Source organism: Cyrtonyx montezumae, unplaced genomic scaffold (assembly GCF_038088225.1).
Source record: "Cyrtonyx montezumae isolate F1298 unplaced genomic scaffold, pur_monq_1.0 scaffold_22, whole genome shotgun sequence".
NCBI classification, from domain to species: Eukaryota; Metazoa; Chordata; class Aves; order Galliformes; family Odontophoridae; genus Cyrtonyx; species Cyrtonyx montezumae.
Window position 1 is genome coordinate 5,529,537 of NW_027071959.1, and position 60,948 is coordinate 5,590,484.

The 60,948-nt window shown below is 46.4% G+C and overlaps 2 protein-coding genes across 2 annotated transcripts; one reads left to right on the forward strand and one right to left on the reverse strand.

Moving 5' to 3' along the window:
- Positions 1–17,033: 17,033 nt before the first annotated feature.
- KCNJ5 (potassium inwardly rectifying channel subfamily J member 5) lies at positions 17,034–51,762 on the reverse strand. Its single transcript, XM_065738554.1, has 3 exons — positions 51,733–51,762; positions 26,285–27,231; positions 17,034–17,822 (listed from the first exon to the last, which is right to left on the reverse strand). The coding sequence occupies exons 2-3, from the start codon at positions 27,222–27,224 to the stop codon at positions 17,476–17,478; spliced, it is 1,287 nt and encodes a 428-aa protein (XP_065594626.1). The 5' UTR covers positions 27,225–27,231; positions 51,733–51,762; the 3' UTR covers positions 17,034–17,475.
- On the forward strand, positions 46,971–59,172 carry KCNJ1 (potassium inwardly rectifying channel subfamily J member 1). Its single transcript, XM_065738555.1, has 2 exons — positions 46,971–47,021; positions 57,049–59,172. Exon 2 carries the CDS (start codon positions 57,068–57,070, stop codon positions 58,181–58,183), a length of 1,116 nt encoding a protein of 371 aa, XP_065594627.1. The 5' UTR covers positions 46,971–47,021; positions 57,049–57,067; the 3' UTR covers positions 58,184–59,172.
- Positions 59,173–60,948: the final 1,776 nt, after the last annotated feature.

The window sequence follows — 60,948 nt, forward strand, 5'->3', positions numbered from 1 at the left end:
TTTGTGCCCTTCTTACTTTCCTTCCTCAGCTTGCTCACTGCAGCAGCACACAGCACCTGATGCCCACGTTGCTGCCTCAGACCTGAGGCTGAAAAGGTCTCTCATCTATTTCAGCAATAGCTGCTTCCCAAAGAAGCACAGAAGGAATACTAATAGAAACGGCAAGGGTGGGAAACCCACAGAATTCACATGTCAAGCAGGAAGAACACCTATAGTCACTGTTGTAAAGGCAGGGAAACTGAGGCACGGGCTGGTGGCATCATTACAGCACAGCCCTTAAAAGAGGGGCTGGAAAACACCCAGACCTGTGCTTTGCCAGGAAACCCACCCACAGGGCCTCAACCTCCCCACGAGCTGAAAACCCACGATGGTAAATTGGTCTGAGCACGTCTATTTCTGTGAAGAGTGTCACGTCCAATAAGGCAGACTTTTATGGTGCACTCTGTCAAAAGAGCTTCCTGATCCATTTAGCAGGGGGCAAAGGCTCCTTCCGAGAGGCACGAACCTCTCACGCTTGGCATATTCTGACACCTCCTAACTGCAGAGAGGAATATTTGTAGTCACAGCAGATAAACGAGCTGTGGACAGGGAACACAACTAATTTAATAGCATGAATTATTTACACATACATTCACGAAAGCCATCTTGCTACACAGCAGTCCCAGCAGCAGGGATTATTAATTTATAACTCAACTACAGCTACATTAAACAGAACTAGGCTTCCATAAAACCTTAACTACGGAGATGCACAGAAAATATTGCCTGTGTCACCCAGAAAGTACAACAGAGTACAACAGAGCTCCCCAGCAGCAGTGCCCACCAGCTCCAACCCACACCCACACCTGCCTGCTGTGCCCATACAGAGCATCCTCTTGTAGGGTTTGCCTTTAAGCTGTCATTAGCTTCCAAAACAGCACGCGTCCTCCCCTTTAGAGCAGCAGTGCCAACACACCTAAATCCAGACATGGTTTCAGAGACCCCACTGCTCGATCTAGCTCCTGGCCAAACACTCTGTATTCTTAAATCCTGCTCAAGTGTATTGTACCAGCTGCACAGAAGCTGCCACCATGTAGGCATCCTTCCAGTCCCCTATTTATCCTGATAAACATGCTAATATCTGGACTGCCTACATCTTCACACGGCTTATTCACTCAATAGATGGCTGAGGCATCAAATTAATCTTCATAGAGTAGGAACTCACTTCTTATTAACGACCAGAAACCCTTCATAATGCACTGTGATCAACCTGAAATAATTTCATAAAGCAAAACCTCGTAGCAGAGCTGGGTCTGCTTTTAACTCTTTGTTGAAGATCAAAGGACTGGAAGGGGAGGTTGGATTGCCTGTTTGTGGGGATACTGAGAGCTGCTGCTTCCAAGAGAGGTGTCTGGTGCTTCCTGAACACACAGGACAAACCTCAAAGACATTTCACTGCACCAAACTGCAAAAAGAAAGCATATGGCGAGGCCAGGTGTGTCCAATGTAGGGCTGTGAGCAGGTGTGGCTGATATCTAATTAGCTCTGGTGCGTAATTGTTTCTACAGCACCTGAAGAGCCAAAGAAAAAGCAATTTATTTATTTATTAATGTTACTGCTTTTTCTGGGGGTGCTATTACAGACCTGGTCAGCAGCTGGTGAGAGGTTAGCAGAGAAGGGACAGGACTCACAGTGGGGATGTTACACAGCAAGTTTCCCTACAAACACATTTGGAGGTTTTAATCATCATCTTTCTGCTCTGTGCTTTTGTTTCTTCATCTTTACAAGTGGGGATTGTGCCACACCACCACATGAAATACTTGGAAGCACTAAACCATTAGACTCACTAGGTTGCACACAGGCATGCCATGGCTGAAGCACACAGCCTATGAAGGGAGGGGTGGGGGCAAGAGGGGTTTTGGGTCCAGCAAGTCAGTATTGCTCCAAGAACCACAGCTCCTTCAGGCTCCCACAGCCCGCATGTTTTAGTGCACAAAGTGGGTTTTTCACTTCACCGACAGCAAGGCAGCTATCAGCAGTGACACTGCTGGCTGCTAACATCACCATCATACCCCCTAACAAAAGGCAACGTGACTCTAGAACGTAGCAAACAGTTTTAAGCAACCACAATGGGTTCATAACCTACTGCTCCCCTACACCACAGCACAGAGCAAGTCCTGCCGGGCACCCTCAGACCACACAGCTACCCCTCCGGGGCTCAAGACCACAGAAAGAAGCCAGCTCTCTTCCTGCAGAGCACCTCGAGGTCAGCGTGCTAGTCCTGCCCAGTTCTCCTTACCTCCCATCTCCTCCACGGCTGTTGCTCTTCTTCCTCGAAGAGGTTGAAGGCACCAAACCCTTCACAAGCACACTGAGAGCTCAGAGCTGAGCAGCAGGAGCACACCACGTGCAACAGGAGATTTAACTGCAGCAGAGCTGCAATAAAACCAAATCCATGGCAGAATAAAGTCCAGCTCCTGCTCCCTCGGCAGCAATCACCGACCTAACGAGCCCTCCTGAGCTCCTGGGAGGGATAGGAGCCCCAGAGTGCACTGCTCCTGCCTCTGACTGGGCATCTGTGTTGCTGGGGCTCACAGCTGAAATCCACCAAAACTAATTTTCCTCTTTTGTGAGGACTTAGGAAAACACCAGGCTGGTTCCTGGCATCTCAGAAATGAGCAAGCTTTTACATATTTTCTGTTTGTCCATTACAATTCAGTCTTTTTTCTCCTATTTTTTTTTTCCTTCTGTGGGATGCCAAGCAAGGAAATAAACGTGTTTTGCTTTTGAGACCTCATTCAAAAATGTAATGAAAACCTGGAAATCATTCTTTCACGAAAATGTCCATTTAGGAAAAAAAAACAATTCTCTTTCAGGAAGGAATGGTTTCATTAAAAAAGAATAAAAAGATAAAATGGTACTTCCTAGTGAGAAGCTGGAGTCTCTTCTCAAATTTTATTGAGCAGCAACCCCAGCCAGAGGGATGTAATTTCTTTGTTATCCTCACCAGTGCCCACGCTTGCAGCAGGCGAGGATCCCAGTGGTACCTTTGAGTTGCCAGCAGTACTTTGGTTAAGAAAAGAAAAAAAAAATCTGTCTGGCACACAGTCTGTGTTTCTGATTTCCAGCCACACTGTCAGGATTTAGCCCAGCTCAGAGCTCAGCTGCGTCTTTCCGCGTTGTTCAGTAGAGATGTGTGATCCCAATTTGTGTGACTCCAGCAGAGCTGTGCCACGCAGGATTTTGGCTTGGGGACAGTGTCTAGGAGCTGTACTGTTACAGGAGCTACACGCAAGGCAGCTACTCTCTGGGAACCTTTCTTGGCTAGACAGATGCCAGGGGAAGCTGAGCAAACCATTCACCACTGCATAACATTAACAGAACTCCTGAGACAAGCTCATGCCATTAGGGCTAGGTCAGATTGACTCCAGGATGCTTTACTGTACCCATTAGCCCAAGCAAGAAATAGCAGTAGGAGTATTTATGAGCCAGACAAAGGATGGGAGAGGGCAGGTTACATATCAGGAAGTGCCTAATGCATCTGTTCTTCAGCTACAGCGGGTGATGTGTGCTGGGGGGAAGGGGGGGGCAGGAATGGGTTGCCCCTGCTCACCTCCAGCTGGGAAAGAGCTCAGAACAGAGCCCTGAAACAGCATTTCCATCTAAGCTCTTGCAGTAATGGCCACAGGGGTGGTCTGTGATTGGCAACACAAGGCAGGTGAAGCTGAATGTTAATGAGCACGGCCTGGAAACAATCTCCGCCTGCAGACTTCAGATTTAGTTCATTACTTCTTTTGCTTAAATTACAGACCTTAACAGGGTTGGGTACAAAGATATTTTATTACTGAATTCTGTTGCTAGCGCTGTATTTATAACTGTGATACCAGTGTGCTCCACTCAGGACTGAAATCCCTTTCTATTTTGAGCCACGCAGGAAGGGAAAGACAGATTTCCCATCTCAGATGATTTACGATGCAATCAGGCTGCTGCCCTGTGGAATCCTACAGCACGCCAGCATCAGTCGTGAGAACGTGGTCTGCCAGTGGACTGAGCACGTGCTCCTTCAGTTGTTAATCATAAAAAGGTTTCCAGAAATTTGCAAGCTCAGAGCTTCCTTCAGAGCTGTGTCCCTAAAGCAGTGAAGTCTGGGGCGTCTGTATGCTTTTAGTCAGCCATTTCCTTACCCCTTTGGTCTGTCAGTGTACAGCTGACAGCTCAGTAGTCCTTGCAACGTGCTGCTCTGTCAGCTTCAGAAGTGCTCATCTCCTTTGCTGGTGATTGAAGTTGTCCCAGCATCTCATTACCACCTCTCCCAGTTGCCCATCCCACATCAAAGGGGTTTCCCGAGGCTTTGACAACAATCTTGCTACTTCCAACAGAAAGCTACTGCAAGCTTCTTTCATATGAAATTATATAAGGGAGCTGAAATAGGATTTGCACAGAGATAGAAAAGGCAGAAGCTCCAATTTTGTGTCTTACCAGGCATGCTGGCAGGTGATCCCTAGAGATCCAGCACTCAGTCTGCGTTTCAGTACACGTACACATCAGGATGGTGATGGAAACACAGCATATCAGTACTTCAGGTTAAACTCTCACTGAAGCTGCAGCACTGGTTTGGGGTGGGCTGATTGGACACGACCAGGGAGATGGAAGGTGCTGCACCCCAAGAGCTGCAGACAGCTGGTGGTGTCCTCCAGGGCCTCACACAGCAAAGGGGCAATCCCACTCTGATGCAGTTTGAGCCTTTCAAAACTGCTGTTCCCGGCCCCAAACTGGGCTTCACAGTACCAAGAGTGAGCGCATGCAGCGCTGTGGCAGATCTGCATCATCCCCATTCATCTTTGAGCAGCAAATTTAAAGGAAATAAGTGAGCCCTTATTTCCCAGCACTGTGAATGTCTTCAGGCACCACATCCAGCATGGTCTCCCTCAATGAAACATTGTGTGTCTAATATGCCCCTCGCAGAAGTCACTCTGGTGCACTGGCTACGGAGCAGAGAGAAAGCATGTGTGCGTGATGGGGTCTGTGTGCACACACAAGCAGATCTGAACACGTTCATGCCCAAATAGCATGGCAACAGGAACGTGCCCTTCACACCGTGTATTAATGGTCACTCCACGCAGCATGTTGCTAGGCAGAACCCAGGGGGCTGCACACTGCATCTAACTCCTAGTGAGCATCACTTCAGGCAGCTGTTCGAGGGATATAATTAAAGATGGTCTCCAGATCCATAAATCAAAGACAGAAAGACCTTGAAAAGGAGGATAATAGGAAGAAAAAAAGGACTTAAAAGTATGCCCTGTGCTATATAACACTCAGATAGGATCTTTCCAGACACAATTGTGTTCCAGAAACAGCGTGCTGAGACTGGGGAATCCAGGTGGGGGGAGGCATTTAATCTCCATGTGTCTGTGGGGCTTTGAGTGCTTTGCTCTGCTGTTAAATCAAAGCTCTCCTCTCCTGCATGGCCTTGTGGGGAAAAAAGCAGAAGATGGCAGTCCCCCAGGGGAAAGCTGGTGAGCTGTCGGAGATGTGACTGGCTATGAAGAAATACCAAGGGAGAGCAGCATGGAGGTTTTCTGCCACAATCCAGACCACAAGGACTAAGCTTAACCAACAGCAGAGCTTCATTAATGACTCCCTTACCACCATTAACATTTTATCAGTGTGGGTGGAAAGGGGAAACTGAGTCACGAGAGGAGGAAGGTCAGCACATGTGCCTCCATTTCCCCACAGCCATCCCAAGGGTCCTTGCTGTGACGCTTATATCTGTTCTTCTAATGCCTGACCTCATTCCCCCAGAGGATTCTCCTGGCTTTCATACAGCATATGAGCCGTGAGGATGACACCTGAGATCACCACAAGGCCTGGGGGCTGGATGCTCAGGGCCCCAGGAAGGGCTGAGGATTCAGATGCCAGATGCGCATTTTCAGCAGCACTGTTTTGCTGAAGACTGAATGAACTCCATCAGCTTCCTCATCTCCCAGAGCCATGTGAATGCACCTAACTGCTTGCTCAGAGATGACAGAGAAGGGAAATTCAAATATGAGTAATGTTTGCAAACTAGTATGTGGGTTGTTGTTTTTTTCTATGTAGACATCCATAGAAGGCTTCATTATTCTGCTTTAGTCTGAAATCAGCTCTCTTTAGTGATTTCAGCTGAGCAACGTTCCCCACATGACATACTGAGCATAGCAGAGGTTCACATTCCAAGAATGAGAATGAATGCAGAAGAGACACTGAGTTCTGAGCAGCTGCAGGTTAGATGAGGCCGTTTTAAAAATACAAGATCCTGCTATGCTGTGCATCAGGCAGAACAGAATGTGGGTCTGCTATGGGGGACTCTGGAACCAAAGCAGAATTGAAACCAAAGTGTGGCACTCTAAATGTAGATGCACTATTAATGCTTTTAAAAGGAAGTGCATCTATAGCCATGGGGTGTCTGAAATTTCATTCACAGTGTTTGCTTCCAAATCTGAAACCCTCTGAAGCCAGTGGTAGAAATCCTACTGATTTCAGTAGGTCCACTGCTTGGCTCACATCTGCTGTCGCTGCCCTTCTTTGGTTGCCCATTTGGGAGATGGTTATGCATGCCTACGTGGGAGAGTCTGCAGTTGTTGGTACTCATAATTCCATTTTCTGCTTTAGCCTTTCCAGCAGCAAAGACAGCTTAGAGCTTGCACAGTGAGTGAGACTGCAAAATAAACAGCAGGGCAAAGAGTGTAAATCCAAAGATGTCTATCTTTTGAATAGCAGGTCTGCTGGTCTAATTCTCTTTGTTTGTGTTGCAAAATAAGCTCCTCCACGGCACTCCAGCTACATTTGCATCAGATGTGCCATATATCATATGGCAATGCAGATACGAGCTGTGACTTGCCTGGCAAATCGCTTTCTGCTTCTAATACGCCGATCTCTGCGGGATATGAATGTATGGGATCTGTGGATTGAAGGCATTATTGCAATCTGTAGTATGATGGTTATACATGAGGGATGTTCACATCAAACCCTTGCTGCAATATTGCTTATTCAAGAAGCTTGATTTATAAATATTTCACCTGAGAGGAACCTTCACTCTTTAAAGCCATGCACACAGACAACTTTGCAGTGCCAAAGGTGATCAAAGTGATCGGTGAGAGGCAGGTGAGGGGTTTGAGAGCTGCAGCTCCTCCACAGTACAGCCCGGCAGAACCAAAGAGGAGTGGAGCTTGTGCTTTTTTATCGGCCCAGCAATAGCGGGTAATCCTTCTTCCATTCTCTAATCCAATTAAGCACATTATGTGACAGGCAGGGGTTAAAAACTGGCATTGGTTGCTCTGTATAGAACCAGGAGAGGTGCATTCATTTCAGTATTAAGGAGCAAATTACAGACTCATCTGTCCTGCCAAACTCTCTCTCCTTCCTCATAAGGTCAAGAGACTTACACGGACACATTAATAAAGCACAAACCCCACTCCTGTCAATCACTGCAGGTTTATCAGCTAGAGACACCTCTTTCTGCCAGCAGCTTGGTTCTATTTTTACTGAGCCAAATGCTTTCACACCTCAGCTTCCATGCGTGTGCCTACTCCACGCATTGTTCACACCTAGGTTGCTCTTAACACCTCTCAAGGGCCTTGCAGATAGGCGTGAAAAGGATTCCTCCTCTGGGCAGCCATGTGCTCTGATGGAGAGGGAAGACAAACGGGAGCCAGGGTTGCTGTCAGCACTTGGGGCTATTGAGAGGGGACAGGAGAGGCCCCCTTCATTCTGATGTGATTTTACAAGCAGCAGGGGAGTGTATCTTCATGTCAGTCCTTTACAATCCCCACCCGTTTTATCCCTTCTCTCTTTGCAAACAGTTTGGAGTTGAAGCTGCTTAAGAAGAGCATCCTCACAGCGAGGGCCTGAATTTTTTTGGGTGTAATTCACTCAAGATGCAAATTTCCTGTGGTTTTCTGTGCCTGACAACTGCAGGGGCACAACCTTCCTGCAGGGCATCAATGTGGCTCTTGTCCCATCACTGTTACCAGGGAGCAGAGGCCGACCCCCAGCTCATTACAGCCTCCTTCCAGGAGCTGGAGAGAGAGCAATGAGGTCTCCCCTGAGCCTCCTGTTCTCCAGCCTGAGCCATCCCATTCCCTCAGCTGCTCCTTGAAGATGTGTGTTCCAGAATCATAGTTTCTGACCATAATCACCAACGAGAGGCTGTGTCAGCCCATCTCAGAGGCTTCAGGGCTGCCTTGTAGGACACCCCACCACCCCATCCATCACCAGTCAGACGTGTTCGTTCAAATCGTGGCTCCTAACCCAAATGCAGCCTTGGGAATCTTCCCAAAGCATCCATCTCAGTGACAATTAGGCATGAAATATCACTCCCCTTGATACCGGTTTAGGGTCTTTCCAGTAACATCCCACTTCATCACTCAAATGTGCACTATTTAGAGAGCCACATATTTAATTGGGATGGAAATAAATGTGTATGCCAAATATAGTCTGACTTTAAATAGTCACCCCAGCATTTAAAACCTATCAGTTTTCCTCTTCCACCTCAGTTATTAATAGCATAGGTGCAAAAGAAATCAAATACTTTCCCTGGGATGAACCATGCTCTTGGAAGGTTGGCCAACCTGCGTGCTGTGTGCTGGGCTCCTGAGAGGCATCTGGATGCCCGTGTATCAGAACATCACGTACAAAAGCTTCACTGAATCCAGCCTGGCTCTGATTTGATGCTTCTAAGAATAAATGCTTCCTAAAACTAAACCTGTACTTTCCTGGTTTTCTTCCTTCCTTTGTTTTCTTTCTCTCTTTTTTTTTTTCTTTCTCTCTTTCCTTCCACCTCCCACCCACCTCTCTTCTTCCCTGTGCAGTGTGCAGGCTGAATATTCAGAACGAGCTCTCCTTTCAGCATTATCAGGTTAGGGAGCTCCCTGCACACGAGATTACCTACGTTAAAAAGTTCACTTGCTAAAATTACTGAGACAAGAGTGAAATATTTATGAGCCAGGCTTCTTGTTTCACCATCAGTTTACAAAGACTGTAATTTCATCCCTGTGACAATCAGTAGACTATGTAAGAAGTGAATCACTGAATTGACTTGGATGAGGGAAAAGCTGCCTCTTTATGCCAGAATCACAACAGGATAAACGTAGAATCTATTTTCAGTTAGAAAACAAATAAACAAATTCAGAAAACCCACAACAATGGCTCAGACTCCAAACTACATGATGGTGTATGGGAACTGCTGAATCACGGCCTGAACCACTGATCGATCACCTGAGGTGAGCACCGAGTCAGCCATGGGGCCACAGGTGGAGGTGATATACCTGTGTGAGTGGAGGGGTGGAGCCTGGCTGCACCTCTCCCAAACCCCATTTAAGGGCTGACCACCACCAGGGAAGGTTCTCTTCTTGGAGATCCCTCCTATGTGGAGTCCCCTGTGAGCCTTGACATCCTGAAGGTGAGCCATCTTCTCTTTTGTGTTATTTGTATCCCATCTATATAGAACTACCCAAAATATACTATTATCTGTACTATTTCATTGTGAAGTGCCATCCTTGGGAGTTATTTACCTCACAGATGGACAGCTATCGTAATGGCAAAAGGGGATTTCCTCTCTGCCAGTACTCCTTTGCATCCCTCCTTCTCCCTGTGAAGAACAGTAAGGTCAGCACAAGAGGCATGAGGAATTTATACGAGCGTTGCTAATTGAAGTCCCACTTCTCACTTCTCCTAAGGGAATGACACAAGTAGAGAACTGATCCTCTGTGTGTAAGAAATAAGGATTGCTATCTCCCTCCTCATCCCTAGAGAGCAAGGCCAAGATTTTTGGATGCAGCTCACTGGTCACTTTAGAAATCTAATTGCACACCTTAGGAGAGCCTGATTTTCACGAGGCATCAGAGCAGGCTCTCCTCGTTCACTCAAGCATGAATCTCACTCATAATTATTGAGTCCATTTTGTATTCAGCTTCTGTTCTCCCTCACGCAGAGCCACATCAGCTTAAGTATTCTCATCTCATTTCTTCCTTTCCCACAGTTCAAATCTTTCACATTAGCAGAGATGGGGGAACCCTCTTTGAAATGTATTATTTCACTGAATGTTTCCAGCCAGGCTACATTTTTTCACAGTCTTTATTTGGATCAATCATGTTAAGAGCTGATGTTGCATTATTTAAGCTTTGACAGGCATGGAATTAAGATGCAGGTTTATTCACTTACAGAAAATGTCGGAGCAGAATTAGATGATCACTTTAGGGATTGAACCTCACCATTACGACAGCTGCTTTTTAAAGCAGCGAACGTTAGCATTTTTTGACATATTTTTCCCCGGGTTCCTATGGCACGAGGAGTAACTTTGTGGGGAAAACATCCTGTTCTCTTCTCCAGCACAAAGAACCTGTTAGTGAATATTCAGTATCGCAGTGTACGATACCAGGCTGGGTACTGACATAACAGAAAGTGCCCCAGGTAGTGTGTACCCACACAGGAATTTGAAGGACTTCTGCCTGTGGGCAAGTCAGCTTGTCTGCTGCAGACTGCAGTCTTGTCTGGCTTCAGACAGCTGTATAAAGCCGTGTTGATTTACAGCAGCCAGGACCTTTCTCCCTGGTGCTTAAAATCTCCCATACAGAGCTGGGTGCTCTTGATCACTCACTCTGGCTCAGGGCGTCCACTGTGAGTCCTGGGCTATACCCTCAAATGTAGACAAAAGTCTCAGTAATGAACAAAGCATCTTCCTCAGGGCCCTGCAGAGTGCTGCATTTCCACTTTGGGGATGAAATACCCAGACGTGGACATTTTCATCACTTTCTGCTTTCCCAGCCCCTGGAAGATGCACCTGTAAGGACCGATGTACCTCAGTAATGAGTGAGTTAATTAGCAGCTATCTGCATTTTTCTCCTCTCAGCTGAGTTTCCCCACAATCAAGGCCACAGCCTGTTTTTCAGCATGGATCTTATCTTTCACTCCAGAGGTCACAGACTGTCAGCCTTGTTTTAATGAGCTGTGTCCTGCGAATTTTACAGTCACTTCAAGTCTAATAAGGGAACCCACAGGGGCAGTGTTTTCAATTTGCTCCTCTTTCCTGGAGAGTCATACCATACACCACACGTGGTAGTTCACAGCTGGTGAAAAAGAGAAGAATCAGCTTGTACTCCCTGTACAGGGATTTTACAGCTCAATATTTATGAAGATTGGGGGTCCTCTCGTCTGAAAGGCCAAACACTTTCTTTTATGTGTGTGGGATATATTATGTTAATATAGTGAACAACTGCTTCCAAGAACTAATTTGATGCTGGTGCTGAAAACCTCTATGCACTATAGAAATATTATGAACATCTAAGAGTTCTTAGTACCTCGCCAAGCCGAGCCTCGTGCATACAAATTAAACATAATTGGAATCCCTGCCCCCCCTCCCCCCCATCAGAACTAAGGGCTACTTTACAACTGAAATAACACCTAAATGTCTAATTTTAATTTCAAATTCTCTCCATAAAAGTGCAGCCTGATTGTTTTTCTCCTCGTTAAAGAAGGATTATGAAAAACGATCAAATCTAAGCATTACTTAAATGTGTGTGAATGAACGCAGCCATCAGCTGGAGATCACAGGAGTGCAGCACTCCTTGAATACTCATTAGTTCTTCCAGACATGTGATATTCCTTGTACACAGAGTAGCAAACACCATCCTTCAGTCAATAAAACCACTGCCCCACGGGAAATGTGGAGATCCTTTTTCCACTCTTCAACTAAACACGAGGTGAAGCGTTCGACTGTTTTGGATTATAGAACATATCGATATCCGTATTCAGACAGGTCACAGTAATTCCTTGTCTGAAGGTGCAGTCAAAATGAGCTCCCACTTCTTGCAGAGCTGGGGAGCAGTGCCTGCTAGAAGAGCAGGAGGAGCGGCAGAAGGGATTTCCAGTGCCCAGGGGAGCTGTGTGTGTGCCACAGGATGCTGAGAAGCACCCTGGGACCTGCAGGTCCTCAATGAGGGTCACTTTCATGTACCCACTTTGTCATTCCCAGCAGCCCAAGGAGATATTATTCTCATACTCAGCTTTGATTTTCTATTTGCTGCTGGAAAACCTCAGAATTTCAAGACAGGAAATTCTCCCTTCTTCTGTCTTTCTACAGTGACAGTTTCTATGGCCTAGAGAGCAGAACCGTGTGTGCAAAACAAAGAAAAATAACTCTGTCTACACTACAGTTAATAAAAATTAAATGTCAAGCAGGACAAGAAAAACTGATGTGGTAACATACAGAGGACAGGATCCATGAGAGGCTGAGTAATGAAAAGGTCAGGAGAGCCATAAATAAAGCCAGAAGCAGCCAAGATGTGGAGAGGGAGAAAGCTCAACTGGGGGGTACAGCAAGGCAGTTTAATGAATGTGTTTTATGTAAATGGAATGATTACCATTCCAGGAGCAGGAACTGCCCTTACTCTCAACACGACATACACCCCACATCAGCCACCCAAACAAGGCACAGGCTGATCACACTGGGCTGTGATCACGAGCACGACCTGCCCGTTGCTATTTGATGCCCTGTGACAGAATCCCAAATCACTGTGATATGAACCCAGAATAAGCAGTATCTCCTGCCTCAGTGAAACTGCAGCCACCAAACCCTAGCTCAGAAAATCAGCCAGCTTCAAATTCAGGACATGCTCGTGGGTCTTCCTGAACCAGACCCTGATTCGACAAACAAAGCACCACATGTAAGCACTGCCTCACACCACCTTGTACAGGGGGTCAGTGGAAGCCAGGGATAAAACACAACTTCTCTGAGTCACGGCCCATTGCCTTAGCCAGCAATTATGCTGCATTCTTTGATATTGTACATAATGAAGCACAGCACGTCATTCGAGGCTAGCTGCTCATTTATAGCAGCGAGGACCAGTTATTTGTTCCGTTCATTACGATGACTGTCTATCATGTGTGCTGCAGGAATCACTGCAGGACTCAGCCCTGCTGGCTGCTCTGCAGACACAACACGGCAGTCCTGGAGCTCACAGCCTCACTGCAAGAAGCCCGAAAGCAGATGGGCAGAAAAAAACAGGCAGGGGAAGCACAAGGCAGCGAGACAACTATGATTCAATAAAACCTGACATCATGGAATGAATGTGATAAAAACGTCTTGTCTCTGCTGTTGAAGGGTCCTTGGAGCTGCAGCCCTACTCCCTCTCCTTATCTGAGTGCTGTTTGAGGCATGTGCTCTGCCTCTGCTCAGCCTGGAGATGGAGAAGCCTCATCCCATCACGGACAAACCTCTCCCAGCCTTCCTTCCAGGGTCTGTTGGGCAGTGGCTCTCTCTGCCTGCACCTGGCATCTGTCTCTCCTCTTTCTATTCTGGGAGGAGAAACAGCTGAGCTCTGCTACCGTACGTGAGGGAGGCAGATGGGGCGTGAATTCAGTAGTGATTGTACTGCTCATTTGTTTGGCATGAAATGATGGACACATGATAGAACAACCAGGAACAAACCCGGGGGGGGGGGGTATGAATGCTGAATAGCTTTTACCATCATTGCTTTCCCCGTTACCGTGGATTTTTTTCCTCATTCAGTGATAAATCTGCATAAATACGGAGGGCTGTTGTTGCCATCCTAATTCTCATGAGGTTTTTCATCTGACAGGCATTCCTGTCTCTAGGATTTCCTGTGGTGCATCTCTTTCCCTTTCAAGCAATGGGAATAGGCAGTTCAGTTTAACTGTGCAGCTAGTTGCACACACACATTTATTTGTAGGCACTACTGAGTGTCTGGGTACCAGGTAAGGGGGGAGGCATTTGCTTCCTCTATGGGATAGAAAAACCATACAGGATTTGAGGATCAAAGTAGAATTTAAAAAGAATATACTTGAAGATCAGGTTTTTGTGACATGAACCCCAGCACCTCCATGGACCAGAACCATGAGTTCAGTGCTTTCTCAGCCTAGCCCAGAGCTGCTGTTTTTGTACACTACAGAAACACCCCCTTCATCATCATTCAGCTCACCCATCGAGCTACAATCTGCATTACCCACCCCAGGGATTGGAACTTGGCCTTGACTTCTTCACATAACAAAATGCCACCAGCTAGATGCTCCTGCTTCCCACTCCTCTCACCTCCCTAAGTGACCAGCTATGCCTGGGCTGAATGGTGCCACTGAGAGTACCAGAATCAGACTTTTCAGCACTCAGTGCTGTGTCACTGGCCTGGAAATGGAAACTCCTGTCACTGTTATGCTTGGACTCAGAGCCAGTCTAGTTCCCCTGTAACCTCATTAAGTGTCCTCTCCATCACTCCCCAAACTGCTGCTTAACTCCTTCTGGCAGCATGCCCTCCTGTACTGCAGCAGATATGGCTGGCAATGCGTGGAGCTTGTGACAAGGTATTAATTACCCGAGCATAAATAACATTCCCTCTTATCTCTGCTTCAAGATCCACAACTTCTGATGGAAATATATTCATAATAATAAATGAGAGAAAACAACAAAAGCAGTAATTCTGAGCATTAAAACGAGTGACAGGTCTCACAATGAGTGCAAATTAAAGCCAGGGAAGCTCAGATGAAAAATAAAGGTACATTTCAACAGCTCTGTTGATGATTATCCCCTGGAAGCAAATTCCAAGGAACGAGCTGCATTTTTAATGTCTACACATCTTCACATCAGTCTGAGAAACACAGCTTAGTAAAAACTAATGGTCTTAATGCATTTAAATATGGAAGCTCATGCAGTGTACGAGGCATCCAGGTCAGTTGGGCTGTGTAAGAGCACTGGTGATGCTGCTCAAGAACAGAACAGTTGAATGATGTGGCCTGGGAGAGCAGCAGATGCAGCAGGCATCAAACAAAGCCAAGCTGAATGACAAAGCCTGTACTGTAAGCAGCTCTCCCTCCCCGCCTCCATTCACAGCTCATTAACTCCCCTGCATTAGAAAGGTGTTTCCCAACTATCCTGCCAAGAAATATAGTTTTTGTTTGCTCAGAAACACTCATTAATGATTGCAGGACAGAAATGTATACCTGAAATCAAATTACTTCCGTGAGTGTTGGCTGCTGAGACCTCCATTGTGTTGTACTGCGCGGTGCTGGAAAAGCAATTGAGCACACGGATCTGGCTGCTGGAGAGACAGTGTGAGCCTTTACATCTCAACCAAGGTATCTGTATTCGAGACCGAGAGTGCAGAGTCCTCAGGTGGTGGTTAATAAGCAGAGCCAGGTGTGCACATCTGCACGTGGGTGCTGTGAGTGGCACACACACCGTGGGGACGGCGTATATCAGTTCTTTATGTGGGAGAGCATTGCTATTTCAGCTCACACAAGAGATACAGACTTGCCTCCATCACATCAACGAGGGGACCTGTTCTGCTTTTATTCCCATGGTGTATTGTCCTGCACATGGCTGAAGAACAGCAGGGAAATGGATTTTGTTTCCAGAGATGCTATTTCTGGAAGAGGAAGAGACTCAGTCTCTTGCTTTCTAGAAAACTCAACCCACTCAACAAAATAAATCTCAGTTTGGGATGCAGCTCAGGAGGAGAATGTGGGACAGCCCTGGGGCTGGCCTGAAATGCTTTGGGAAGGCTATGACCCATCTGCCTTACCTCAACCACACATAACCGACTGCCACGCTATGCAACTGGAAAGCATGGCTCTGCACCTTGTATGTACCAAATACAAAGGTGCATTCAGCTCTTATGGACATCCTCCTTCAGATCTGCTCAGCTTACTGAAAGCACAGGAGGGTGTTTTCTCCTACAGCAGGGAGGGAATCTTCCTGCCACTGCTCATGCTGACACTGAAGCATCTGCTCCACAAGGGGCTGAGGCCTAATGCAAACTTCAAACACATGAACAGTCCATGGAGGCCAACAGAGTACACAGCTGCATAAGTACTTAACTCCCAGTCACTGTAATGGATGTGCACACACACCCCAACGATATATTCAGGAATTGTTTTGTCATCATAATGTTCAACAACAGAAATTCCTAAGATGTAGGATGTGTGATTTCTCAGACTCGGCAGCACTAGAAAAGAGCAGCTTCGTGTGATGAGATCCCAGGGGAAATGAAATGGTGAAATAGCATTTTGGCAATTTGAGGATGGCTGGCTTCTCTCTGGAGGGTACAAAACAGATAGGAGAAGCAAGGTACAGATGCAATCCAGTGCCATTTTCCAAGCTATCTCTGGCATCACATAGGGGACCCAGCCAGCCCTCTCTCAAGCTGAATTGAACTGGACAGGCTAGCTCGTTGGGTAGAGCTTATATAACCTCTCTCTTAGGGGCTGAAATTGCCTCTGCCTCACATGGATTGGTGACAGTTTTACTTTCCATTACTCTCCCCTACATTAGGAGTTCATTTCAGCCACAGAATGAAACATCCTGGAAAAAAAAACAAAAACGCTTTGCAGAGGCAGAGAAGTGAGGGTCTGAGAAAAAGGAGAAACCCTTCTAGGAAATCGTACCCATTTTTTCTCCCTATTTTCTTATCTTTCTTTCCTACCTCATGAGGCTTAGTGAATCCTGACCTCACAGAAGGTGAAGGTTGCAGGGCCAACCACCAACCAGCACACTTGCACCAGTGGGGCCAGATGGCTTTGTTTGTGTCAGCACATCAGCATCTAACCCCTTACTGTGAGTATACGTTTTATGGAAGAGCAGACAATTTTGCAAACTGTTACTTACCCAGTCTACCTACTCCAGGGACTCTAGGTGAAATTCCACATCATTTCAAGCTCCCAGGTGGCTACATTTTTATTATTGCTATCATTATTTAATATAATCAACTGGAAATGAGAAACCCAGGCCAGAAAAGAAACCTTCTGGGGCAGTACCTAACTGCTCTCTGACTGTGGACAGACTGAAATGTATCAGAGGTTCCATAAAAAGAGTGCACAGAGATGGCACATGGGTTTGACAGACAAAAACATTGGATAAACCTGCTAAGACTTGCAGGGAAAGTTGTCCTGTTCTGTAAGAAATAAACAACAGTGTCTGTGGCCTTGGAGTCAAACACAAACTGAACTCTATTTGCAAAGATCTCAAAACAAAGACTCCAAACAAAGACTCCACTATGTTCAAGAGGGTTTTTTTTTGTTCTTCTTTTAATTAAGCAGTAACAATGTCTACAACACATCCACTCACAAGTTAGGTGAAGGTATGAAAACACACTCTTCATACTGAGATGGGAGACTCTAGATCTTTACCTTTTCAAATACCCTTGCAAGGGGAGATACGTTCTGAATGCCCAATGAACATTTTTTGAAACAACTACTGGTGGGGATTTCATTTTTAACCGTGACTGTATTTAGTGAGCCTTGTCCACAGAGATCCAAATGCTTTACTAATGAGTGCAAAGCTCTGAACCTCACCGTACAGATAAAAGCGGAGGGGAACTGAGGCACGGTGCTGTGCAGTGACTCGCCAGGATCAATTAGCAGGCAGCAGAGATGTGGATATAAATCTCAGCTCTCTGACTTCCAGTCGATTCCACACTTGCTGTGCACGTGAGTTTCAACTGCCCAGCAGCTCACGTGTTATACAGGCAGATCTTCTTTCACCTCTCCCGCTGTCCCATTGGCTCCACTGAATGCTGCTGGCTCTCTGTCTTCTTCCTCTTCCTCTTCCTCCCCTCTTGCTGTCTCTGCCTCTCTGCCTCCACCCAGGAGAGTGGCACTAGAGATGCTGCTGAGGAGCTGTCCTTCCCGACGGGACTCGGCCAGCTCTTTGGCACAGCACGCAGGAGTGTTGGTTTCGTAAGTGCTATGGAAGCTGTTGTAGTCGACTTCATAAAAATCCTTCTCCAGGGTGAGGACAGGAGTGAAGCGATGTCCCCACAGCACCTCAGTGTCCATGTAGGAGCTGCGAGCCTGGCAAGTCATCCCTGGATGGAAAGAGAGGGATGTTAAATGCAAAGCTTCCTTACATGCTCACCCAGCCACTTCTTTCATTTAAAAGCACTTTCATGTTATTTCCATACCTGATTGCTCTGGGACACAGACAAAGTCTTCGCTTAATAAGCCTCATAAAAGCCTCTACCATGAAAAAGCTGAGCTCTCAAAGGAAAAGGAGTGGACTCATCGCTGCATCTTCAGACTGCTTCCTGAAGCCTGCACTTAAGGGTTTGAAGTCTGGTAGCACTAAGCAGCTTCTCTCTGTCCTCACATTTCTCTGCCGAGGTGCTGCTTCCTTGCGTGGCTGCTACTAACAGTGTTGCTGGTGAATCACGGGCTAGAATGACATACAACCCTGCCAGTGCACTCCAATCCTCACCCACACAGCCCCTAAGGAGAATGAACTGCTGCTCTGCCGAAGCCACCTGCACTCCCATTGTGTCCCATGCTGTCCCCCCCAAGCTACAGACCCCCCCAACTATTCCTTATGCACACAGAGTGATGCAGTCTGAAAGGATGAAAGAGCCCCTGCCCCTGTTGTTATGACCTACATGGCACGCTGGCTTATATATTCCTTTGGAGGGTTCAAACCAACTGTAGTAAGTTGGCTGAATCAAAACACACAACATCACATAGTGAAGCTCGAAAGCACACTGAATTCAATGTCTTAAAGGATGTGGGACTGAGTGAACTATGGGTAATATGAAACTGATTTTGTCCAGCTTCTTCTCAGCCCCAAGGATCAGGGTTTACGTACTTTGAAAACTTTTTGAGAGGCTTTGCAGAGCAGAGATAAGCACTGAGCACTGGAGTGACCTCTTCTGGAACCACCTGCTGACTGAGAAGCCAAGACTGACTTCTCTTCCAAACATTTGTCATCTGCTTGTCCTGGACATGTTGTGCTTATGCACTTAATTCTGGTGAGATGTAGAAAAGCTGACCTCACAAAGCCCTCCCACTGTTCTCCTTTGGAGTGTGAGTGATGGGCCTGACTGGAATACATTCAAAACATGCACTTGATCCAGTTTGCAGCCAGTACTTCCAAGCCTATCTCCTGCAGCCCAAAGTATGCAAACAGAAATCTAAACCAACACACGGGGGGGAATAATGGTGTCAGATGCTTCAGGAAAGAGCATATGTGTTCTCACCACGTGAGTTCAGCGGAGTGACAGAAATCTCAGAGTAATCAGAAACCTTCTCCTTTAAAGGAGCCACCTTTGGAAAGACTGAGGCTTCTTCCTCATATTGCTGCTACAGTCTGTTAGACATGAGCAGAAGTTGTCTTTTACTGAGTGCTTTCAACAGCTGACCTCTACCGTGGCTTTCCAAGAGCTGCCTGTAGGCATGGCATCGTGAACCCAGGCCAAGAATGCCCTTGCTAAATGTGTGGGTCTGAGGCATCCAAAAGGAGCTCTCGCCTTGTAATCGTGGCCTGAAATAGTTCCTCCACTGGGGGAGAACCTGACAGTGAACCCGAACTCCAGAGACACGATCACAGTTATTTCCTGCTGTAAATATTCAATTAAGGAAGGAACAATAGAAAGCTTTCATCAACCAAATACTGCTCGCTGCCAGCTTCCTGCAGGAGCTGCTTTCTGTAACCCCAGGGGTACACAGAGCCAGCACAATAAGACAACTTGTAATTGCTCCATAATCCCATTCAAATATTCCTTTTTAGCACATGTGCAGTGGTATTCTAATTGCGTGGGGACATACTGCTTGGCAACTCCTACATTACCCAGTAAACAACAGCATTGTCTCTGCCTCAAATTCCATTAAGTGCCTGCTTTGTAGGCTGTCCTGTGCTCTTCAGCCTGGTTAATTAATGCATCTGTAATGTCCCTGGCTAATCATTGCCTCTGTAACTGCAAAGAGATGACAGAGGAGGTGTGGAAACAATAAACCTTGCTTTTATTAACAGCACGTGGATGCAGCCGCCGCCCATTTGCATACATTGTGCTCTCTGCTTTCTGTGCTGAGGATGCCGGCGTTTTGGCTTGCAGTGGGGCTGAGTTACTCACTAGACTAACACCTCTCATGCATTGCTTTGGGGTCTCTGCAAAAACCAGAGCTTCTACTTCACAAGCCTTGCCTGTCCAAGTCCATGCGTGTAGGGAATCATTACGTCCTATGCTCACATCCACCCAGAACTGCACCACGTGGGCCTCTGCCATCCCAGTCCATTGCAGCAGCCCTGTCCTGTGTGCTCCTGCTGCAGCTGCCTGAAGCACTGATGTCCTGCCAAGTGCATGCAATAAACTGGGGGAGATTCAAGCTCCCTGAATTTCTTGCAAAAATAATCATAGTACGATACTTGGTCTTGAATAATGCTGTTAATGCTTTTCTTAAAATAGATATAATTACATGCTTTAGGTTTAAATGGTGTGCGTATTTGGTATGGTTATAGGGAAGGAAGGAAATAATATTTGGTGACGGGGGCATTTCATTCAAACACGTTTCATGCCAAAGAATATCTTCATTTCCCCTTTGTCAGTATAAGCAGATGTGCTTCAAAACTTACATCCAAATAATAATCGCCGAGATTTTTATTTTTCAAGCACATTTTTCCAGACTGTGGGACCATTAAAAGTTTAATTTTCTCCTAAGCAATCTGGTTTAAAAATGAAGAAGCATTCCTACTATAAATTTGTACTGCCTGTCAGTTGTGAAAAAAGTGAAATGACCTTTCAAGTTCTAGCTACATCTTCCTCACCCACCTCATTCCAGAGCTTAGCATTCAACCACAAACAGAGCGGAGGTTTAATTGAAACCAGATAGAAATTAGAAGCACAGAGTCACAAGAAGATGCCCAGAGTTTTCAGTAAGGCGGGAACCAGTTCCAGGCTTTTTAGATAGCTGGGGAGCAGAGGGCTGTCTCCTGGTTTCAGGTTCTGCAATAGGCATTTCATGGAGTTTTAATGGTGCTCTCATTACAGCAGAACCCTAAGGAGTGCACTTTGGGTCTGTGCATGCTCCTGCTCCCAGCAGCCAGGGATGCCCCCTGGGACGGCTTGTTTCTGGTCTCCAGTGGCTGAGAAGATGCAAAATACATTGCTGTGTGCATTAAAGCAGGTGTTTCATTACATCCAAGAACAGAGGGAGTCACAAGATTGGTGTGTAAAATTGGTGTCAGGGAACTCTACCAAAGAGGCACTTTTCTGTCATCAAAATCAATGGGGATCAAGCAGCATACATTTTATCAAAGACAAAGGCATGTTAATATGTGCTGACAAAAAGCAGTTATTTGATGGCTCGCTCAGTGAGGAGCCTATTTTTTCTGCAACGCACTCGATGAGAGCTGCAGACTTCAGAACGTTTCACTGCTTGCAATGGCACTGATTATGCAAGTGGGGCAGTGGCTGCTGGCTGTGCCTCGCTGCTATGGGAAGGGGAAGAGCTGCAGGAGAGGGCTCCACGTTTCCAGGCCTTGCAGACCCTTAGATCACCAGTTAAACTCACACTTCATCACTGTGGGCCAAATGTAACTGCATTGTGCAGCTGTTTGGGTGCCCAGAGAAGAGCAGGCCGTCTCCCTCCAACTTTGGAGGTTGCTTTTTCCCCACATGTACCATCACAGCCCATACCCATATTGGCAGTTTCTCAGGAGAGGGCAGAAAGAGCACAAAGCACGACCCACCAGCCAAGAAATGGCCACAGGCTTCCATCTGATCACATCAGCAGCAGAGCTGAATCGTTCAGAGCTGTTACACAGCCTGGACTTGCTCAGCGGGTACAGATATCCCAACCCCTGGGGCTGCCAAGACAACATTTTTCATCAGCCTAAAATTAACTCTCCTCATTTAAATGCCACGAAGCTCAGTGATTATCTGCTGGCAGCGTGTCATGTGGATGCTGACTGCATGCTTGCTGTATTTGCTCGGCTCTCTGCAGTTTAGCCACAGACACTGCTGGAGGTGATTTTGCTTCTCTGGCCCTGGTTTCATATGTTACTGTGCACATTCTGACTTTTCCCCCTGTACCAGGTGCACTAAGGCTGTACACAGTGCAGATACACTACAAGAGGACCGAGAAAGAACTGATGGACTCAGAGATATGGCAGCAGACTGAGGGCAAGCAGTAGTTACAAAAAATTTACTTCTATCACTCCAATTAAGCAATACATGTCTTTAGATTAGCATCAGCATTTGAGTAGTTATAAAATGTATTAGTCCCTTTGCATTAATTAGACCAAGGAACGCTGTAACCTCCAAAAAGTCAATATTCCTCCAACTTCAAAAGGAATATTAGAAGGTAGGAGCAAGGTCCTCCAATTATTTATGCTTGTCTCTTTGAGAGGAGGACATGTCCTGGATTGATTCACTTTGATTTTTTATGCCAGAAGAGCGTAATAGGATTTTAAGTTTTCTGAATGCTCTCCAGGCATGGAACAGCTCCTAAGCACTGGGCAAAAAAAACCCAAAAACAACAAACCAAAACAAAACAAAACAGGGCACTGTGATTTGAAAACCTTGAGTTTGGTGGCCGTGCCTCTGCCAGGCAGAACCTGAGGCCCAGGCACCCCCAGAGCTGCAGGACCCTCGCAAAAGTATTCACAGGGACTGCAGGGCATCCAAGACCACAGGCCGTGCCCATGTGTGCCCCTGGAGCACTGAAGCACAGTTTGGTTGGTGGGAGCAATGAGTGCAGGTGTCAATCTCTTGCCTGTAACAGGTCTGCAAGGTCCTTCTTGCAGAAGAGAAGATGTATTTATAAGCAAAATGCAAAACAAAAGAAAACAAAAGGAGAAGCCATACCAGATGTGGAATGCATGAGAAATCCACTTTTTAATTTCAGCCTTCCTTTGTTCTCCCGAGAAAATCATGACTGAATTTCAGAATGTATTATGTTGTGACTGCTTCTTTTTCTCCTGTATTTACAGCCACAGAATTTGTCTGTGTCCTCTGTAAAGATGGATGGTTTGAGGTGCAAAAAGGCTCCATTCCCATAGGGACAGGATGAGAAACAGAGATGCAGAATCCTGACACACGGTAAATTATGTGTATGCATATATTTACACAGTCTGTAAGTCAGAAATATCTCTACCTATCCTTTCCAGTTGTTTGTTGTAATTTTGTTTAGCCATGGACTGGTCAGGTGGGGAACTAATACAGGTGGGGAACAGGCAGCAAAAAACAGGACTGAGGGTGACATAACAGGCACACATGCTCTGGCATCTCTATGCCCAGGTGAGAGCAACGCTGGACATTGTAGACTCAGAATGAAGGTTAAGGACAGGGACTGATCAATCACTAAAAAGCAGCAGAGAGATAAAGCTGGAAGAGAAGAGAGTCTTCAAATTGTCTGCCAGAAGGTCTTCTCTGGCACGCAGACTATTTCATCAGTCAGAATGATGGTGACATTGGTTTTTTTTAATGGAGTTTCTCATGTTCTCCAATTGAATCAGCCCTTCCTGCCCCACACAGCCCAGCTGACTCTGAAAAACATGGAAGAGGAGTGTGAAGCATCCTGGCAGCCCTGACTGATGACAAGTACCAGGAGGGTAAGGGTGAGACGTGTGGCCAAGAGCAGCCTGGCCCCGTTCTGTCAATAGGACGGTTTTGATTTTTCTTGCCAATGTGGGAAGCAGAAAGACAGCGAAAGCAAAAAAATATTCATTTGGCAAACAGATTTTCCACCTTCACTCTCTTTCCTTTCACTGCAGGTCAAACTTGGGCCAGCTGATCTCGACAAGTGTCTCTTTAAGATATGGCACAAGAGAATTAATTCCCTAAAGTAATCTCTATGACCAATTCATTAAGCGAGCGCTGTGAGCGAAGCTGCTGCTTTCAGGATGCCCACAAAGCAGCAGTGAACTCAGAGCACTGTCATCCACATCGATTTTGTCCTTCCAGCAGTTCTTCCACTCAGCAACCATCACCACAGGTCTGCTCACAGCCGTCGTCTCCCTTTGGTGCTCTTAACCTCTGCTGGAGTCGCAGTGCTGCAGCCGCACCGAAATGCTGCGTGCACAGCCCCTGAGCAGCAGTGCTGCGTGGGCTGGGAGTACAATGGCTCCGTGTCCCTGGAGAGCTCTCACTTGACTAATGAAATGTTTGTTTTCCTCTCCAGTGAAAGAAAAGCCCCGCGCTTTAGGCTGGCTGATGTGCTTCTCGTGTGCTGGTGTCGTTTGCTTTATTCACCCTTGTAAAAAATTCAAGTCCACTGGAAAGCAGAAACAGTGTTTAAAACCACAACGTTTTGCTCTGTAAACAAATACAAAACAAAAAAAAAATCACTTTTTATTTGAAAGCATCTACTGTCTTTGCCTTCCATGGGATGGGAATTAAATGCCAGTGAGAGGAGGTCCTTGTCTGAGAGCAGGACAAGGCATTTCTTACACACCGTGTTGCTAAAACTACCAGCAGTGGTTATAAAATTGCTGCCCGAAATGTTTATTCACTGAGCATTATTCACTCAGAGATTGTGCTCAGAATTTCTTTGGCCATTTACATGCTGACAATCAGCACGGTCAGGTTTGACCCACTTTCCAAACACCTTATGAAACACGGCCGTCCTCCCCCGCCGGTGCAGGGCAGGACTTGTTGCTCCCTGCAGGGACCCAGTGAGTCTGCATCAATTTTCCCTTCTGCCAACAACTGCAGAGCTGAGCTACCCCAGGGTGGGCACACACTGCTCTGGGGCACTGTGAACAGTGTGAATTATTTAGTGTAAGGACAAAGCAGGGAAGCAGAAACACCGTGCTTCCACTTCTGTTGGGGGCAAAACATCGCCCACCTGGCTGCCCTGTGTCATTCAGAAAGTCATTTCAGCCTCCAAATCAGACAACACCACCATCTGAGGTCCGCTCCCATTCCCTCTAAGCCCAACACAAACCAGCTCTTCCAGCTCCGGTTTTGAAATTTCACAGCGTGCCTTCTGAGACCAGAACAAATCACTTCCACAGATGTATGCTCCTTAATATCATTACACACCGGCCCCTACAATCCCTCTGGGAAAGGAGCCCATTTGCAAAGTAATACTATTCCTATGCCACGCTTTTAATTTTAAGGTTGTTGCTGATGATGACTTCCCCTCGCACACATCCAGCAGCGACTGAGCTCTCACAGGAGGACAGCAGTGCAGTGTCTGTCACGGTGTGATGAGGAAAGAGGCTTTGGACACGCATGGAGCTGCATTCCATGCTCAGATTAGGAGGTTCTACAATCTGGTAATTGTTTAGGCTACAAAGTAAGCTCCCATTACAAATCCTCCCCTTTAATATTCTCTTCCACCCCCTCTTCTTTTGCCACATCTCTACAGTATTCTGCTGGCAAAGAATATTTGCCTAGTAATGCCACATGAATTCCACTCGTACAATGCAGTGCTCCAACCTAAGTACAGTGCAATCTGTAACCATGCATTAGCTGTTTGAAACACTCGCCTACTGCTGCTCACCTAATGACTACAGGGAGATGTTAGGGAACAGAATTAGCTCTCAGGAGAGCTGCCTTCAAGTCTGTATTTCTGGGGTGCAGGATCCTGAGACAGCATTCCCCCTTACATACAGCTGTTTGGAGACCAGCGGGGACGCCTCACAGGGAGGGAACAATATTCATTGTAAGCAAAGGGCAGAATGTGTAGGACAGGATGCTGATGCCACTGAGAAGTCATATCAAGCAGAAAACCCCTGTTAGTGTTTCAGAGAGAATGTGTGCTTCAACAAGATGGGGAAAAAAAAAACTTGGGCTCTGAGCAGTCTGGTAACAAAAATCCTTAAACACCAAAGGGCAAAATTACTCATAAGAGCATTTTTGTATCTACGAGACTTTCTAGGATCCCACATCCTAGATAGTAATTCTCCCCTCCCTGCTGCCTATAGTCCCATTGCCCTTAAGGACCCTGACCTGACCACGGCATGCTGCCAACCCCGGGCTGAGAAAGCCTGCCCGAAGGGAGCATCAGCATCTCAGGATGCTTACACACACTTGCTCTCTGTTGGCTCTTTCTCAGTGCCTAGAATAAATGAATTAGCTGCAAGTGGTAAAACGATCCCTTATGCCTTTTCTTTTAGGTAAAACTCCAGAGTAAAAGCACCTTCTCTTCTATTGCACTGGATTGTTTTATGCTGGTAAATAGCTGGCGTATCCCAAGTGTCACAAAAGTAGTGAGGAGAAATGGAAAAGGAATTGCACCATGAATTTTGATCACAGAAAACAGAACCACGGGAGACCTCACAGTCTCATTCAGTTTGTTCTCTTTTTTTGTCCCATGGATCTGTTCTAATGGATTATGGACAGCTCTTCATCTAACTGCTCGGAGTGACTTCAAGACTTACAAAAAGAGTGAGAAACACTACAGTGTGAGCTAAAGAATGTCTCTGTTAATCGCTACCCAAACCAGACGGCAACACTTCACCTGAATGAGTCACGAGAGAAAGATAAACCCCAACGTTCTCAGTGAATTTTTTCCCTTTTCTCCCTCAAAATTGTGACTGATTTTGACAAGTGCTTACCTGTTGCTTCCACCATTCCCTCCAGAATGACCACGATTTCAAACTCTTCCTTCTCCAGCTGGGTGCGGGACATCTCCCAGAAGGGGCTTTTCTCGTTGATTTCATGTGAGATGATAAGAGGTGACACCAGGAACAATCTGTCATCTCCAGTGTCAAATCCCACATTGATGTCTGTTTGGTTCAAGGGGATGAACTCTCCCTCTTTGGTCTGTTTGGACTTAATCAGTTTGGCTCTAATGGAAGCCTCGACAATGTGGGAATTGCGGAGGTCTCCGACACGAAACATGAGACAGAGCTTCTCATCCCTCATGGAAATCACTGCGTTGTTAGAAAACATGAGGGTTTCAGCTCTCTTCTTTGGTTGGCTGATCTTGACAAACATGCATCCCACCATGAATGCATTGACTATGGAGCCCAGAATAGCCTGGATCAGGAGCAGTACAATGCCCTCTGGGCACTTCTCCGTTATAACCCTATAGCCATACCCAATCGTTGTCTCAGTTTCAATAGAAAAGAGAAACGCAGAAACAAATCCACTGAGATTTTCAACACAAGGGATCCAGTTTTCATCTTCCAGATGGTCCAGGTCTCCCCGGATATAGGCAATGAGCCACCATATGAACCCAAAAAACAACCAGGTGATGGTATAGACCATAGTGAAGACAAGAAGGTTAAAACGCCACTTGAGGTCCACCAGCGTAGTGAAGAGGTCACTAAGGTATCGGTAGGTTTCTTGCACGTTTCCATGGTGCACATTGCACTTGCCACTTTTCTCCATGTATCGCTGCCGTGGCTTCTTACCTTCTGCTGTTATCAGTCGGGTCCGGTCAGTGGCAATGGGGACATCATCCCGAGCCTGTTTGGGAATCTTCTTAGGTTCTCTGGATGCAGCTCCGATGTCCATGTCCTGGTTCATGAAGATCCTAGAATCCCTGGCCATGGCTGGGCTGGGGGAGAACACAGAAATAAACTTCAAGATCAGAGGGAAAGAGCTGAGGCAGCAGCCATGTCCTTGCCTTGATACACTTCACCCCATGCTGGTGTAGAGCTGGATACAAGCTAACCTTACATTAGGAAAGCTTTTTGCTCAAGCCGCATTTTCCCTCCTGGTATTGTTTTGCAAAACACTTCGGAGGGCTTCAGCTCTTCTCTCATAACAGCCACTTGCTAAATACAACCTTGCCTTGAACTGGGTGTTAAATACTGACCCATGCTACACAATATCTTTGGAGGTGAAGCAGCTGCCATTGCTTAACCATTGCTGGGCCCTCGGAAACACGTGGGTGAGAATAGCCCTGGTGATGTTTGAAACTTCTTGGCTTTTCTTTACACTGGTACCTCAGGTTTGGGGTATGTACCAAGAGAAGCCTTAGAAATGCACAGAAAATACTTTGCACTGCAGCCCACCTAAATCTCACACAAGTCTAAATTATTCATCAAGGTTTCCCTTACAGTCAGCAGAGGAAAGATCCTCCAAGGATAATTCAGATTTCAGATGTACTGATTCACCTGCTGGGTACATTCACTCCTCCCCACAGATTATCTGGGGAGCCTGAATTCCAGAGGTGAAATAGGCTTTTAGTTCAGCATCTTCAGCCAAGGGTCTAATGAACCCAGGCCTGCTGGTAACCAAATCCATGACAACTCTTTTATTTCATCTGATGCTAGACAAACACCAGACACTTTCCGAAACATAACAGCTATTAAAAACCCACGGTCTACATGCAAAACTATGCTCGACGAGATACAAATAACACAAAATGATGTCTGGAATGATTTTTGCTGGTTATCATCCTGTTTACTCAGATGATTCGATGTTCCTCTAGAAAAAAAAAAAAACAACACGTGCTCTATAGAAAAAGTGAGAGTCTCCACTCTAAATGCAGGGCACAAACAAAATCTCTGTGAAAGACTACCTGAGAATCCCTAGGAATATCAAAGATAGAGTAGCAGTATTCTCTATGATGTTCATTCTCTGCATTGTCCTCAGCAAATCCTATTAAAATCCAACTAAATCTATTACTGCTCCCTCCATCTTTAATCTTCTTATGAGCCTCTGAATAAGAAGAGGTGTAGAGATACAATTAAGAGTATCTTGGGAAAGATAATTTTAAGAACGAGGAATGTAGCTTCATCTTTTCAGAATTAAAGAGCACAAAGGGTGGGCAGGAAGGAAGCAGAGGCAGGATGAATGCACGAAGCAACAAATTTCCACTTCTATTCTGCTGTAGCCAAGTCTGGTTTGCAGCGAAGAACTGTTCTACGTTCCTGTACAAGTCACCATCAATCATTACCCCATTGAAGCAGCCAGAGCCTGTTGCTGGAAACATCCCTGCTGGCTCCATCCAGCAGGGAGCCTGGCCATCTGTCCTCAGCACAGTCCCAGTGCTTCCTTGTGCTGGCAAATTTGCCTGTTTGGAAGGGTCTGAGCCAGGGCTGGGGCAGCTGCAGTCACAGGAAGGGGAAGTAGTAGGGACTGTGTATCTGGGATGGCAAGGGGAATTGGGTTTGCTGTGCTCACTGCTCATCAACCTGGACACATGGTCAGCAACCCCAGCGCTGTGCTGCTCCCTTCCTCTAACAGCATCACCAAGGACTTGGGCAGAATGTTAATCCCTTTCTCTATTTTTGCACTCCTTCTCTACAGAGGGCCCCAGAGCTGGATAACAACAGATTTAGATGTTTAGATGTATCTTTAGTGGTTTTCTACCTCTTAATTATTTTTATTTTTGTTTGCAAATTCAAATCCCTGCAGCCATTGGTGTGGCTCTCTGCTGCCTCTGGCTGCCTGAGCTGTGAGATTGTAAGGGTACACACTGGCACTCACAGTGTGCAATAGCATACACCAAGAGCAAGTAGGAACAACCAGAAACTTTCCATCTCCTCTTTCACAGGGAAAAAAAACCATCCCATCACTGATTTCAAAAGAATTTGGTACAGAGAAGGACCTCTCTGCTTCCTCCTCAGTGATACCACTTGAGATCGTCCTTTGTGTTCTTTGATTAATCCATTACTCCATCTGGACTCAACATAATCAGTCTATATGCATGTAGCAGTGTGAAGAAGGCAAATGTTGCACGTTTTCAATCTTAAAAAGAATTCTGTCCTTTGAAAAAGTGTCATAAAACATAAATTTAAAACTGAATTTCACTTACACCAACACCACATAGAACAACTGACTTCAAGACGTTCGTCTATAGCGCAAGGTTCCATTTCTTTGATTCAAACCCAAGAGACCAAAAGGATCTTGAAACATATTAAAAAGATCAGAATAGAATAAAAATAATCAAAAAGACTAAATCCCTGAAATATCACTGTGGTGGCACCAGTGAGAAGGACTCTCCATTAATGAAAATGAAGGGAAACTTGCTTTCACTAAACACCCAGGGGACTGCAACACCACTTCTCTAATGCTGCTGATCTTTAGCAATAGGTCAAGGGAAATCTTTCTGGAAATCTTTAGGAACACCTCACAAGTGCTCCTTTAAAGCAAAAAAACATTCCTGCTATAAATGAACTTTACTGACAGCTGCAGCAGCCTTACAACTTCTGCTAATATTTGATTTAACACCCTCCCATCGCAGCGAGAGCACGAACTCAGTATGTGGTTACTGAAAATAATTAAGCACATGAATCTCTGAGCACAGGTTCAGATGTCTGAGGACAATCCAGCTTTCTGTTACAAATGCTTGCAGTATTTATTCTCTTATTCTGAGCGAATCACCGCCTCTCCCTCCTCCTTCATTTCCCAGCTGTAACATCCGTGATACAAACACAGTCTGTGAGATCCTAGGCAGAAGAATCTATTAGCAAATTCACTGTGATTCCCAAATGAATTCAGCTGCACTGGAGGTTTTATGGCAGGTGGCAAGACACCAAAGAGGACCACTGTACCTACATAAGGAGTCAGATTACTCCTTTATTGTATGATATACTGCTATCAAGCACACAGATCTTTTCCAGATACTGGTAATAATGTGTAAGCATCTTGCAGAGATTTAGACTTCAGTTTGTAAACCATTGCTCCATCCAGCAAAGAGATCTGTGACACAAAATTGCCTCTTAGCATCACACTCACCATCCTGCTTCGCTGGCATTTACCATCTTTGGTTAAATGGGACCAGGATAATAAAAATGTCACATTTGTACAAAACTGCTTTCCTTTTGGACAGATAGCTGCAAAAGAAGATGTGAGTCACTGCATTATCAACCTTGCAATGAGGCTCTTTGTCAGACTGGCTGTTGCTCAGCTTTAGCCCAGACGACAGACTCGGGGGCAGGCAGCGACATTTGGGCTCTTGGCTTTGCTGAATCAGGTCATGCTGGGGTTAGCTAAATATCTTCTGAAGGCATTGTTTTGCAGAGCTGTCTACAAGCCCTTCCTGTCAGCGCTGATGTACCTCCTGATAGCTCCAAGTGTTCATGATTAAAATTTGCTGAAGACATAGCAGGAGGTAAGCTGAATGAAGCCTGCAAGAGGCTTTTCCCCTGCTTGCCACGGTGACTTTTCTATTTAGATAACTGCTGCTCTCACTTGGGTAAACAGAGGTTTCAGTGTGGATAGGACGTGATTCTGGAGGGGTCTAACCCTGCAGGTAATAGGAGTTTGGATGCAGGAATTTGCCACTAAGTTGGGGTAAAAAAATCACTCAAACCCAATGCCTATGTCACCTTGTATGATGGGAATGAATGAACAGTTGTTCTCTAGCAACCCTCCCATTTCCTCAAGTCAAGATTTTACTTAACTCCATCAGCTGCTTTCCAAGATGAAGAGTCCTATACAGCTAAGGAAGTGATCAGTACAGCAGTGCACACTAAACAGAACACCACCAGTAGATCCTGTGCAACTCATGCTGTGTTTCCTAGAAACAGACGTATAAATGGATGGTATGATGGCTCTGTGGAAAGCACCTGGAGACCCAGAGATGAAGGAATGCTACCCAAAAGCACAGCAAGGCACTACAGGAAACTGTGCGACAGAGATCGGCGACACTTCACTAATAAACACGTGGTTCAAAAGCTCCCTCATCCCAACAACTGCTTTTCAGAGTGCAGTCTCACTCAGCACTGACGTAAGGAAGACACCTTTCATTTCTTATGAGTTTTAATTGAAGACACGGGCAGGTGTGGGAGCACAGCAGAGCTCCTGAGGCTGCAGGCATCCAGGGCTGCATGCAGGAGCGTGTGGCAGTGAGGAGCTAGGATGCAGCAGGATGATGCTGTGCTCGGTACTGAGCTGGGCTAACACCAGCCTGTCTGCTCGGGGTTCATTAGGATCAGAAATACCAACACAGAGGGTGTTCATTCTTTCTAAACAAAATCCCCTGTAAGGAAATCTCTCTGTGTCATATTAACTTCCTACCCAAAGACAGAGCTTATGGACATTTGTGCCTTACTCTTATCTGCTCGTTATCTGCCCAGTCCATTTTTCTCCCATGCAATAATGACAGTTCCAATATCCCTCAGCCCTTCTGTTGTCACTGGTGAGGCAGTACTGTGTCCCTGCCCCATCCCCAGAGCATCCAAATGCTTCAGTCCTCAATACAAGTAACATGCTTAATTATTATTGTTATTTTTATTATAATTATTTAATATCTGTGAAATAAGGAAGAGTTCTGGTTCCTATTCTTCAGGGTGGGGAAGCAAAACAGAGATGCTTGTTTCTTGCACACTCAGATGGGAGACCTGTGGCGGGGCAGGCAATGGAAGCTAGGGATCCCCAAATCTTCAACACGTGCCTGAAGTCACCACACCTTCCAGAGCACAGCAGGAGTTCCCCGTGTTCTGGTGTGTGTACAGATTACTCAGAAAAGCCTACGCAGTCTTACCAAGCAGCATGGATAACCCAGCCTGCTTATTCCTAATGGCAAAGAAACAATGCTGCTGTCTTTACCGTGAACTTCTTCAAAACAAACCACAAAACCTTTTCCCTCTTACAAAGTTCTCTGGATTTGCTACAGTTTTCAAACAGATATTTCCCCTCGCTAAGCAGAAACAAATCCCACACCTAACACACGTCTGCAGATACAGTAAATGGATCTACTTCAGACCAGTGCAGAAAAGGATGGAAAAACTAAAATCGTAATGAGCACGAATGCTGAGTGCTTGGGGCTTTCAGACAAAAAAGCCTCAGGACAGGTGGTAATGACACCAGTGTGCAGGCTGCAGCAATTTGCTACTGAACAGGCAGACTGCACATCGGGGCTGCCCAATTCCCCACATAACACAGCGAGGAGGGGAGGATGCCATCAGCACAACCTTCAGTCTGTTACCTTATACTTGTTGGAGTTACAGAAGTTGAGCACAAAAAGTCTGCGTGCAAAGGATGGATTCGTACTGTTACGCTGTTGGGCGTTCTGAATTAATGTTGAACCGTCAGGTGATATTCTCCTTCCCAACAAATAAATGTAGAAAATAAACCAATTTGATCTCTGCATCTCCAAGGAAGTGGCTTTGCCTGAGGCACTCTGCAGCCTCTCTGTCCTTTCACCCCAGACTATTTTTAGGGAGACCTTGTGGAGTCATTGCAGAAGTGACTGTTACCTTTCACTAACAGCTGAATGAAGAAAGGCAGACAGTCCTGTCCTGCACTACTCCTGTCACTGGCTGCCTACACCTCAATTCTATAAGAAAATACAGCCCCAAAAGCACAACGATTCCTGTCCTCCACTGCTCAAATACTGCACATTATTGCAGCTGACAGTTACAGTATAATCCTGCAGCTGGCTTAAAAATAAAATGAACTTGAGGATGCCAATACCACCACACACCTCTACTGCAACTTGCAGCCTAACGGCTCCAAGATGAAGTGGACCCAAATACCGTCTCCTTCCGCCCTGAGACACAGAGCAGTGCCACTCAATGAGTCACAGAGGGACAAAGTGATCGACCTAAGAACAAATGGCTGAAGTGCCAGTGCTCATCCCAACGCCAAGTGCCTCTCCCAACCTCTAAGTGAGCAGGATGCGAGTGACTCATATAAAAGTCCACAGATTTGTCTCAGAACACGAACCTAAAACTCTGTTTGCCAATTTCAGAGCCTGTCACTACCAAGGCTGGAACCTTCTGGAGGTGGACAGCTTTCTCTAATGGAAACCAAAAATCCTGGTTCCTTATCCCCACCTGATGAGGAACAATAGGGGAAAGAATCGGACCCCAGAAATGAAGTAACTCCCCCAGCACAAACACAGCCAGACAGTTCCCACAGATAATGTTTGCTTGGACTGGTCAGGGAACAGCCAAGTGGAGTCAGCCTTGTTTCCTTCCAAACCACTCAGCTATAACTCTAAGGCAGTTGACAACTGAATCCCAGAAAGTCACACAGTGAGCTTCTGGAGACAGAGGCAGCGCGTGGAAATTCTTGATTGGTTTCCCAAAACTCTCAGGTCAAAAACAAAAGGGGGAGATGCTGTATAAAAGTTAGTGTGTTCCTCCCAACCAGCATGCACTAACACAAAAACAAGGACTCGGGGCACTGCTTGCTGAGTGCAGCAGGATGGCAGCACGTTGAGGTGTCACTGCTTTACTTCATGGGGCCATTAGCACCCTTAGGGATTCCCAATGCATTAAATTGTCCTTGTCTCTGTAGGGCTGAACATGCCAGTTCATTGTCTGAGTATTACACCGCCAGAGCTCTTTGAACCCAACCTGGCTACTGAGTGTCCTAATTCTAAAGGAATTTCACCTTTGACTCCAGGTTAGGATTACAGAGCCCCTCCACGCATCTCAGGGCACTTCAGTCACCAGCTTCTTCCTACCCACTGCATTCAGTGACCTTTGCTAATCCGCTTTCGGGGCGCTCCATCATTTGTATCTCCTTTTCCTACATCACACCCTCTCTAGATCTGACCGTGCCTTTGCACAAGATCAACACCCAATCCCCGGCTTTCCGCGGTCCCCCGGCAGCCACCAAGTTAGACGGCAGCACGTCCCCGGCCCTCACCCCGCACAGAAACCTCCCACTACCCTCCTTCTCCTCTTGCCCTCTGGGCTGCTGATGGTTAGCTGCCGGAGAGGAAAGCAAGGAAACCGACCAAGCGAACACGATGAGGTAACTTACCTGCTGAGAGCGGCTCCGCATCACTCTCGTGCCTTGGCACTTCGGGGATGCCGGGCGGGGACCGCGCCGAGATGCAGGGAGCACAGCGGCTGGGAAAGCGGCCGATCCATGCCATCACCAGGAAGCCTTCTGATCCCGGGGCCGTCTCCTCCTTCCCTCCCTCTGCCCGGTATCACAAAACATTTCTGCGGCTCTGTACGTTTAAACGCACACCCCCCCGTCCCACTCGGTGTCCCGCTGTCAGGCTGACACGGGATGCTCCGAGCCCGGCAGGAATGACGTCCTGGCGGCGGGCAGCTCCCTCGGGGCTGGGGCAGGGCGCGGGGACAGGAGCAGCATCCCTTCCGACGAGCAGGAAAGGGAAAGGTGGCGGGAGGGGACGAGGAGGAGGGGTTTAGCTGCTGCCTTGCTCAGCACGGGCTGGGGGGGAAGGGGCGGTTTCGCTGCCTGAGAAAAGGCGAGGCACCGCGCTGCATGTCACCGCCCGCTCATCGCCCTCTGCCATCCCGAGCGCTGGGTTTACTTTTCCACCCTGCGTCTGCTTCGCTCTCCCCTTGCCCGGCTTCTCTTATCCTGCATTACTGAGCGGGCTTTCTTTTTGTTCCCCCCTCACTCCCCGTTGTTTTCTTTCCAGTAGGTGGGGGAGGAAAAGAAAACCCATTGTTTTAAATCACACAAACTGAAGGCGGTCCCGTGCAAGCTGCTGCAGGGAACCTGCTTCAGCAGCACCTGGAGGTCCCTTCCAACCCTGCGGTTCAGTGACTGCTGGGAAACGGAGGACGGGAAGGATGCAGAAGCGTTTAGCAGGGAGCACTCATGCTTCCCCTCCCCCCCCCACCTTTTCTTTTTTATCACTGATAATACCACACTGTGTCCCTAGCGTCATGAATATTTCCTCTTCTGAAAAGCAAATGTCAGGCCAGCTGCACATGCAAGATCTGCCTCCTGAGCACAGGTTGCCTTCAGGCTTTGTTGCCCTGTTCCTCTCTTCTGACCCTCCACTCCTCCCTAATTTCCTCTTTCAGGAGCCACGCAGCCTGTCAGAAATGCTTTCTCAGGAGATTATCTGGGCCAGAAAAGAGAGCTTGTCGAATTCACAACATGTCACAGGGATATGTCAGTAGCCCTGGAAACTGATATCATTTGTTTCCATTTTCTGCTGTGAAACAATATTCAATTTCTTTATTTTAAGGTTACACGTCACCTGTGAAATACATCAGCATTGGAATGACATTTTTACTCATATCCCTGCGTGGTTATATCGTAGCTTCATTTGCACTCTTATTTTGAACAGGGAAAAATGTGAATGAGAGAACTTCCTGTAGATCAGACAAGCTGAGTCCTAACCACCATCAGCCCAGGATGCACAACCACCTCCCCAGGAAGGTCTGCACCTCTGTGTGCCAGTGTTCTTACTCTTTGATCTGTATGGGCACTTTGCATCTAGACAGATAGGGGTATCCCCTGGAGCCAGACCAAAGACTTTGGCAATGAGAAAACAAGTTTTGCAGACATCATTTGGACAATAAGATCAGACAAGCTGGCTTGGCTCCTGCTTCTCATGCTTCACAGTGGTGCTGCCTTGCCTAGGTTGCAACCAGCACACAGCACTCGGCCCTGGCAGCACTGGAACGGTTTCCACTTAAAGTAAGACATGATAATGCTGATGAAGCCTGCTTATGTTAAATCTTCTGCCTGCTGACAATCTTTAGGAACCCTGTCCTTCCAGAACGGTCACGATATGGTGATAATTTTCCCACCTGGAGCTGCACCACTGCCTCACCCACATGTGGGAATTATCACAGTGCCAGGCAATGTAAATAAAAACTTCTGCATTTTGAGTAAATTCCCATTTCTCCTGCCATGAGTGAAACTCTGCTGACGGCCACTGCCATCTGCTGGCACCACGTCCTTTCACTGACTTCCCTACTAATAGAAAAAAGGGTTTAAAGTGGATTCTCAGTGCTGTGCTCACACCTCTGCCCAAATGTCAGAGCAGAGCGTGCTGTAAGGCTGCTGCTGTCCCAGGGCGTGATGGGTGCATTAATAAGCACAGCAAAGGCACAGCAGCAGAGCTTGAGAGGGATGTACTTCAAATTTCCATCAGGAGCCTCCTAGAGAGCAGGTTTTGCCTTCTGCGTGGTCCACAGGAGTGTGTGCCTTGCTTTTTGTTCCTTGCTTTTGGTTTCCTTCTCCTTACACTCTGAATCACTGCTTTACCTATTTCAACACACATCTTCCAGTTTGCACAGAGTGAAGATCAGACAGATCTGAAATCTACACTTTGGTGAGTCACTGACATCGATGTGTCCTTGCTAATGTGGTTTCAAAGCTGCTAACAGCCTCACGAGTTTGGAACATAATGAATTATTCTGGGTATCAGATTGCTGCAGGACAGATTTCACACATAACAGCAGGACAGTTTGGGATTACTCTCAGGCCACGATGGAAACAAGGAAATGCAGAGGGAATGCTCCTGAGTCAAGAAGGCAAATTTCTCCCACTGTTTGGCATGAAATTCACCTCAGATAAAGTCACTTAGGATACACTGGCCCAAGTCTGAATAGCCATGCTCTTTCCTCTCCAACTGCAGAAGGCAGCAGCACCAGGACACATTTAAGTCAGCCCCTTACATTGGAATGGGATGGATTATTACAGTTCGGATTTGTGCTGGTTCCTGCAGAATTTAACAGGGCAGTCCAGGTGCTATTTATTTATTTATTCTTTTGAGCTTTCGTGAACCAAATGAGGATTAAGCTCCATTTCCTTAAGGTTTCATTGCATATAAATGAGCCATCCACCCCGATGGGCACAGATCAGCCCGTGACATTTATTACCCGAAGGGACAGTCTTCAGTCTGAGCAGCAGTGACAGAATCTGTGCTCTGCTCTGAAATGAGTGGTGGCTCTCAGTGCCTTTACTGAAAGGAGAGGGCACAGCAGTTCCTTCAGGGAGTGCTTCAATTCGCTGTGCAGTCTGATCTCTGGAACAATATGGTCTCCTGTTTGTCAAGCTGCTGTCCCACCAGGAGACAGAGCAGCAGGAGCCAGTGGTGGGAGATCATCTCTAAGATCATCTCGTCCACCCCTACTCTTCCCTGGTGCTCTCAACTGTACAGGAGCAGAGCTTTCAAGTACAGCTCTGAGAACCTGGATCAAAATTCAGGGACAGTCACCCCCTCAGTCTCAGCTTCCTTTTGTGTTCTTGTTCATCAAACCCCAACTTGAAACTCGGGAAGCAGGAACAGAGGCAGACAAGGGGAAGAAAAAGTTTCAGCAATAGACAGAATTCCCGCACCTCAGTTAGGCGGAGGAGTCTGCTTGCCATCTCCTTTGATATGATAATGAGAGCTAATGCTAAGCCGGGGAAAGGGGCAGCTCATCCTACAGCTGTTTGGGGCTCTTGCAGAGCACTGATCCACACCAGCCAACACACACTCGCTATCTTTTAACTTCTGCATCGCCTGAAAGTGTGTTAGTCCAGTTCCATTATAATTAACAGTAATTAAGCCGTTATTATGCAGGTGCAGCAGCAGAACCTAAGGCTGAAGGGCACCCAGAGACTAATAGGCTGAATTCTGCTTTAGGGCACGGCTAGGAACCCCAATGAGGTCCTGTGCCTGCACCTGACGTTCAGGATTGCCACTATCTATGAAACAGCAATGCCCTGAGCATCTCAGATCAGTGCAACATACGAACCACCACCAGCAGTTCTCGTGGTTACTCAGGAGGCAGCAAAATCTCGGGTGCAAAAATAATAATTTTCTGAAGATAAATTTTAGGCAGTGAATATCCTATCTACTTTATTGAGCTGGCATACTTGAATGCCATTTGTAATGCACTCTCAGGGGTTAAGCAGCTCAGCATTTGTTATAGCAGGCTCCACATCGTGCCCTGAGTTATCTTCAGGATTCTTTTCATCTCTACTCTGGCTGCAGGAAGGGTGACCCTCACTGACTCTAATGAAGTCGTGTTATTACTGTTTAATCTCATGTGTGCACGCCTGGCACCAGAACAACCAGCAGCCCAGCAGCCCTGGGGACAAAGGGCCTCTATTTAGCCACAAAACAGGTACTGTGCAGACAGCATTTCCCAGTGCTGCCCTCCCCTCACACCCCAAATGCTTTTAGGTGATGGGACAGAGCAGCACTGGAGCCCGCTGGGCTGGGAGCTCCTCTGCAAGCACGGTTTGTTCCTTTACACACAACAGATGTTCAAGCCAATTTCTGAGCTGCGTCTTACTACGACGACTAGAGAGCCTTTAGGAACAAAACCATTTGCTCAATCCTTCCCCATCGTGTCTATATCCAGGAAGCAATCTGCAAGAACCTATTAAATTCAAGAGCTGTGAGTGTTTATTAGAAAATTCCATTAGCATCAGGTAACTTCTGAGCTCCTGGATTTACACCTGATTTGCTAACACCAGGAAGATTTTTCAGCAGTTTTTCAGTCATTTTAGAGCTTAAGAGAAACATTTCTAGAATATTTTTTTTCCCAGGCCTTGCAGCAGCATGCAATATTTATAAGGAATTCCCTGCCTTGGTAGCAACAACTGACAGTTATAAAAAATAACTACTCTATAAAATGCATTAATATTTTAAGTCTGCCAAAGGCTGCTAGACGAAGATATTTCCAGCTTTTGCCTGACTGGTTGTTATGTAGTTCAAGCAAATAACTGACAAAAGGAAACATATAGGAGGGAAATGAGAGCGTGCGCGGGAACTTGCAATAGCTACAATAAAAGGTCTTTCTATATTTACACAATAAATCAGCAGCAGAATCAAGAAATGAACCAATATTCTGGTTTCTGCTCCAGTCACTCATACAGGGAACCACAATGCCAATTACATGCTCAGATGTTGCTGTAGGTTTCTGTAGTGCCCCTCCATTTTCCAAATGAAACAGAGAGATTGTGCTGAATCCAGGCTTTTCCACACACTCACACAAAATGCAAATAACTCATGTTTAATGGAGCAAGGGAGAAAAAAAGAGGGATCCTGATAGCGCTGCAATAAAGCGCCTCTTTTAATGAACACTCCTGTGTGCTCACGGCCTGATGATGCTGGACATGCTCCAGGTCTGTTTACAGAGCCAGCATGTCTGTGTCCCCGACTCCTGGCGCATCTGCACATTTTGTTCTTGGCATATCTGTATCTGTGGAGCCAGCTGACCTTGAAACTCACAACACGGAAGAAAAAAAGAGAATGAAAAAAATATTGGCAGGCAGAAAGCCGACCCTTCCCCCCATGGTTATGATCAGAGTGCTTTTCCTCTCTTTGGTTTGCACAGAGATGATGCTCAGTAACACTGAAAACGTTCCTACTGCCCCTGGAGAGGCCTGTTCAGAGCAAAACCAAAGGAAATTAAAGACCTATCAACCAATCCCTCGGTACAGGTTCATAAATATAAAGCTGCAGGCAGTGACTGGCTAAAGCACGAAGGACAAAATGTGCTGAAACGCTCTGACTTGAGTCCCTCTGTTCCCTTCTCTCCCATGTTCCCTGCTCTGCGTGGAGATGGGGAAAGATGTTCCCTCCCGCTCATTATCACTGCATATTCACAAGAAGCAGAGGATGATGCATTTGCTGTTTGGACTACCTTGCCACCGAGTGCTGCTGCTGTGACAGCAAGTCTCTAAAAATACACTCCTCTTCCACGCAGCCTGCTGCTACGAGGACAGCTCCCTTCCCTCCATGGAGCCTGATGGGATGCACTCGGGTGCAGCTCATCCTAATGATGCTACACACCTCAGCATCTGAAGTCCCGAGAAACCCACACCAGACCGTGCCCTTCACGCAGGCAGTGAGCAGTGTGCTGTGCCTGGCACACAAACTGTGCCACTTCTGACAAATCCCATATCCTTAAAGCATTTTCCATCCTCCTGAAGAACCAGTAGACGAGCCTTGCTGTGGCCTGCTGTACACCTCCATGAAAGCACAGGGCTCAGCAGTGATGATATTTTTCTGGCAGCCCCGAGAAAGAGACAGGGATGCTGAGGATGTTCAGAGCCAAACTGCTCCGCACATACGCTGACTTCAGTTACCGTGCTTGCTGGAGCTCTCCCTTATCCCCTGCAAATTGTGCAGCAACAGCTCGCTAAAGTTGTGGCAAATCTGTCGGATTTACACTGGTTATTCAGCCAAGCTTTCCCTTCCGGATGGATTTGCCTGAGGCTTATTCCTCAGTGCACCAACTCGACGTTTCAGATCTGACTAGTGCTAAAATTGTACAAGACGCCCCATGCAGAGTCTCCTTTTCTGTTAGCCACAAAACTCATCTGCTGTTAGATACATCTGAGCCTGAGATGAAGGGGATCGGTGACATCTCAGGTCATTATAAAGCTATCTCAGAGTGCAGAAATAACTCGGATGACTCCACAAGTCACGCTGTGCTCTGCTCTGAGAGCAGATGTAAGGAGTTATTGACTAGATTTCCCAGAATGTACCACTGCAAATGAGGCGTAACGACAGAACTGTAGACATGTCAGAAGAAATATAAAGAAGTTCTCCCAGGAGAAGACGATGCCATATGGACACGGCGAATCCCAACGCTTTGCTCTGCTGAAGTTTCTCTCTGTTCCCCAAGGCTTTTCGATGTCAGTGTTTCCTAGGAGGACGGCTGCGTTGGGCTGTCTCAGCACTCAGACTGCCTGGGGCTGTGGTGTTGATGGTGCTGAATTTGCAGGCTCGGTAGTACCCAGCTCGCACAGGATTGATTCATTTGCGCTGACAGCTTGCATACACCTTGTCATACAATAAAGATATTGAAACTGAATCGCCAGAAAGGCCGCGTTCGTTGCTTCGGGTGATTTATCAGGGACTTAGGCAGCACTGAGCCAATGCCAAGAAAATTCCCTCATGAACCAAGACCAGATGTCGTTCTCATCTAACTACATTAAATCTGAGACAAAACCACTAAAGCCAGCAGAGCCGCAGTACTACTATCACTCTTGTTTCAGTGCAGAACCACTCTCCCCTCGGTGCCCCCGCACCCAACTCGGCAGAACAACTGCTGCTGAATGACTGCACTCGTTTGCAGCACAAAACGCCTTTGGCGTGTGACAGAAGAGAGATTTTCCCATCACCACCGCAGGCAGCGGTTACCTCGCAGTCCCTGCACAGGCCGGCAGAGGGTGATGGGCAGCCACGTTGTTTCTTCACTGTCCCGACCAACGCCGGGGGTAGAGCCACACATCCCCCTGAAGCAGAATACAACCAGGCATCCCACTTGCGTGAAAGTACACGATTCTATACACAAAACAGAAGATTTACTGAAATAAGGTCTTTTGAGCTTTCTCATGGAAATGATCCATGCCAATTCTAACTCCGTTGCCCATGTAGGACTGTTTATAACTGTACCATTTTGGAAAGTACTGATGAGGTACAGTGCAAGACAAGTGTATTTTGGCAAGATCTATGCATCCCCGAGGTTTATATCAGGGTGGGTGATGGAGACCTACAGAAGACTCTGCTGCAAGGGATGAAGGCACCTAGACCTGAGCCAGGCTCCTCTTCAGGAAGCACCTCCCAGCCCTGCAGAACTGACAAAAACACACTGCAAAGGGAAAGCTTCAGCCTTCATCTACCTAACCCTGCCCAGCACCGGGGCAGAGGCTCTGAAGTTAGCTGCCTCTTGAAGAAAGCTGTGTGCACAACAACTTGCACAAAACCGACCCGGTGCAGTCCAAGCAGAGCTGTGCTGACTCCACACCACTGCATGCTTTTCCAGCCTGAATTTTATGTCTTCCATAGGTGAAGACACATCACTGACTATTTTCATCAGTCATTGAAAACCAGCAGGCTACAGCTGAAACCTCAGTCTGCTCTCTATTACCAAATTCAGTAACAGCCCTCTGCCTGTTCTTACTGCCCTCCCAGGTGACTCATTCTGAAGGGTTCACTCATCTGTAAAACAGTCGTTCTTCACATGGCTATTTCTCATGTCCTGACCTTCAAAAACAAGGCCCAGGGTTTTTGTGTGATCATCCAGTAAATGTACTTCTGGAAGGAGAGGCACCTGCTGTTTGTTGCTTGGGAGAAAAAAAAGGATGCTCCATATTTTTATTTTCTTTATGATGATAACAACCACACCGAAGGTTTATGGGTACAGTGCAAGACTATCAGCCTATTCTGCTGCTTTTGAAAGCTAAGACAAAATTATCACCCAGTTCTGCCACTGTGAGTGGTAGTGCAGATTTACCAAAGGAGCTACAGGAGGTCTGAGCTCCCACAGCACTGGGTGCTGTATCTGCACATGTACTCCCCAGCCATGCTTGTAAAGAGGACGTGCCAGTCTCTTCACCACCCTGTCCTATGCCTGTGGTTCCTCTGGGGCAGTATTCCTGCTCTTGGGGAATAACTAAACAATCACTGTGCACAACTTGTTCACTTTCTGACTCTGCCTAACGCTGCAGGCTGCATCCGACCCATTAGCTGCAAAGGGAATCCAACAGAGCCCTTCCTTTGAAGTGATATGCCCTCAGCTTTCTTCATGACTCCCGTGAGAGATCAATGCCTGACTTTAGCAGGTCAGGATATCACATCAGGCTTTCTACCATTGTTTTGCCTTTCTGTCTCAGTTATTATCAGAGAAAAATAGTATGATGAGTGCTTCCTTTATCTCTCTCTCCTTCCCCTGCATTCCAAAAGAGGGCAAATTTCATTTATTAATGCTGATAGATTCCATGGAGACTTGCAGATAAAAGACACAGTTTGAAGCAGAATGCAATGTTCTGTCTTGCAGGAAGCTTGTGCTTTACTATTTATTTCCACAGCACCTACTGACATTGCTAGGCAACTGTGACAGTGTCCAAAATAAAAACACTAATAATAATGAAACAAACAAACAAAGTTCTGAGTCTGACACTCACAGCTGGGGGCTGCCAGGAAAGCAGAAAATGGATGGAATTGATTCCTACATTTGGAAGAAAGTGAAGGCCAAAATGATCAGTTGTGGGTTGACCAAAAAAGTCAACTTGGATCCCAAGAGGAACACGCTCACTACCCGGAATGTGCTGCCCCAGAGGGCACACAGAGGGGTGGTAAAGTTTGGGAATTTCTGAGCAGCAGCAAGATCAACTCATTGGATTTTCAAGGGATGGTCACTGCTGCACAAAGAACATTGCAGCATTATGTCTGTTCTGAACTTTCATTCACAAAGAGCAGTGGGTGGAAGTCACTGAGGCACAGACAACAGACCTACCTGAAGTTCATATTTCATTGTCCACATCTAAAGCTCATATTCTGTTCTTCACAACATGTCTTTTCCTGGTGATGCTTAGTGCAGCCCAGAAGGGCAACTACAGGTAAGGATAACATACCTTAATTTGCTTATTCCTGTTCACACAGTTGCTTTTCAGCAGATACCCATGCAGCATTACAGAAACATCTCCTGCCCTCAAGAAATGAGACTTCTACAAATAGCTTTAGAGAGATCTTTTTGCAGAACCATACTTGGAAAACAGAAAAAAGGCAGAAGATGAAACAAAGCTTGCACCCATTTTAATGCTTCATAATGCTTCATAACATTTGATCAAGCAGGAAGGAAAGAAGTGCCTTTGTTGCAGTCCACCCATGCCCTACATTTTCAGAGGAAGAAAGGAGTAACCTCCTCTGCCAAGTAGCTGAATTACACGCAAATGCAAGTAATGAGCTTTATTACTTCCAGTGAGAAGCTAGCACAATTTTCTCTATGAATTCTGTTGCATAAAAAGATGTCCCCATGTGGCATTCTCAGTAAAGGTGTTCTACCTTGCAGCCTTGCCAGGGGAGGAGGTTTGAGGCCATGAAATCTTTCTGGCAGCCGTGTTCTTAAAGTCAGTGAAAAAAAAGCTTAAAGTCAGAGCGAAATCCTTGTCTGTGCTTTCTGAGGAGTCACACAAAAATCAGCTATGGGAATGTGCCTCTAACATACACAAAACAATGGGGTGGATAGCCAGGTCTCTGCCTCAGGCTTTGCCTCTCCCAGGCATTTGTGCAGTGCTCTGCAACAGTACCTTGACAGCAATGAAGCCTCTGAAATCCCAGGACATCAAGGAGTTCAGTAACAGGGCTCTGCCTGTTTGGTTCCCACGTGCACTTCCACAGCCAGCACTGCAGCCAGCTTGGTTCTTGAAGTTAAGCAGCCTTTAATTAAGCCTATACATTTACATTCTGTCACAGATAGCAAAGAAGGCGAAGGGCTTCAGCTGCCCACTGAGTAAGGAAAGCAGGAGTGATTATGAACCTTTTGCTTTTGTTAGCAGCAGTGCCAGAAGCTGCTGCAAGGGATGAGAGCTGCAGTCACCTTCAGGTGTTACACTGCTCTTTCCCTCCTAGAGTTTCAAAGTCACATTTCTCTCCACTTGAGATGGTTCCAGTCCACAGAAAAGAAAGTTTTAGGAATGAATCACAACTATACGTACACACACACTGAACAGTCTGCCATTAATTCTAGACTCATAGCTACACTGCTATCTAGAACATGCTCAGCATTTTACAGATAGAAAATGAGATGTAATGGGAAGGATGGAATCACCTCTCTTGGGACTCAGAATGAAACTGCAATGGATTTCAAATCCCTCCCCATGGTAAACACAGAGTAAATCAGTACTGGGAGGCTGCCAGCCTAGCTGCACTGAGGTTAATGAGCAATCAGCTGCCTGCACTACTGACTTCCCTGCCAGGCCTCAGGTGTGTATCTTTGGGTGCATCTCAGGGAGATGGCATCTTCTATAAATAATCATTCCTAAAGATAAAGGCATGACATCTTTTTTTTTTTCATTTGACAGATTAGATAGAAATGATCAATATTTATATAGAGAAAACTGCTTCAGGCAAGCAGACCTCCCAGAATGCTCAATCAAAAATGCTTTCTGCATGTGAAAAACTGAACACTGGAAGATTTGCAAACGTAGCAGGGGATGTTCTGGCATTAGCTCAGTCACACCTCATTTTCTATTTCTTCTTTAGAGGACAGGCTCCCAGTATGCTACTGATAAACAAGGATGCCAGCTCAGAAAAGGGGAGATCATCACAATGGAGGAGAGCTGCTGTGTACCTGGGGCAAGCTGGGTACCTGTGTACCTGAAAATGCTGTTTAGTTCCCTGATTATGGTTACAACCGTGGAAGTGTTACCTTAGGAAAATAAAGCAACCTGTTGAACACAATGCCCTACATTTCTAAGAGTGTCATGGATGATTCTCCTGTCCTCCGTGAGAAGCCAGCTACAAAATGATTTCTCTTTATTAAGTGCTATGAGAATTGCCACCATTTAAGTGGTCTCAGAGCACCTAGAAGTCATTTGTCATTTGTGAAAATCTGAATCCTTTACTCTCCTCCTGCTCCACCTCCCTCACTCCAAATGCAGAAAGAGTTTTCTGGTTTCAGACTGAATAAAGTCATTAATTACAGTCTTTCCTAGAAACCTGCAATTGAAATTCACCCCGGGAGCTTCGGAAAGCCAGGGAAATCTATTCATTTCTGTAACATTCCTTTGACATGTCATAGTGGAAGAAAGAAGAAAGCCCATTCACTTTTAATTTCCCGGTGTTGAGGATAATATTTAACAGAAGTAAAACCCTTTAAGGGATCGACACACTCCTTGAAACTAATGGGAAAAAATCTCATTGAGTTGCATCACAGGAGAACAGCTTTTTTTTCTTTGAAAAATTATGTTAAACATCCTGCAATGTGTTGGTTGATGAGAGAAATTTAATTAGTACCGTCATGAACTGCCAATATGTGAACAGTACAGGACTCCTGCGTGTATTGGGTACATGATAACAATAACCGGGCTTATTATTTCTGACTATACCACATCAATTACTCGTGGTGAAGTTACCTGCAGCCATTCCATCATCACATTTCTGGTGCTGTGTTGGCACTGCTAACAGCAGACCTGCCTCACAGGAGTGTGAGGAGATACAGCAGACGGATTAACGTGCTCAGAGATGGAAAGTGCTGCTTCAAAATGATCACACTTAGCATTAATGACTGAGCTATTTAAACAACAGAATGGGCTATAACTGAGCTAACTCTTGTATGGGTGCTTTTTGTCTTCACAGCACTCCGGGGCAAGCAGTTCTGACACTGAGTCACTAATCTGTTGGTATCAACTGTGTGAACAAATCTGCCTCTGACCAAACATTAAATAGCATAAATAACATTAAATAAGCTTTTGATGTACAAATTGTATCCTCAATTCCTTCTAAGACTCTGGGAGACAAAGATGATCCCACCTGCACAGTGTCTTCCACCTGCCTGTGGTTGGTGGCTGCAAACACTGGGTTGTTTTGGTTTTTTTCCAAAACCACACTGCTCATGCAAATCAAAGGCAGGATCCTTGCACGTAGTCAAGACACTGCTGCTGGATTTACACCAGCAAATGGGGGCAAGAGGCTGAGATGTTTCCCCAGCCTCAGCAGCTCAACACTTGTGCTGTATGTTTTAACCCATCCAGCAGCCACTCCTCCACCTTTCACATAGGATACATGAACTGAGCCACTATGTTAATGAGCCATTGCATACAGATGAGCTGGCAAGCAGTCTGAGCTCACACAGCCGCACATAAAAGCCAAGGAGGGCCCTGGCCGGGCTCCCTTTGGTGGAGAAGCTGTTGGGAATTACATGCTGTAGGGGATACAGGAATCCTTCCCTCCCACCTCCCTGCTGCAGTCACCTTTGCTGCTTCACACCCAAGGTAAGAGGCTCACTGCCATGTTACTTTCTTTAAAGGTAACTGTGCCACGGGGCTGGAAGGACATTGAAGTGCAGCAATGCAACAAACCACACAGGACAGGGTGGTGCAAGTTTGCATCAAGCCAGCTATGGTGGTAACTGCCACCACTGCTGCTCTGACCCTGTGTGAGTACTGGACAGCCCTCCTGTCCCTCAGTTACTAGAAGGATGAGCCTGTGCACCCAGACTGGAAGCAAGAAATAGCTAACCATTTTTACTGCTAGACCTTGATTTCACTGTGTTTGCTTGCACCACCAGTTCTCTCCATTCAGGTGCACTGGGAGATGCTCAGGTCCTGCAGTAAGGAGTTACTCCAAACTACTGTTTAAAAAAGTAACCACCTTTAAACTCTCTCCTGTTTTGGGCCTGACAGTGTGCAGTTCACCTCCCCAGTCTCATAGCCCATCAATTTTCTCAACTCCTATAAACATCTGCAGGGAGAAAGAAAATCTGCATATGTGTTAGCAATGAATAGGAAAACCAGGACACACCACTTCAGCATTGACTTGTCAGAAGATTTTAATTAAAGTGTTCCAGCCGACAGTGCCCCTTTAATGAATTATTAGTGATGTTCTCTGAGAACATTTGATGAAAGAGCTCGTACTTAAACCAATTTTCTGCATGATGCAACTTCACTGCACAAGAGGAGAAAAATCTCTGTCGCAGAATAAAACTAAGAAAGCAACGAAGTAATGGTCTGAATGATCAACAAGTAGTGGGTGCCCTTCTGCACTGATTACCTCTACTTCCCATTACCACAACCTTTTTTCCACAAGTGTTTCTCTAGTAATTGCAAGTAAGTGTTTCTCTAGCCACTGTTTTCTTAAATTCTGTTAAAAAATGGCCAATAAGATGTAACAGTGTTGGTCCTCAGCTGCTGTTAGTAAGTATTACATGTAGGTAGGTTGCAGAAGCTTCCAAGCCATGGCAGTGAGTCCTGATGTGCACAGAACCAGAGTGACCCCCCCCACACACACACTTTGGCAGTGGGAAGGAGATGTGAGGCTTTCATGACTCATTTCCTTTCATCAAGGTTCTTGTTGGTTTCCAGCTCCATCCAGATCTGTCTGCCCTTGACTGATCCTTTAGAAACAAAACAGAACAGCCCTGAGAATTGGCTTTTCTTGGTGGCAGCTCTGTGGACCCACCAGGAGCTGGTAAGCAGTGATATTCTGGGCTGTGATAGTGGAAAGCTCTTTCCAGCCATGCAGTTCTCAGCATCCTATCCCTGAAGGCCACTAACAACTTCTGCATTTCAGCTGTACTCAGCAGCTCACCTAAACACTGAGGAGCATCCATAAGTCTCTGGACTACAGTGGGAAGGAAGGGAGTTTGGCACAGGAATGTGGCTTTCCCTCCTTTATTATAACCATGAGACAGTGTAAAGTTGCTACAGCAGAACCAGGCATCCCTTCCTTCAGCAGCACAGCACAGCACAGCAAAGGATGCACTAGCATATGATATAGCCCAACACTCTATTCTAGTCTGCAAAACAGGCTGTGCATCAGCCTGCATACCTTTATGGAGCTCTATAGCTAAGGCTCAGAGCCTTGGTAGCTCACCCTGAATATCTACACAAATCTTTTCTAAACAACAGGTCACACTGGGGCTGTGGGTGGCTGATAAGTTTGCACCCTCCATGCACAGTGCTCACAGAGATGAGATGGTTTTATTTGCTTCTTGATATCACAGCATGGGGTTTTGATATGCAAATGTGACTCCTTTGCAGTAGCATCCCACAATAAAAGCAAGGTAAATTAAGTTGGTTCATACCTTGATAAACTCCCTCAAATACCGTCTGTGCTGGCAGAAGTGCTCATGCAGAGCAATCATGAGCAAAACAATTCCTGTTGGAAGCCCTAGGACCTTCTGTCCTAGAGAGGGAAGCAGAATTATACAAGCAACCTTTCATAACATAGAGCTACTGCGATGTGAACAGCAACCTTGAGTGTGAATGTTTAGTAATACCAAGAGATAAAATAAAGGAGTTGATCTCTCCTCCTTTATTCACACAAATAAGGAGTTGACATCTAACCTTGGCAGCCAGAGCAAGGGACTGTGCACAAAATGGCACAGTGATGGCACTCATAATAAACCTACGTTACAGATTTTCATCAGCATCTGCAAATCAGCTTGATATTTTTCCACCTCAAAAAAAACAACCACTGTATATTCCCCTCTTTTCACTCTTTGCTCTGCTCTTTGCACATGGATGTTTTTTCTCCTCAGATGATGATAAATCTGTTCCTACCAAGACAGCAAGTGGGCATCTCCATCCACACAACACACTCCTTTTGCTTCCATTTATGAGTATATGGGGAAACAGACACAAAGGGGAGAGCAACTGCCCCATGGCAGACAAAAAGAAGTGAAAAGCTACAACTAAGCCCAGGTAATAGGACTCTCCCAGAAACATTTTACCACTGCTTCCAAAGAGCTGCAAACAGAAACCTTATTAGGACAGGTCAGCCCTTGTCTATGTGTTACAACAGTATTCTCCTGAAATTTACTCCTCATTGTGAAATAGCAACAATTAAAATGTGCTGAGTAGTACTCTCTGGCCTTGGTAATAAGTTGATTTAATTGGATTTGATTTCTCAAATGTAGCATCTCAAGTCAGCCATAAACTCTGGAATTAGCATATCACATCTCAACACAGGAGAGATTTTAAAGCAGCATAAGGAGATGAAGTCCATGCCCAATGAATTTCAAATTACACTGAGGATGAACTCAGCCATATGCATGTTAAACTAAAATTGTGCAGGCTCTGAGTGCGTCAGGCAAAGTTATTAATGGCTTACATTTGCTATTAAGAATGCAAAGCAGCTATTTTGTACCCAGTCTGTTCATATGTCTCTTCACATCAGCCACCCATGTGATGGGTCAATAATTCACTCAGTGTGCACTGAAAGCCAGGAATGTCTTGCAAGTCAATTACACTTATATAAATAATTAGGAACACAAAAGCAACTGAAGGATTGGAGCAGAAGCAGCTCCACTGGTGATATGCTGCACACCCCAGGGGCAGCAGACTGTTTGTGTCTGTAGATCTGCAGCTGGTGCTCCCCAATACTTTCCAAAGGCACTCTGCATGCCCCAGAATTACCCTTAAAAGGGACAGCTCTGAGTTGTAGTATTTCAGGGAATAATCAGGTTTCTTCTGTAAGTGAAAGCTATTTGCTTTCTGCAGGAGGTGTGAAAAAGTAGGAGATGAGGCAAACAGCTGCCAACTGAGATTTGATTCTCAAGATTTGCTCCTGAAATGTTTCGCTCCTGTGGCATTTATCTGTAATAAATCACAGGAACCTTCCAACCAATCTACCAGGCACAGGTGGACACTGGCTCTCTAACTCAGATGGATGGCACTTGTTTCAGCAAACCTTGTATGAAAGAGCATAAAACATCCTTAGCACCTCTGACTTCACCTGAAAACCAGGTGAAAAATGAGATTTTTTTTCCCCACTCCAGAACGTGTGGCCACAAGCTCACTTTAAATGCCAGGGCAGGAGCTGCAGGCTATGTTATACACCCCTTCAAAAGGCACTGCTGACACCCACCCCGTGATGCAGCAGCCAAGCAGAGATGAGGGAAAGAAACTACTGAGATAAGAATGTAACAGGACAAGATGTTTCTAGACAGCTTGGTTGAACATAGCAGAAATCAGATATCAGGAACCAGAGGTAGAGGAAAATCTGTCAATCAAAGCTTGCAGCACTGCCAGCATTTGTGATCAGAGCACTGAATGATGAAAGGAAATCTTCTGAACTACTGATGTCTGATACTTTTACTGATGAACCTCAACTGATTAAACACGCAGCATCAGCCAGCAAGTGCCAATCTAGCTTGCAGCTGCTATGTGACAGGCTTGCAGGCAAAGTGAGCAGAAAAGTGTGGCAGATCAGCAGGGAGCAGTGATGTGTTACAAGCATTGAAGTGGTTCTTATGCTTCTGGAATAAAATAGCCAAGGTAAGGATCAGTGCTCTGAATTCTGCATGGAAGTGCTCCCAAAGTGCTAACTAGGACAACCACTTCCCAGGGCTTATCCCAGTGCTGGAAGCAGGTGAATGCTTGCAGCAGAACAGTGGCACTGCAGCGTGCAGTACACGAGTTACAAACATTTGATTGGAGCACTGATAAGCCGAGTGCAGCCTTTATTATAAACACACAGTGAAAGAAATCAAAGGAACTCATTTAACCCAGGTTAGGTGCTTATCTGCCCTCCTCTCATCCTCCTCAGGTTCACACAGAGGGAGTGTTATAGACCTGACAGATAGTAAATCAAATCCTGTCTCCGAGGCTGACTAAGCATGCAGCAGGGCAAGCAAGGCTGAGCATGCACCCTCCAATATTCTCTTACTGCATCTCCATGTTGGAGCTGGCATAAGCTATGCCCTGTGATGTAAACTACTGTCAGAAGACTTTATGTCATGGTAACTTCCACTTTCTTGCTTCTGATTAGTGCCATGTAGAGTACAAGGAGAGCAGCATCGTGCTTTCCTTGGGCACTGAGTCAGCAAGGGTGTCTGAAGCTGTTGTAACAATGAGTACTGTCAGTGCTGGGTCCTTCTATCAGCATTTTCTGTCATACCCAATGTTGAGTTCTGTTTGGGATCACAACATTCCCCAGCAGTTTGAAATACAAAGGGCAGGAGAATGGTGAGTGTTGAGATACCTTGAGATTGGATGCCCCGCTGGGGTCAGAACCATCACGGTGTTCCCAGGTGGTCCTCTGTGGGTAATGGCTGTCATCTAGCTCACTGCTGATGCCTGAGTCAGCTGCCTCTCATCCCCCAGGGCATTTGCAGAAAGCCTTTCCAGCGCACTGTACTGATGACTGAGACTTGACATTGCCAATCTGTAGAAACAAATTGTGAGTTAATGATTCAATGGCTTTAATAATTCAGCAAAGAATAACAAAATGAGAACGTACAAAATTGGCTCACATGACTCTGCCCGTTCTCCCCGTGACCTTTCTGGCTGCTGGTTCTGCTGCACAGCCTTCCCAGCACACATCCTGCTGCACGACACTGCTTTCCTTACACACTGCTCCCACTCAGGCAAACAGATGCAACTCAGCAGTCCACCACCACCACATCTTTACAGTGTAAGGCCTTTTCCTGGCAGCAGAGAAGGAACTAGAAAGATACCCAGTGTGAGCACACATCCCACCACGGACCCTGAGGGTGTGGAGGATCACTGCTGTGTGGGAACTCTGCCACAGCAGAAGGAGCTATGGGGGATGCAGAATTAATATCACAAATCATGCAGGTCCCTTTAGACCTCAGGAAGTGATCATAGCTGGGAAATGTTTTTGTCTGGACTGGTGCTTCCCAAGGGCCACGTGGCAGAGAGGGGCAGTTTGTGAGCCAGGGCTGTCCTCCCAGGGCAGGAAGAAATTCCACTGCTGTATATTCCCCAAAGCTGTTATGGGTTCACCTAAGCTGAACACCTCAAGCTCTCTCAGTAAATGCAGTCATGAGTTAACTTTGTATGCAGTGCTAATTACAATAATATTAATGGTTAACGATGGCAGTTGTGGCTTTACTGCTGTAAATCTTTATTTGCAACCCTCGAGGACCCCAAACACTCAATCTCCAAGAAAACATGGCTTGCTCAAAACTCCATTGCTGCAGCACATTTCATTCACTCATTTGCCTGCGTTCTCACAAATGAATTATGCCTTCGAGACAGTTTTGTGAGGGGAAACTGCAGCTCTACCCCTGTGCTATACACCGGGGGTGGCTGCAACACTCCTGGTTCACCCAGTTTAAAAAGCAGCAGTGAGCACTCCTCCTGTGATGACAAACGGGGATATAAGGGGACATAGGAACTCACATAAAGCCAGACAGATCACACATTTGCGTTCAAGTAAACTGAGATTCAAGATGCCCATTTCGTATTCAGAGTGAGTAACACAGAGAAATACACAATGTGTGGGTAAGTAGGTACGTGTCACTTTGCTGCTGACAAAGGGCTGCTCTGACAGCTGCTGTGATTCTGCTTGACAGAAGAGGGGGCAAGGCAGCAGGCAAAATCTTTTGGTGTACCCACTAGAAATGCCAGGGAGACTTTGGGTTAGCACAGTGCAGCCTGGGAGCAGAGCTGTGACAAGGCCCCCGGGTTAGCAGGAGGATCTCACTTCACAGATGTAACTGCCATTTGAGTCGACACTTCGGAGGCACATCCGCCGTGCTGAGCTCGGATCTGCTCTCAGGAATAACTGCTCGATGATGACATTGCCAGGGCTAGGAAGCAAAGCTTGCCTACTTCAACTTGCCAGCACCAGCAAGTCTGGTCCCCTTGCTAACTTGTCCATCATACGTAACATGGCCACAGAGGATGAGATAAATGAGGTTCTTCTCAGAAACACCCCCAGGGTGGGGGTGTTATGCTCCTGCTGTGCTTAAAATGAATGTTTGGCAGTCCCTGATTCTGTTACAGCTCTGATAAAAGACAGCAGGTTTGGGATACTGCTGCAGGTGAATTCCTGCTCTAGCCATGGCACCAACTGAAAAGCAAACGAGCTGTACTCTCCAAAGGTGTCAGCAGAAAAGCAGCCAGCAGATAGCTCACAGTAAGACTAAGTGCTGTAGTTGGCTTTTCTAATAAAAAAAAAGGGCTTCATAAGGTATTAGGAATTGGATATTTCACATACTTTATTCGGAGAAAGCTCGGCAAAAACTAAAACAGAAAGGACTGAAAAAGACCTGATCTTAAAAAAGAGCTGAGAGGGACTGAAAAAAATAATCTTTTAACTCCGTATCCCCCTTTCTTCTACCTAAGCTCCTTAGAAATTCATCCGAATCCCTAACAAAGATGCATTTCTGTCACAAGCTGTGAGCTCAGAGGGCTGCTTTGCATTTATGCTTTCTCCCTCTAATGATGAGGCTCTGCCAGCTTCACTCGTACCCCTCTGATACGAAGGCAGAGATGCATTTGAAGCCACGACTATCAAAACATCAGTGAAACGCATTAAAAAATGTTGTTCCCATCTGACCCCCCTCAAAACCTCAAACAGCTTCCCCTTCCTACACCCACTGCTCTCCAGCACTGCACGTGACTGAGATTAAAGCCATTTCCCTGGATTAATGTGCTCCGCACACAGCGCTGCACAGAGGACTTACCCAGGGAGTGAGTAATGCTCCTCAGCATTACCCCCTGCATTCAGAAGTGCTCCCAACACACCAACTGAGAGCAGGCAGGAGCAGAGAGGACCGCTCATTTACAGCCCCAGCGAGCAGAGGAACTGGTACGTACCAAACAGGAGCACTAATGACTGTTAGCTACTTGCAGAAGTGCAGAGGAAAGAAAAGTTCTCTAAGGAACCAACTTGCCACGTGTTGATAAGGTACCCCGGCTATAGGGAGCAGTGCAGGTTAGCTGGGAAAGATTAGGAATTATAAGAACAGAAATCTAACAGTCCCTGCTTGCTGTGGTGATCCCTGGCAGATGAGGGGAGCAGCTTCTGCAGCTCACCCTGACGTGCCATCACTACTCGGGGCAGTGCTGCTGGACAGGGTCCCACTGCTTAACACAAGCAGTGCAGATCTTTGAGAAACGTTATTATCCAGCTCCTCCTAAAGGCATTTCTCACACCGCAGTGCTGGGTTTATTTGGGCTCGACAGGAAACATCCTGCTAAATATTAGCTACGACACAGTGGGGTCGGATACCTTTGGTGATTTAATGGAAAGGACTGAGGGCTGTATTACATAACTTGCTCCCTAGAATCTCCTCTGTAGTGCTGATATAGGAGGGAATTCTCCTGTTGAACATTCCAGTTTTAAGTGGGAGCAAGAAAGATTTGTTGGGGGTAGGACTGCTTTGCCATCCTGGTTCAAGAAGGGTGCAATTCTTCAGACTTTGATCTACCTGGGGTAGCTTGACACAACTGTAAAACAGTCTGAAGACAGCGAGGAAGATTTAAAGAAGCAGGAAAGGGACAGCAAACTTAGGGATTTGCTTTAAGGTTGCAGCCCAGACCGTGCTGATTGGCTTCCTCTCATCATCTCCTCCGCAGTAATTATCTGCTGATTTATATGGCTGGATTAATCCAAAGATTACTGAATGAGGTCTGCCACAGTTGTGGTAACATCTATGACAACCCCAGCAGGAAGAGCTGGCTGGATCAGGGATCCTCCTCCCATTTCTCCCCTTCACACCTTTCTGGAGGGTTAGGAGCAAATCTGCTGGAGCTCACCTGTGCCAAAGGTGCACACGTGCAGCTCAGGGTGGCACGGAGTCATTCTGCTCGGTCTGCTCCGACACCAACAGTCAGCATTCACACTGCTGCAGGGAAAAAAACAACACAACACAGTGAATACCAACAAAACAGCTGAAGCCACACACATCTGCACACAGGGAAGTTCAAGGTTAAATACTGGAGAACTTCTGGGAGCCGTGCGTTGCTCGGGAATATTTTCTTCTTGCTCAAATTTTCATTAACATGAACACATTAAAAGCGTGTCAGGGAAATCAAACTTGAGGACTGTTTGGAGAGTGACCCCACTCCCCCCCCCCCCCACCTCTCCTCAGTTATTTGCTTAAAGTTTAACTTCTGTCAGCCACGTTCACAACCAATAAATTCAGCAGCAAAAGTTTATAACAGCGAAAAGCTACAGCACGAGTGACCTTCATTTCTTCATCCTCACTTTAATGAGCACTGGAAGGTGCTTTCAGTGTGAGACTGTGAAACAAAGCAACTTCACAAAGTGCCATTAATTCATGCTTATCAATTGTACTTTCCCTTTGCTACTGATTACTGCACCAAGAGGCACTCTGTGCTCCCCGTGGCCATTATGTCCAGTGGGAAGATTTATTTTAGGCAGCTAAAACATTAGGGAGCTTCTGCTCCAGAGTGAATGGAAGAAAGCCTTTGCCAAAGAGCAGCTCCCTCCTTCCTGGTGCAGTGGCGAGGCACATGGCTGCTCAGAAGGAGTGCAATCTTCCTTCCCCAGCAATTAGGAGCCAGCTTCACCACTGGCACATTTAAAATTACCATTTAAAAGGTGGAACTGAAGTAAGGCAAATTCTGCACTAAACAACTCACGTCAGTGTGTGCAGTCCAACGTGTGCCTATGGATTGTTCCCACTCTGCCCGTGGGATACCAAGGCTGAAGGCAGCCAAACAGCTCTTGCCATGGGTATTTAAGCACATGACTCCACTGAGAACAGGTGAAAGTTGGGCAGAGGGTTGTACAACAGCTTGACTTCCTACAGGGAAGTGGGATGGTGGCACGATGGCAGTGGAACAGCCTGCAAACAGAGCAGGCCATCTCTGCCCTACAGAGCATCACCCTCACCCCACACCCATACCTGAGTAACTCCAGCACTGGCACAGTTCTGCATGAATGCTGATCCCAATCCCACATCTGTGTTATTACTACTTATTGTATTCTCTCCTAGAAGTCCTATATTCTGTGTTTCCAGAGTTTGAAACTCACACCTCAAACCCAAGCTGAAAGTCACTGCATCTGCCTGGCTTGATTAGCGTCTGCACTCTCTCCCATTTCCTCCTCAATGCGTGGCCTACATCACACCTAGTGACTCCTCACTCTGATGAACACACACACACACTTCTCTACGCTCAGTTTCATCTTCCAGAAGACAAAAAAACCCCTCAGAACTGAACCACTCCCCATTTGCTTTCTCAGTGTATGCCCACAATGAACTCAGCCCCTTCTCTGTTCCTCTGCCTATTCAACTGAGCAGGGGACAGCACTACAGGTGACTGATTCTTGGTTTCACAGGTTTACTGAGCAAGCCCAAATCATTAGTTTTCTTTTTGCTGGAATGCTCCTTAGGCAACAATCTGTTCATTTCCTCATCTACTTACTGGCATTTTTTCTCCAGTAGCAGAGGGAAAATATGCAAATGATACAACTTTTTCCTAAGCAAGAGCCTTGAGACCTTGGCAGTCTGTACTCCTTGCCTGCAGGTACACACGAGACCCACATTACCCATCATGTTTATTACTTCTTACTCTCCAGAACGCTGTCAGCAGAGGGAATGCTCAGCTACCTCCGGAGACGCTTTGGCAGCCACCTCACAGAACGAAGCCGGAGAAAAGCAAGGCTTGTTTCTAAAGATGGAAGGTGCAACATAGAGTTTGGCAATGTCGAGCAGTCAAGGTTCGTCTTTTTGATTGATATATGGACGACCATCCTGGATTTGAGATGGAGATACAAAATGACTATCTTCATTTCAGCGTTCTTAGGCAGCTGGTTTCTGTTCGGTCTCCTCTGGTATGTTGTGGCCTACATACACAAAGATCTTCCAGAATTCAATCCCTCCATAAATCACACCCCCTGCGTTGAGAATATCAACGGCCTGACTTCAGCGTTCCTGTTTTCCTTGGAGACACAGGTCACTATTGGCTATGGCTTCAGATGTGTCACAGAACAATGCGTCACCGCCATTTTCCTGCTCATCTTCCAGTCTATCCTGGGGGTAATCATCAACTCTTTCATGTGTGGGGCCATCTTGGCCAAGATATCAAGGTCCAAAAACCGGGCCAAGACCATCACCTTCAGCAGGAACGCGGTCATCAGCAAACGTGGTGGGAAGCTCTGCCTCCTCATCAGAGTGGCAAACCTCAGGAAGAGTCTGCTCATCGGGAGCCACATCTACGGCAAACTCCTGAAGACCACCATCACCCCAGAGGGAGAGACAATCATTCTGGACCAGGTCAACATCGACTTTATCGTTGATGCTGGCAATGAAAATCTCTTCTTCATTTCCCCACTGACTATTTACCATATCATAGACAAAAACAGCCCCTTCTTCCACACGGCAGCAGAAACAATTCTGCAGCAGGATTTCGAACTGGTGGTGTTTTTAGATGGCACCGTTGAAGCCACCAGTGCTACCTGTCAAGTCAGGACATCTTATATCCCAGAAGAGGTGCTCTGGGGTTACCGCTTTGCTCCCATCGTGTCCAAGACCAAAGAAGGGAAATACAGAGTAGACTTCCAGAACTTCAGCAAGACAGTGGCCGTGGAGACGCCCCACTGTGCCTTCTGTCTCTACAATGAGAAAGAAGCTAAAGCCAAAGAGAAGAAGGGTTATGACAATCCTGGCTTTGTCTTGGCAGAAGCTGGTGAAGCCACTGACACAAAAATGTAGTTCCAAATCTTTATCAGACTGCACCTTTCTGCATAATTAACTCAATCCTGAGAGGATTAATGACTTAGCATAACATAACAGGTTTGTTTTAACTCTAAAACAGCATCTATCTTCTCAAAAGCCTCAAATCAGAGAGGACCAGCATACCAGTGATCACCAGAACACTATTTAACAACGCTATGTATTTCAGAGAATTTATATTTTTATATCTGCGGGACATTTTACAAAGCTGCTAAGTTGGAGTGTCCAACTCACTTCAGTTCCCAGAGGCACCTCGGTGTCTGGAAAGAGAAGCTTTCAGTCGTGCTTAAGGAGCAAAGCTGTCAGAACGAGAGCGTGAGAAGGACAGACAGAAGGCCAAACTTCTCCAAAAGGACCAGAGGGACTTAAAAGCCAAAACCTCAACACAAATGCATGTCTCATGGTGCCAAAGCCCTCTGTGGATGCAGACTCTTAGGTTCCGGACCACTTTAGCATTTTGAAACAACTCCTTCTTTGGAGCCGACGTACTTGCAGAAATGGAGCACTAAGGGATGGTACATGTTTAGGAAGGTGTTGAAAAGACAGAGGCCAGGGCATCCTCCTGCACCTACAACTTAGTAAAAAGATCTCTTCTGTGAAAGCCTTTGATTCCTTGAGGGAAATGCCAAACTGAAATGGAAAGTGAAAACAAGCACAGAGACATACATTTTTTGGTGAGTTCCCGTATCCTCACAGCCAGACTTTTTTTGGTCTCTCACCACTCCCGAAAAAGCCCTTTTGCTGAGAGTTTAAGTGACAGACCAAAGCGAGAGCTTCTCCAGGAGCTCTTCCCAGTGATATAACTCAGAACTTCTCTTTTCAACAGCGGTGAAATTGAAGTATCTTTTAAATGTGGCTGCATCGAGGGGTTGTAAAAGGAAGGCACAACTACGTGGTCCAATAAGCACGACAATATTGTGAATGAACAGAGTGCAGACTTAAAAATCTGGGAGCCAAGGGAGTTCAGTCCCAGTGTAGCATCAGCCCCTGTGCTGGTTCAGAACAAATCACTTTGGTGTGTATTCCTGATTTGCCACCTGTAACATGGGACGTGAGGTTCTCACACTGTACAAAGAACGATGTTAAGAACAGTTATGTCACTAATGCACTTTAAAATCCAGTTCTCAGCTGCGTCAGTCTTTCTTCAGAGCACCACTGTTAAACCCTTCCTCACTTCTACTTTGACAGAGCAGCACAGAAAGTTCTGCTCTCATCACCCATCAGCACAGAACTGCCAGCTGAAACCCTCAGGGCTGTTCACAGATACTACCCAATGCCTTAAGGCTATGGATTTTGCAGTCTTGCAGTGATCAGTGCAGGGCTTGTGCCCCTCAGGACATAAGGGCAGCTGCTGCCCACTGCTCTGCCTGGCACTTGAGCACAAGCAGTGCCATGAGTGGCTGTCCACTGACATGTGGGAGCAAGCAAGGAAGGGACACGAGGTTGCTGAGTGCCAGGCTTGTCTCAGCTCAAAGGCCATAATGCTGCAGGTCCATTTACAGACTCCCTGCACGGTTCCCCTGTGCAGGCTTCCCTAGAAAGCAGTACCAACAGTGCTCAGAGGCTTACAGCTCCTCAGCTAAGGAGAGGAGACACACGAGATGCCCACCACTGAAATCAGAATGTGGTCTTCGTTCTACAGAAAGGGCAAATCCATTTGAAAGGTGCAATCCATCTCTGCTGGGAGGTGACAGGAAAAAAAGCTGATTTCTTTCATGGAAGTCATTATTAGGGAAGATGCCACTGAACACTCCTCAAGTGCCCATCCAATAGGCAGCATGCATCCTCTGCATCGCAAAGGATCTCTAAACAACACACTTCCCAGCACTGCCCTTGGAAAATCATCTCAGAACTCCGAGCCTCTTCTAACTCCCTCATTACACAGCTTTCTGTGCTTTTGTCCTCCATTGCACTCTTTCATTTTAGCACTACTGAGTGGGAACAGGCCACGGTACAAACCAGGACAGACCCCAAACTGGCGGGGACACAGCTGAGCCACCAAGCTCCTGCGGACAGGGATTGTAAGCATCCAAAATGGGGACCCAGGAAAGGAGCTGGCTGCCACCCAGGGAACGCCTGCCCAGGAGATGGAGCCCCACGGGCAGAGCCCCACAGCAGTGGGGGATTTCCTCCTGGTGTCCAGAGAGGGCTGTGTGTCACTTGAGAGATAAAGGCCCAGGGCAGGAAAAAAGTTTATCGGGTGACACGCTGCGTGCAGTGCCACTCTGGACCGGCTCCATAGGAAATCTATTTCGGGGGCTGTCACCCCTACTTCCATTAAAAGAAAGTTCGGTTAAGAGGATGAAAATAAATTTAATCTTGCTGAGCAGAAGTGGCTGGAGGGAACTGCTGAGCCGATACTGGAAACAAAGGCGTGTTTCTTTGCCCATGACAGCACTCCACTGTCACATCCACGCAGCACCCATTGCTAAACCCTCGTGGTTCTCTTCTCCCTCTGTCTGTCTGTCCGTCCATACAGAGGCAGAAACAACTGCTCCTTCCACAAAGCAGAATACTCTGCAGAGCCTCTCAGCCTCGTTGGTACAGAGCGAAGTCCTGACTGCTTAGGGGAGGAGGTCTGGATTAAGGCCTAGAGGGCTTAGCTGTGAAAGCGTTCGCCAAGCAGCAAAGCTTGGGAGTAATGTGTCTGCACTAAACTTAATTTATCTTCTCATTTCACAAACAACATGTTTCTTCTACTGTATTTATTTTAAACATTCGTTCAAGCTGTGCATAATATTTCA

Excerpts from the sequence above, each read along its gene's own strand:
- KCNJ1 (XM_065738555.1), top strand. The coding sequence starts at position 57,068 with ATGCTCAGCTACCTCCGGAGACGCTTTGGCAGCCACCTCACAGAACGA.
- KCNJ5 (XM_065738554.1), bottom strand. The coding sequence starts at position 27,224 with ATGGCCAGGGATTCTAGGATCTTCATGAACCAGGACATGGACATCGGA. Across the intron at positions 17,823-26,284 it reads GGGAATGGTGGAAGCAACAG|GGATGACTTGCCAGGCTCGC; the intron begins GTAAGCACTTGT and ends CTTTCCATCCAG.